We start from the raw sequence: 72,089 nt of genomic DNA, 5'->3' as shown, positions 1-72,089 counted from the left end.
GAGGTAGCTGGGCTAAGAGCTAATGAGAGGGCAGAACAGCAAGGCAATAAAGGCACAGATTAGACAGGAAGAGGTTCTCCTGGGAAGCTACGGTGGAATGGTGAGCTATGGTTAGCTGGTGGCTATCACTATTTCTCTGATCTCTACAGCTTTCAAACCTTGTATTTGGCTCTGTGTTTCTTATTTAATAAGACTGTTTGGAAATTTGTCTACATGGAGTCTTTTTTTTAAAGGCTTTTAAAAACAAGGGGGAGGGGAATACAATGGAGATCAGTCATTAAAAGCAAGGTCTACTCAGTTCTTTGTATTCAGTTTATTACCAAAGACAGCAGTTTCTGGATGGCATCTGGATATATATACTATATATACTATATATAGTATAGTTCTGCTGAGGAGAAGACAATGCAGATATAAGAAATAAGGCATTGTAATTGAAATTGGTAGAGCAAAGAACTTGGGTAATCAGAAGGAATTAGGGTCAAGATCCCAAGGAAAGGTTGTCCCTGAAGAGAAAGGCATTTGTAAGACAAAAGGTACAATTTGTTGATGTTTATAATTGTAAATGGGTTTACAGATAGGGAGGTATTCTCTTTTTTTATTTTAGATTTTATTTATTTGTTTATTTGTAATTATAAAGCTATCTTCTGAAGGTGAATGGGAAAGAGGCATATAGTGGAACAAAAGACATTTCAGAACAGTTCCTAGTGCAAATAGAGATAAATAGGATGTAGAGAGAAGCTTGAGTTTTGGTGAATGATATAAGGAAACTATACTAGGAAAGAAAATATTTTGGTGCAATGTCCATTTAGCAAAATAATAATAGTAGTTTCTTTCATAGGGCCTATGACCTTCCCAACCATATACTCTTACAAAATAAGCTGTAGCATATCATATTCATATCTGTGCCAAGAAACAGTGTCTTCCTACAACTTTCTCCTATATGTTGTTATGTGTTCCCTTGCAGGTATGTAGAACTAAAGGTAGCCAGGCATCAGTTCCTTCTTGTAAAACATGTCTCAGATGCAATCAGTAGTGGTTGACTACTACTACCACTGTTGTGCCATGGTCATTTCATGCTAGGCATATCATCTACAAATAGCTGGTAGAGCCCACAGCTGGATAGGATCATTGGGACTTCTCTCTCACAAAATTTTGCATAGTACCTTCCCATACCATGAAAACTAGCCAGTTTCTTTCTAAATATTTGTGTCTGTACCCACACAATAGTGCAATTCTCAGCCTTCATCAGAGAAGCTTCTTTTTATAGTGGCAGTAGTTAACCCAGAGACTCACAGTCGGAATGTGACTGTGGAGTTCCCAAACATAAGCAGGACCTCTAGATCAGCCCTCCTTGGGCTCAGGTAACATCATGGAAGAGAAGGCAGAAAAAAATGTAACAACCAGAGATAGGGAAGAAGTGCTGATAAATAGTATCTTCTGGATATGACAGAGCCATTGAATACATGAACTCATTTCATCTGTGACTACCTTCATAAGACCTGCCCAAGATTGTACCCATCATCATTATATCATGCATGGATGAGGAGTTCAAAAGGCCCCATCACTGACTATGGCATTTAATTGTTGCTGAGGAGAGGATATCATTCTCTTCAATTATGTAGCCACTAGTAAGTTTCCCATATTCTAGTGAATACCCATCATACTCATATAAGTAACCATAATTAAACTCAGTGGGTCAAACTAAAACCCTACAAAATAACAACCATCCAAGTTGGAGGAGGCTTATCAGGAAGAATTATTTTTTAGCACACACAAAAATGGAGAATAATAAACAATAATGGTTGGGGGGGCAGTAAAAATACCCAAAACTCAGTATGTACATGTATGAAATAAGAAAAGCTTTTGGCCTTATGAAAGGATCTTCTATAGAGAGCAAAAAAGGCCACAGGAGGACACATGGAAAAGTGAATGGCCTAACTGATGTCTACTGGGAGAGGAAGGCCAGAAAAGGAGGCAATAATTCTGCTGGGAGAAATAATACTTGAAAATAACAATCAGGAAATGGAAAAAAGGAAAAGCTCTAAGGCAGAAAAGTGAGGGATGGGTTTATAAAGCAAGTTGTGATGTAGTTAGTATATCTGATTCTCAGAACTTCCTCCTATATGCTAACATGTGTTCCTGTGCAGTCATGTAAAGCAAAATGCAGCCATTCATAACTTATACGAACATTCCTGAGAATGTGTGATGTGCCAGGATTCTGTTAGGCACAGGGTAGAGAAGTGTGAATGTAATTATTCTAACTCTGGGAATGGGCATGAGGTGTAGTTTAGTGTAGAACACAAAATGAAAGCAAAACAAAGAGTAGGATGAGAATAGTGAATGAACTAATGCAGCGTGTGTGCACAGGACAGAGATGTTCAAGCTTGGGGCCTGCCTTGTTTGGCTGTGTTAGTGAGCTCCTTAAAAAGCTTTACAAGCCTCCATTAGTCACATGGCATCACAGTAAAACCAAAGAGTTAAGATAGGAGAGAGAAAAAATGCTCCAAATTTTAATCCCCAGACACTTAAGGAAAAGTGTCTGAGAACTCTAGCACTGAACCTGTAACTTCAGACATTCAGAATGTGCATGTCACATAACTATAGGGCTATAGGTACATATCTATGCCAGCAGCATATAGATGTCAACAACAACAAAATATCACCTGTTGTATATAATAGCCAGCTTTCCTTAACCATGTGTTTTGTCTTAAAATTAATTGAGGCTGCTGAGGGCCATAGTGATGTCTGTGACTCTGCTGCAGCCGGGGACCATTTTGATGTCCATGGCCCATGTTGCTATCAAAGGCCATGCAGATGTCCATGGTCCGTGCTGCCACATGAAGCTGTGTTGATATCTGTGGGGCCTGTGTTGTAGCCACAAAGCATGTGAAAGTCCATGATCTGTGTTGCTGCTGACTATAAAGGGCAAGGAAGCTTCTTTTGCAATAGTAGGATTAACTGTAGACTCACAGTTGATAGTGAGAGACATAGAAATCTTCTGTGACAACTTTCCCCTTAAAAGAAAGAAGAAAAAAAGAAAAAAAAGAAATAGTCTAGATAGGAAGACATTGAAGAGAACTCTTAAAACTGTGATGGGGTGTTGAAGTGTAAGCTCTTCACAGTTGATGGCTTCTGGTGGGAGTAGGCATGAGGAAGGATTCAGTTTTCTTTAAGACTGGTCTCTGGGAGTTTGACCATGCTCCAGTGAGGATATGAGCTACACAAATTGGATTTGGTATTTTTTTTCCTTTATTCTTCTTTTATTTTGAGAGAGATCACAAGGGTGGCTGGGGGTGCACCTGGGAGGACTGGGAAGTGAATACGATCAGGGTACATTATGTGAAATTTCTAAATAATCAATAAAAATGTGTTAATATATTCAATTCATAATTGCTTTTTATTTTTCAGAACATTGGCCTGAATTCTGTCATTGCTGGGCTATTTTCAAACCTCTTAAGTGCAAGTCAAGTCAGTTAAATGGATTCTCAATTAGGCTTCCCTCTGGAATTAACCACCACAGCCTAGTTAATTACTGAGTGACTTAGCATCATCTAGCTTAGAACTCATATATTAGATTCTCCAAGCTGTTACCAGTTGCTAAATGATCTACTGTAATTAGAAATCCGAGGAGACCTGAAGCGACTTGTAAGCGCATTTCCTCATTCAGGGAGCATTTCTTCCACCTTGAACGCCTTTCGCCTTTCGCTGATGCTGATCTTCTTTCCTCACCTGGCTGCCTTCCCTTTGTTCTCCAAGACACCCTGCCACAGCCCTCTTCCAGGATGGTTCACACGTTTGTCATTCATTTCTATCCCCCCTCATCACAACAATAAAACACCAAATAGTCATTGCACCTAGTTTTCAAGGGCTATTATTTTGTATTTTTGGGGAAAACAAAGTGGTGATTGCTGGTAGGGTCAGCAGATTATTATTATTATTATTATCATCATCATCATCATCATCATTATCATTATTATTGCATCCTACTTTATTAAAATGCAGTGGAAGCACCTTTATAACTAGGTATCCTTATTCATGGAGAAGACACTTTACCATTTATATAGTACATACTTATTCATCCCTTCCCTTGTGCCAACCGCAATAAAAAGTGCTGGGAATGCAGTATGTGTTCCTGGAAGTTATGTAGATCACAAACACAGGCCTTCATTAGCTTATACACACATTCCTATGTTTGAGGACTGGGCTACTCACAGGGGATACAGCAGTGACAATACAGTAATGAGTAAGCAGACAAGGCCCTTGCTCTTTCACCACCATGGTGTATATAAACTATGGGCAGAGTCTTATGCAAGATATGAACATAATTATTACCATAAAGGCTAGTACTATCACTACTACTTATAATCTCTATTTCCACTCTGATTTAACATTAAGAGTAATTTCAAGTGAGGTAATAGCCCACACTGCTCTGCCTGTGGTTGGGGATACGTTTAATTTACTCTATGCAGAGAACACCTGTGAAGGAATAGAGCAAAAATTCTAACATTCTATATGTCATTGATCAAAACTCTTTCATTTATATATTTTAGAACTGAGACCCAGGAGGGGTATGGGACTTGTCAGAAGTCACAGATGGGTTAGTGCAGGACACTGTATCCTAATTCTCTTTGCCTCTTCCTATTTTTAGAATATTGGGTATCAACCATATTTCTCAGCTAGCTTTTGTAGGCATACCTGGCTTTGGAAAAGATAGTTTTCCGTTACTATGGAAACACAGACATATTAAACTTTCTGAAACATCCATTTGATAACTTCATACTGAATATTAACTATGTCAAACCTATATGACACTGCTTATTTGACTCCCTTTTTACTGTACTTTTAGCTTAAGGTTTTCTCATTCATGTGCTGCTTATCATAATTAGCAATATTTCAATTCTAAAATGCCTTCCAGAATTTCTTTTTTATTATACATATAAAAATGTAATGAATTAAGGTCATGGTTCTTGACCTCAGGTCAAAATGAATTGGCCATGTAGAAAAAGACCTAGACAGAGGATGAGAAAGGATAATGGGAGAGATGAGTGTGATCTAAGTACGTAATAGATGTGTATGAAATGCCATAAAGAAGCCTATTATTTTATAATTAATGTACAATAAGAAAAGGAATGGCTATACTAAAAAGAAGCCCTTCAAATATGATCATGCTAAAATGATAAATAAAAAGAAAGTAGTTGATGAAATACAAGTGTAAAATATGGATTGTGAGCAGCACAGAGACATATAATGAAGTAAGAAACTTATCATTTAATGATATATAAAATCTGAAACATCAGCTTTGTGAGAGTTTATTTTGTAACAAACTTCGGTGACAGCACCAAGTTTAGATTTTACTATTGGAAATTATAGGGTTAACATTTATACTGCCATACTGGGCCATATGACTTAGAGTTCTAGACGTGGAAGCGAAGTTATGCAAACTGTGACTTGCTCAGTTGACACACCTACCTGGAACTAGGATTCATCATAGGTTTGATTTTTTTTTTCAAGTTGCCATCCCTCTGATTTGAATCCTTGTGTTCTCATTGGTCCTATTTTCAAAAGTATCAGGTTTAAATTATCAAATTATTTGAATAAAAATGTAAAAAACTTAGGCCGGGCATTGGTGGCGCACGCCTTTAATCCCAGCACTCGGGAGGCAGAGCCAGGCGGATCTCTGTGAGTTCGAGGCCAGCCTGGACTACCAAGTGAGTCCCAGGAAAGGTGCAAAGCTACACAGAGAAACCCTGTCTCAAAAAACCAAAAAAAAAAAAAAAAAAAAAAAAATGTAGAAAACTTATTGTGAAAAGTCAACACAAATAAGAGTTTCTACTTGCACAAATAGAACATGTGTGTACACTGAAACCAAGTATCAAAACTTCCTATAATGTGAGACACTTTCAGAAGTAAAGTTTACAGAAGAAATGGCTGCCATGCAGTCATAACTTAGGTAGTTATTTGTAATATAATGTTATGGAATTATAGGTCATCTTATCAGTTAATTTAAAAATGTTTAGAAAATGCTTCTAGGTTTGAGGACCTAGAAATTAATTTGTTTAATGTTTGGTAGAGATGAATTACTTGCAGCAAAACAGATAACCTCTTAAAAAACAGTATCTCTATTACCGGTTATAAATTGGGTTATATGACTATGCAGATACATCTTAAAAGATGGTAAGTAGTAAACATGGAAGGCAGGAGCCTACAGAATACCTCGGCAACATCAAGCACCATCTTTCCTCTTAGAGTCTCTGCTAATATGATTGATGTGTACCTGACAGCCTTGACCACCACTGTCAGAAGGAGTTTCTCCGTCCTGAAGCCCACATGGCAGTGTTGAATGTGTATTTGCCTGCACAGAGGAAGGTCGCCAAATAAAGTGATGAATGATGTCCTTTGCAATCAATGTCCCCTGTGCTCTGAATGAAACTCTTACTAAGTAAAAGAGATGAAGGGACATGCAGAAATATATCTACCAAGGATAAATATTTACTTACTTTTCACAGATGCTCCAAAGAATGTATTTGTACTTCAGTCACTTAACCATTGTCTAGTTACAACTGTTGTCAAATCTGAGTGTTTGGGGAAGGAGGAACCGAATGGGGGGCAAAAATCTCACTTTTGAAATACATCAGTGCCACTAGCACTTCTGCACATCAGGTCTAAATGGCCTTTATTTATTTGTGTAGAGAGATTTGTGGGAGGCCAGCTCCCACTTTTCCCCAGGGTACTCTTGAGGAGAGAGGGATAAGAAACCTTAGGTAGAAAGAGAGTGTTGGGTAGAGACAGACAGAAACCCAGGATAGCTTCAGGAATACCTGGATCAATATCCACTGGCTTCTTCTGTATCTTCAAAAGGGCTTTTTTTTTTTTTTTGGTTTTTCGAGACAGGGTTTCTCTGTGTAGCTTTGCGCCTTTCCTGGAACTCACTTGGTAGCCCAGGCTGGCCTCGAACTCACAGAGAACCGCCTGGCTCTGCCTCCCGAGTGCTGGGATTAAAGGCGTGCGCCACCACCTCCCAGCTCAAAAGGGCTTTTTATAGGAATGCAAAGAGGCAGGGCAAAATACTCCTCCCCACCACCACCACCAGCACAGCCAAGTGAAGACCCTTCCAAATACCTGATAACCATGCGTGTGGTCAAGCCATTCCTTAATGCAGCCCTGCTTGGTAAAGCAAGCTCAGATCTCATTAGGAAACCTTTGTGCGCCTCCACAGAGAGTCACTACTCAGTCAGTTCCAAGTGCTGACTCTGTGAAGGGATACCCCTCCTTCATTTGACCATGTCTGAGCAGGGGTAGGTCTAACCACACATTTGGTCATGGAGGTGTTTGCTCTGTGGGCTTCTAGTAGATTTGTTTCATCCTTTACATCTCTAGCATTGACCTCTTCTGCTATTTGTCATTAATGAAAACTGATGGTTCCCAGCATGGGGACTGTTGCCAGGGTGTGTGCCTGCCTTTGCCTGCACTTACACAGTCAGCATTGGTGCTCCTGGTCATTTTAGCCAAGGACTCTTTAGGTCCTTTGGCTTCTCAAGCACTCTGCCCTTCCCTGGTCTGCCCTTGATTGCCTGTTTGGATATTCTGCAAGCCTTCCCGAGTCTATGAGCAATTGAAAAGAGCTGCGTCAGCCACCACTCCAGACATCGCCCTCTTCGCTTACTGTCACGATGCCCCATCTACGCTGGAGGAATTATTACAAAGGATACAATATTTTCCAAGAAACTGCCATTCCCCTCCCCAGGCTTTGCACCCCAGAGAAGCCCACCACTGTCCCTAACCACTCTACAACCCGTCAATTCCCAGGCAAAGCCCTGGATAGTGGATGAATAATTGAATGTTTTTGCCATTTCCTTTTATATAAAGTGCAAATTTTAAAATGCGCTATCATATTGGTGTAGCTGCTACACATTTCATTTGCAATAATTTTTATATTTCTATTTATAAGTTACATAGTGTACTCTTTGTATCTACATTAGTTTTTTCCATATAAAAGGCTTTAAATGAATTATTTCATATCAGATAAATTATACTTCAAGTACTTATAGCTTAGAAGTTAGATATTTTAACATCTGTTTATAAAATGGACATTACCAAGGAAACGAATCAAGGAGGAAAGGTCAAAGATCAGGGTGAGTGGACTTATTTTCAGTGTTGTAGTATGAGGAAATTTGATGTTACTCTGCCCTAATAGTTCAGATGGGTGGAATTTTACTGATACTCTTCCATGGGTAAATATTCTACCAAACAGTATGTGTTAATTTTCCCCTGTTGGCCATATTATGATTTTTATTAGGCTACATTTGTGTGAGACATTCAGGATAAATCTAAGAATAAAAGACAAAAAAAATTGAACGTGACTATTTATGGAGCATAATCAAGAGTTGGCTGAAGCTGTGAAGACAAACAGTATGCTCATAATATCTAGAACAGCTACATATTTCACGTGCTAACAATTGTCTCTCATAAATTAGTTTAGTTATAAAGCCTTGCTGCAATGCTAAATTATAAAGCTAAAGAGAATTCCAGGGGCTGTTATTGATCACCAAATTAACAGGAAACTCGATTTCTCCACAAAGTTGTAATTCATTTCGTTGCATTTAATTGCTATCTTTTATCCATTATTAATCACTTCTAGTAAATCTGCCTTGCCAAATGAGGAAGGCTGCACCTTAATGCTACCAAGCAGCTGCAGAAGGTATGCTCATTGCTGTGTCTACAAACTAAAGCAAAGAATTTCACCACATGACTCAAGGTCCAGAAACACTGCAAAACAGTCCAAATGAGAGATTTTCCCTTATTAAGTAAGGAGAGATCTCCAAGTCTGTCACCCTCAGGGATATTTTCAGGATGCACACATTATTTTGGGAGAGGTACAAGGTCATCCTTGGGGTGAATCACAAAGTGGGTTGATGTCAAGAGATACTGGAATTGATACATCCACAAAGCTAGCATTTAGATTCAACTTACATACAGGCAGCCTTGGTGAATGACATGCAAGGGATGTGAGGTGACTATAATAGTGGAACATGATTATTTAAGGCACACTAAAATGCTGCCTTTGAGAAATAGGTGTTTGAGGCTGTGGTTGGACAGTAGATACTGGGGCTGAAGAGATGACTCAGTGGACAAGAACACTTGCTGCTCTTGCAGAGGACTAGGGTTCTGTCCCTAGCACCTACATAGAAGCTCACAACTATCTGTGACTCCAGCTGCAGGAGATCTGACTCCTTCTTCTGGCCTCCTTGCCCACCAGGCACACACACACACACATTCAGAAAAATATGTATATACATACAAGTTTTAAAAAGTTAAATCTTAGAAAAAAGAAAAGTAGATACAGTAAGAAAGAGTGATAAGTTGAACAAATACAGTGGTTCAGACAATAAATATCATGGACTCAACTCTATGAAAAAAAAATTGTTCCTACCATAGAGAAGTTCTGGATAAAATATGAATTGAAAACAAATGAAGAACTGGGTGTAGTGGTTCACGCAGGTGATACCAGCACTTGGGAGTCTGAAGCAGGAGGACTGCTACAAATTAGAGGCCAGCCTGTGTGGTGGTATTGTGTTCCCCAAAATATTGTGCACCCTAATAAACTTATCTGGGGTCAGAGAACAGAACAGCCACTAGATACAGAGGCTAGAAAATGGTGGCACTCACACCTTTAATCCTATCACTTGGGAGGCAGAAATCCGTCTGGATCTCTGTGAGTTCAAGACCACACTGCCCAGCATGGTGACTCACGCCTTTAATCTCAGGGAGTGATGACAGAAAGCAAAAAGGTATATAAGGCTGAAGACCAGAAACTAGAAGCTTTTGGCTGGTTAAGCTTTTAGGCTTTTGAGCACCACAGTTCAGCTGAGAGGCATCCAGTCTGAGGAAATAGGATCAGCTGAGGAATTGGCGAGGTGAGGTAGGTAGCTGTGGCTTGTTTTGCTTCTCTGATCTTCCAGCATTCACCTCAATACATGGCTTCAGGTCTGATTTTATTAATAAGACTCTTTAAGATTCTTACTACAAGCCTGAGCTACACAGTGAGTATCATCAGGCTAACCTGGACTACTACAAAGTGAAATTCTATCTCAGAAAATAATTAATTGAAATAATTTATTAAAATGAATTAATTAAAAGACTGGATAGCCAAGTTTAAAAAAAGAAAAGAAGGAAGGTATTACTTCCCAATTTGAGACTGGGACTGGGGAAAAGTTCAGTAGACATGCATTTGATTTGTAAGCATTAGGACCTGAGTTTGATTCCCAGATTCCACATTAAAAACAAACAAACAAAAACCCTGAATGTATAAGGCCAGTGCTACAGAGAACAGAGGCAGGTGGATTTCTATTTTAACCTGCTAACTAGCCTAAGTACCTGGTGAATCTGGTGAACTCCAGGCCACTGAGAGACCCTGTTTCAAATACCAAGGTCAGTAGTACCTAGAGAATTACACCTGGGGTTGACCTCTGACCTCCAAAAGCACAAGCACACACATGCACCTGTACTGTCACATACATATTCAGCTGCACACACACAGGCGTGCGTGTACACACACACACACACACACACACACACACACAAACCACAAACCCAAGAAGAGGAACTGAAGATCAGGGCGGTGCATACACTGGCTGAGTGGTGGATCTTCAGTCAGTGGGGACCTGCTTGTTAATGCCTCCATGAGAACAGAGAGGCTTTGTGTATTTCTACATGAGAAGCTGAAATTTCACAAGATTGATAAATAGGGTAATCTGAGATTTTTCTGTTATGATCCACTTGTGATGGTTACTATGTATGTCATGTGAATTTTGTGTAAAAAGCAGAATTCAGAGAGAATTTGACATGAATCTAATCCTTAAAAAGATTTAACAGCTGCTTATTTAAAAAAAAATAATGGAAAGAAGGAATTTCCTGGTGAGAAAATTTCAACCCATAAAGAGAGGCATCAATCAACTGCCCAAAGAGAACTTTTAATGACAAAAGACTGCAAGGTACAAGTAGTCCTGACATTCTGGGTCACTAATTTTGTGCTAATATCATAGATTTCTAACCACGTACGAGAAAGAAGCTGTAAGATGTTTTTGTTTGTTTGGTTGAATTTGATTTTTGTTGTTGCTGCTGCTCCACCATTGTGTGTGAGCTTTCTTCAGCATTTCAAACAAATAGAACACTTCCAAGTAGGATATAAATTGTTCTTATACCCCCAAATTCCTTTCATTTATGTTTAATATGTGCGATTTTGAAGGTATTACAACACTTAATCCTTGTGCAAGCCCCATGAGATGGCATGTTGTCATTCTGTTCCAGATGTAAGTGCAACCAGAAGGAGTTGGTTGTCGTTATCAGCTAGCTCTCAAATGGTTCCAGGTGGATTCTGTAACTTTAGGAACAAGCATTCCTTGATGATGTGTAATTAGATATTTTATTGATATTTTACTGACTCTGAGACTCTTTTCTCTTGAAGCTAAAACAAAGCTCCAATGAATGGTTTGATCTTATGCAACGATAAGCATCTATTTAGAGCATCCCAGAATGTGCCACCACCGCCTCACTCGACTTCTGTGGGGGAAGGAGCAGCGTCAGTCAATATTTCTGGCAGAGTGGGAGATTATTGACAGGTTCCAGATATACAGACTCACTTGAAAATATTGAAAACTTCCTGTTGTTATTTCAGTTGACATGTTCAAGACCTCCATGTTCAACTCTTGCAGCAGCATATCCACAGGCATACTCAACTGTTCACAAAACATGAGGCTCTTTCCCCATGAGCAGTCAAACTATTATAGCTAAAAGCTAGCATACACCATGCTATTTTTCTCTAATTCTGGTTCCAGATATTTCTTTCCATCATTGGTAATATTTCTTCCTGATAGGAATAATAACCAACACTTTCACCACTATGAAGTTTATACTCGTAGTTCTACTTACAAAACAAAGCACTGAGTTATAAAAATCATACCTCTGATGGCCAATATACGATTCATTAAAAAATACTGTTTTGAAATTATCTTTCTTTTCTCCAATAGAACTATTTTTAGGTGTCATAACAAAGTAAACATTCACTGTGCGCTCAGCCTTGTGTAGACTTGGGAAAGAAAGATTGTTTGACCTCTTTTGGTTAAAGATTTTCTTCTTTTAAAGCAAAAATTCTTACTTTTGTATATGACAAGAATCTGATAATCTCACAAGAAAATCCTACCATTAGGTTTTTGTGATCATTTGCCCCACCCCAGGAAACAATATACAGTAAACCATACACCTTACTCCGTGAAGCATACTATCCACATGTTCACTCAAGAGGCAATTCTGCAATGCTGTTTATGAACTTCTTTTCTATAAGATTCACTGATTGTAGTAGCAGGTTCTTCTCTTGATAACTACATTAAAATTTGGTTGGATTATTCCTTGTCATTTTCCCATTGTCCTTGTTATTTATTACTTATAATGTAGGAGTAGAAAAATCTCTGTACTTCCTTTAGTGCAAATGTTTCACATAGTTCTCCTGCATTTCCTCTCCAAATCACCTTGAGGACTCTTGGTCACATTTCCCTCCAAAATTTCAACCTTGTGTCCTCCTTTAAAAAATTTTATTTTTTATTAACTCAGTGAGTCCAAAGAGTGTTGCCATGGGCATGGGGGTCATCCACTGGGACTTGGGGAACCTACCAGTGGCCACACTCATAAAGAAAGGTGACTTTTTCCCAGTGCCATCAGCTGTCAACAGCTCCTTATAAATGATACTTTATGAATTAACTTGGGATACTCTTGGGAAGAGTTAATAGGCGTGTGCGCGCACACACACCTACCCTCCCACCCCCACCCCCACACACTCCAGTCTCATTTCATAGGAAACTGTTAGGGTTTAGCTGTGCCTGACCCCCCACAATGGAAGCTCTAATTTATGTTTCCCTCAAATCTCAAAAGATGACTGCATACTTCCCACTCCCCTCAACCTTTCATGCTCCATTATGCCTCACTCCCCCTTCATGCTACTGGTGTTCTAACACTCCTTTCCCTTAAAAGTTCCCCCATAATCTACTACTACCTTCCTTACTTCTATAGGTACTCCACTTAAACAGAAATATCTAAAGATTTAAAGCCAGGATCCACATTAGAGACAGAATATGTGACATTTGTCTTTCTGTGTCTTGTTTCCACATTCAGTGATTATTTCTAGCTCCATCCATTTTCCTGCAAATTTCATACTTTCCCATGTAATACCAAATGTATACATAAAGTGAAACAGATCATAATAGCACAGCTGGCACATTTTAACAAAGGGATGTGATCCCAAAATCAACATCTACATCAGAAAAACAATTTTTTTATCATGCCCCTCTCAACATCTACATAAATTCAAAATCAATAGTAATGTAGACTTCTAGCACCAGAGATTAGTTTCACCTTCCTTAAGTTATACATCAGTGAAGTATATTGTAATGTCCAACTTCCTTTTGTTGAAAGTTTTCTAGCTCTTGGATAAGAATTTTATTGGCTCTATGTTTAAATAGAAGGGACCAAGCAATGACCATCAACATATAACAGAGAGCACAGAAGAGAAAGAACACATAAACTTCTGAGTAAAAGGAAATAAGGGAGGGAGGGAGGGAGGGAGGGAGGGAGGGAGGGAGGAGGGAGGGAGGGAGGGAGGAAGAGAAAGAAAGGTAATTTAGAAAAAGAAAAAAGGCACATTAGATGGTGGATTAGAAGCCACTCTTGACAGCCTAATGAAAGATGAAGTTGAGAGTAAAAGAATAGATCCAATTGCTGCAAGAGAAAGAACTAAAAATAAAATCAGTAAGTCTAGGCAGAACTTTCTTCACAAAGAAAAAGCCAAGAGCAAATCCCAACTGGCACCCAGTTACATCATTGTGCCAGGCCAGGGTTAGTGGTATCTGCCCTTCTCTCCTGGATACAGGCATGGCAATAACAGTGACGTGGAAAGAAACTGGGCTTTGGGGCTAGATTTCAGCTTATGTGAAAAGACAGTTGGAACAATACACGCTGTGGGGCTACAGGGTACCTAGGTTGTGGAGACTCAACCAAGGGTTGCATGTTATTTGTACAGAGAGATACCACTAGAGCAAAGTGGGCTGTGGAGTCAAGGGCAGAAGTGTGGTGTGGGAGCCTAAAGATAAGATTCCCTGTGGGTACCATGGGGTCAAAGAACGAAAAGGCACCACTCCCAGCAGTCCCTGAGCGAGCTACCGAGGACAGAGGAAATGCACTGCTAAAGTTAATGTAGTCTCCTTATGAATTGAGCCAGAACAAACCTCCCAGAAACCAAGTACACTAATGTCATTGTGTCTTAACCTTACCTAGGAGGCATGTGTTTTCTACTACAAGTTGATACTTGGACTTAAAGCACTCTATGAGTTACTATACTCAGCTTTCCCCTAAGCAGTAGTGGAGAACATAAACCTAAGTAAAAATGAGTCACCAGGAAAACAGTAAAATAAACAAAGAAGTGTGAAAGGAGGAAAAATGAAAACTGGGTAATAAATCCGTACAACCAAACACAAGAGAAATTTAGAACCCTAAACAGATATGACCAGAGAAGAACATCACTAAGGCAAAGCATAGTCAAAATGGATAAAAATGCAAAGCAAATATTAAAAGTCACAAGGAGAAAATGTCAACTACCTTATAAAGATGAACATGTCAGAATCACATCAGAACTCTTTTAAACATAATACTGTTATTCTTTCACAACTTCATGCAATGTATTTTGGTTCTATTCACTGCGACTCCTTGCCTAACTCCTCCCATATCTCCTACACCCCTTACCACTTTTGTGTCCTCTTTCATTTTTAATAACCCACAAAGTCCAAATTGTGTTATCCATTTTTCCTGAGTGGGGCTATTCACTGCAGAGTAGTGACCTACCAGGGGACATTCCCTTGAAGAAAACCGACTCCCTCTCTCCCCAAAGCTGTTCACTGTCCATAGCTTCACTTTTAGGGGTGGGGGGAAGGATCATGAACCCTGCCACCTTCCATGCTAGAATGTTGACTTGCTTGGTCTTGACAAGTGTATGAGTTTATGAATATAGTGATCCTATTGTGTCCAGAAGACCTCTTATCAGAACTCCTTAAAGCCAAGAAAGAATGTAATACATTTTAAACCCTAAAAATAAGTTTGCACTACTTGAAAAAGTTATCACTTAAAACTTATGTTATGGAGAAATAAGAGTATTTCAAGATAAATGTAAATGAGGATGATTGGTAACAAGCAAGCCAGCACTGCAGAAAATACTCAAGGAAAACCATACATAGAGGAAAAAGAAAGTCTTATTCATGAAGACACAGGAAAGAATTTGTTAGAGGAATAGATGAAAGTATGAGAGTTGTGAAGAAATGCATCACATCTAACACGTAGAACCACCAAAGTCCGGACACTTATAGGGCAGGAAGAAAATCCAGAAATAATTTAAACAACGAAACAACCACCAATCCATAAACAAACCCCATCAATGAAAACCTTCAATGCAAATAGCCCAACTCACCATTTAAAAGATGCAGATTAATTGACTAAGCTGTGATCAAACAAGTCTCAGTTATCTGTTGTCTCCAAGAAACACTTCTCAATGGCAAAGATCCCTGCAAACTAAGAGTCAAAGGATGAACATCAACTACCAGAGTAAATGAAAGTCAAGAGCAAGCTGGTAGAGCTATCCTCCTATCCGATAAAGTTGACTCTAAACCAAAATGAATCAGAAAAGAGAGTCATGACACACAAACAAAGAGAACAATTGTGAATTTATCCACCAAATATTAGGCTTTCACTTTCATAAATAAACACTAAGAGCATAGACAGTCGGAGTCTGGTACAATAGCTCTGGAAGACAGCATTGACACCCACTCTTATCTTTAGATGGTATTACAAACTAAAACTCTGAAAACGAAGCTAAAGCTAAATTACACCATAGAAAGTTGGATTTAAGAGCTATCTGTAGAATATTCCATCAAACAGACATAGAATATATATTCCTCTCAGTGTCCCACCAAAACTTCTCAAAACTCAGTCACATTATAAGCTACAAAGCAAGCCTTAACAAATACAGACATGTTAAAGCAATTCCTTGTATTTTGCCAGATCTCAGTGAAGTAAAATTGGACGCCGCCGGGCGTTGGTGGCAAACACCTTTAACTTTAGCACTCGGGAGGCAGAGCCAGGCAGATCTCTGTCGGTTCAAGGCCAGCCTAGTCTATGGAGTGAGATCCAGGACAGGCACCAAAACTACACAGAGAAACCCTGTCTCAAAAACCTTAAAAAAAACAAAAACAAACAAAACCCCCAAAAACAAACAAACAAAAAACTGGAAGCCAATACTATGAGAAAGCACAGAAGTCACATAAATTTGTGGAAAGTGAACAATTCCTTTTTTTTTTTTTTTTTAATGATCAGTAGGACACTGAAGAAATTTTGGAGGAATTAAAAAGTTTCTAAATCAATTGAAAATAATATCACAATTTACCAGAACCTCTGATATAGAGCTACGCAGTTCTAAGAAAGTTTATAGATATGGGAGTTTGCAATTAAAAGATCAGAAATATCTCAAATAAACAACTAATGGTCTAGCCTGGGGTTTTAAGTGCCAACTGGAAATGCAGTAGGTGACAGGAATAATAAAGATTATGGGAGAAAATCAGGAATAGAGATTACAAGAACAACACACTGACTCAATAAAAAAGAATTGGCTCTGCGGAAAGAAAACATTTACAAAGTCCAGACAAACTAATGAAAAGAGGCAAAAGACCCAAATTAATAAAGTAAGAGATGAAAAGGGAGATTTACAACAGATTTCAACAAAACCCAAAAGCTCATTAGGGAATACTCTGAAAACTTTTATAAAAGCTAGAAAAAAAATGAGAATAAATAGATAAATTCTTAAACATACATAAACTACCAAAATAAAGAAAATGTAAACAACATAAATAGAGTTATAAACAGCCATGAGATTGATGCTGTAATTAAAAGTCTCCCCACAGGGATAAAGAGATCATCAGAGTTTAAGAGTCCTGGCTACTTTTCTAGGGGACTCAAGTCCAAATCCCATCACCCACATAATGACCAACAACTGTCTGTAACTCCAGTTCTAGAGGATTTAACACACTCTTCTGGGTTTTGCAAGCACTGCTCACACAAAGTGCACAGAAGCACATGCAGACAAAATATCCATATCCTTAAAGCAAAAATAAATAAATCTTTAAAAATTTTTAAAGTTTTCCCCACAAAAAAAATCCAAGATTAGAAAAATTAACTACTAAATTCTACCTAATCACCAAACTTTACTCTATAATGTGAACTATTACCCTGGTACAAAAACAGTTACACTAACAATAGTAACAACAACAAAGAAAACTACCTAACAATTTCTCTGATAATAAATTGAATTACAAACTGAATTCAAGAGCACTATGAAAAGATCATACACCATGACCAAGCCAGGTTCAACATATGCACATAAAAATTTTAATACAACATATAAATAGATTTAAGGACAGAATCCACATAGTCATCTCAATAGACAAAGAAAGTCCTTGATGAACTTTAACATCCCTTAATGATAAATTCCTGAAGGATCTATGAAAGGAAACACTGTATTCCAACATAATAAATGTTATGTATGATAAACTTAAAGCCAGCATTATTTTGAGTGGGGGAAACTGAAAGCATTTCCTCTAAGCTTGAAGTAAGAAAAGAGTGCCCATCCTCTGCAGTCTTATTCAACATATTGCTTGAAGCATCAGCTAGAGTGGTAAGACAGAGAAAGAAATAACAGGGATACAAATAGCAAAGAAAGAAAACAAATTATCTATATCTGCAGATACCATGATCTTATATTTTAAAGTCCCTAGAAAGTCCATCAGAAAAAGTATTAGATCTGATAAATATTTCAATAAAGTAGCAGGCTACAAAATCACCATAGCCCCCCAAAAAATCAAAACTCGCCGGGCGGTGGTGGCACACGCCTTTAATCCCAGCACTCGGGAGGCAGAGCCAGGTGGATCTCTGTGAGTTCGAGGCCAGCCTGGACTACCAAGTGAGTCCCAGGAAAGGCGCAAAGCTACACAGAGAAACCCTGTCTCGAAAAACCAAAAAAAAAAAAAAAAAAAAAAAAATCAAAACTCACTGAGAAACAATAGTTTAAGAGAGAGAGAGTGAGAGAAAAGACAGAGACAGAGATGGAGACAGAGACAAAGAGAGTAAGCCCAACAAAAGAGGTAAAAGACCTTCCCAATGAAAATTGTATGATAATGAAAAGGAAATTGAAGAAGATACTAGAAGATGAAAGACCTTCTATGCTCATTGAATTAATATCATGAAAATGCTGGACAGATTCAGTGATGTACCCCATAATTATTTTGACTGCATTCAACAAAAAAATGGGACAGAGAATCCTTAAAAAAAAAATAGCACAAAAGGCCTTAAATTTCCAAAGCAGTACTAAGCAGAAGAAGCAATACTGTAAGCACCACAATGCCTAAAATCACACTGCTTAAACTCAAACTGTACTATACAGTGAGAAAATCAGTATGGTGCTGTCACAAACACAGACATGCAGACCAGAGGGACAGAACAGGGTATGTAGCAGAAAACTCATGCAACTACAGTCACACAATTTTCGACAAATAAATAAAAACATACATTAGATAAAAGATAGCATCTTCAACAAGTAGTCCTAAGGAAACTGGCTATCCACAAGCAGAATGAAACTACCTCTATATATCTCTGATCCTGCACAAAATTATCTGTAATGAATAAAAGATCTGAAACTGCTCAAGGAAACCCTAAGGAAAACACTCCATGATTTAGGTGCAGAAAAAGACTTTCTGAAAAAGAAAAAAGACTTTATTAGCTGAGGAAATTACTCCCAAGAATTGCCAATAGAAATTAAAAATCTATTTCAGAAAAAGGAAGTAATCACAACGATGAATAGATAGCCCACAAAATGGGAAAAATTTCCCAACTGTACATCAAATACAGGTTTATCATTTAGGGTATTTGAAGAACTACAAAAATTAAACACTAAAAACCTCCCCATATCTTCCAGTCAATAAATGGACCAATGTATTGAACAAACAGTTATAAAAAAAAAAAAAAAAAAAAAAAGAAACACAAAGCTAAGTATGTTGGTATATGGCTTCTATCCCAGAGTTTGGGAGGTAAAGGCAGAATGAAAAGGAGTTCAAGGGCAGCCTCAACTATACAGTGAGTTTGAGGTTAGCCTGGGCTACATGAGACTGTCTCAAAAAGAAGGACAAGGAGAAGCTGGCAGCAGGGGGTGGGGGACTAGGAGCAGCACACACTCAGAAATGATCAGTAAATATTTGAAAAAGTATTTAACAGCCTTAGGCATCCGGTAAATAGAAAGAAAACTGCTTTTAGATTCTATCTCCTCTCAATAAAAATCCCAGCCATCAAGAAATCAAATGTATTTGCTGTCATCTTGAATGGGGTATAAGGAAAGAGGAAACTTTAGTCACTACTGGTTGAAAAAACTGGTGCAGCATTAGGATAAAAAGGATGGAGATTTCTCAGTAATCTAAAAGAGAAACTACTTTATGGTTCACCTATACAACTCCTGCGTAAATCCAGAGACACTTCACGTTGTTGTTTTGAGTCACCATATCTAAGAAATGGAACAGCCTCTGTGTCTATTAGCAAGTGAATGAATCGACAAGCCCAGGAAATAGGTACAATGGAATCTTAGAGTTCCAAGGAAACAACAAGATCATGGCATTAGCAGGAAAATGGATGGAGCTAGAAATCACTGTTAAGAAAAATAAGCCAGACTCAGAAAGACCAAATGCTCTTTTTTCCCCATATATGGATCCTACGTTTTAATTGTATGTGCACACACACACACACACACACACACACACACACACACACACACACACGAGTTCTGTGAGTAATGAAATTAGAAAAGGAGATCATGGAGATGAAGAAGAGATAATAAGAGTGGGAAAAGAAAAAAGCACCCATAGAATCCTTGTGCTGTGAAAACAGGAGGCTATTTGGAGGAAGAAAGAGAAAGGAGCAAGGGAGCAGGAGCACTGAGGAAGGGAATGAGGGGGGATTAGCAAAAAAAGAAGTACAAGAGCTACAGTGAAACCCACTTCTTGTATGTTTAGAAAATTAATTTTAAAATATATAAGGAGCTATAATGATCTAATGTCCCACTAATAGAAGTCCCACAAGGAGAAAATAGAAACAACTGAGACAGAGGAAATGTCAAAGAAATTGTAGAAGAAAAATTCCCAGAAGTCAAAGACAAGGGTCCTGAGGCTGAAAAGGCCCATCAAGGGCTTCAGTCCAATAAAAACAAATGGCTTCACAAAGTCTGAAAAGGCCCATGAAGGGTTCAGTACAACAAAACAAAGGGTTTCTCCAAGTCTAGATGTCTTTAAAATTCAAAATATCAATGATAGGTAATCCCAAAAAAGGTTTCAGAGAAAAAATATATGATTTATTTTTAGGTCAAAAACAGTAACTTTAGCATCAGCAAAATTGGATGTGCAGTAGAGAAAGATGTAGTAAAGCCCCCACTTTATAAATCAAAGATATTTTTCTATACAGCAATCTAGATTCAGCCAAGGATTCAGGAAGCATTAAGAGATTACCTGGTTTATGCCATTAATATTTTGTATGAAGTCATTTGAAGAGATATTGCAGCCAAATAAAGGGATAAATTAATACATTATGAGACAAACACCATCCAGAGAGCTTTAACTTTACTTTAGGAAAGCAAAGAAAACAAAGTCCCCTATTTGCAGCTTTTTAGCCAATTTCGACAATGATGGAGAATGTGGTACTAAGATGGGCTGCTCAGTGAGAAAACAAAAGAAGGCAGGAAGGAAGGAGGGAGAGAAGAAGGAAAGAAAGAAGAGGGAAGGATGAAGGGGGATGGAGGGAAGGAGGGGAGGATTAAAGAAGAGTCCACTGTAATTGAAAGTATGACAGAAAGAAAGGTCACTGAGAGCAGCATAAGTCAAATAATGTAAGACTAGGAAAGAAAACTGAGATGTGATCGGTGGCAAGCAGTTATCAGGACTCATGCAGCATTAGCTCATTTGGTTTGATGCTGTTCAGTATCCCTTAGTATAGAAGTTACAATACTTGTTTTATAGAGAAGAAAAACAATACCTGAAAACCCATGGTGTTCATAAAAGTAAAGGCCATGGCTTCTAGGTTTTGAAATCGTCCTATTATAGACAAAGCACAGAATCTAATTGCAGAATACGATATAACCATTAATGACAGTTTAAGAGTGGAGCTGATGTCAGGTAAAAAGGGAATAGGCAGAAGGGTGGGGTGGACAAAAGTGTTACTATCTTTCAACTAGAAAAGGAGAAAGGAAGACTGATGAAACTGATGGAAAAACTTATACAGATAATAAAATAATATATCATTATGACTATAAAACCAAAAGATTGATTTGGGGGAAGTATATAATTATATAAAGTAAAATCCTATCATTTCGATGGGAGAGGCTTTCAACTTGTTTATACTGGTAGAAAATGGAATCAATTATAACTGACTACTAACAAAGCACTTGTTAAGGGTATAGGAAAACTCTGTGCTTTTCAGGATAATAAAATAATGAGGTTCAGGATTAATCTGCCAGGAACAGAAAACCACAAAGTAAGACTAACTCAGTAAAGAGATTAAAGTGTCCGTTGCACCAAATACTGAAGAACACCAGGGTCAGTGATGGACTCTGTTCACAGCCACCTAGTTATTACCCACTGCAGAATACCAACTGAAGCCCGTTTCTTCAGCTCACTTCCAAAGCGCACCCTTACCCTGTTGATTATCACTGAGTGGGATGAGACACCAATCTGTCTGCTAACATGTCCTCTGACTAAAAAGGAGCCTGAGAGTTCTTTTTCTCATTTAAAGGAGAAAAGATTCATAAGTCTACATTCAGCAGGCACAGAAGGAGTATCAGAGGGGTTGCACAAGCAGAAAGTTGAACAAAAGAGTATTGTTATTTGAGGTTGATAAATCCGAAAACAGACTAGGAGCGGATCATCCACAGCTCTAAGATAAGCACCAGGCAAACCAGAAAGCAGAAATCATCTAAAGCACTTGCATTCTGGGTAATGGAACAGAAGGCAGGAACGGGAGGACACAAGAGATGCTTTATAAGTTCTTTTGTTGACTTTATCATTACCAGAATAATTGGGTTTGCTACACTTAAAACTGCTAAAAGAATAACGAAGTTGGGGGTAGAGGGACCTGCCTGGACAGATAAATTCTCAAACAATGGGCTAGAGAATTGAACAAGTTCTTTTTTTAAAGCTAAAAATTAAAGGATGCAATTTAACATGACAAAATATGGCAAGGTTTTAGCAGAAATAGATTTCCTACACTAAATACTTTTTTTTTAATTTTAGTGAATTTTGAGAAAGTTCATGTTTGAGCATAGAAATAAGGAAGCAGCAATGGTTTCAGGTGCTCTGACTTTTGTTCCTGCACCAAGCCTAATGACTAGATCAGCCTATGGGGGCCATTTTCCTTCAAACTACCACAGCATGTAACTGCAGGTGTCTATGGAGGCCTAAATGTTGTATCCCCTTGGAGCTGGAGTTACAGGCGATTGTGAGCTGCCTGACATCAGTGCTAGAAACTGAACTTGGGTCCTGGTAAGAGCGGTGAGCTCTATAAACTGTAGAGCCATCAGCCCAGCCCTCGTTTGTGTAATGTTTAACAGGCAACGACTCATGCTCACCAATGCCACAACTGTACAATTAATTAAGCACCAGGCTGGGCTCCAGGAATCCAAATGATGAGAGAGGAGAGATTCTGCAGGCAAGGGACATCAGGATCATGATGGGAGGACGTGCAGAGATGACCGGGCACACTAGTGGAAGCCCATGAGCTGTGGACTGGTGGCTGTGGAGCCCCCATGGGACTGGACTAGGCCCTCTGGATACGGAAGATGGTTGTTTGGCCCGAACTGTTTTGGGGGCACCCAGGAAGGGGGATCGGGATCTGTCCCTGGTCTATGGGCAGGCTTCTGGAATCCAGTGCCTATGGTGTGACACCTTGCATGGCCTTGGTGCAGTGGGAAGGGGCTTGGACCTACCTACGCTCAGTGTGCTGGGCTTTGCTGACTCCCCATGGGAGACCTCGATTTTGGGGATGTGGGGATTTGGGGTGGCTTGGGAAAGAGGGATGGGGGTGGGAGGAGGGAAGAGGGAGGAATCTGTGGATTGCATGTGGAGTGAGTAGAAAATTTCTTAATAAAAAAAATGAAAAAAAGACCATTTCTCTGCTTACCTCGTTCCTAACAACATTTTTGAGTTAATGCTAAATTCAGAATTTCCTAGAATTAAAATATAATGTTAAATATATTTTCAAGAAAACTAAAGGATCAGGAGGTGATGAATATTTTATCTTAGTGGTAAAATAATAAGTTTTCAAATAAGACCCATATTGCTTATTTCCAAAAAAGTTCAGGTTATACTTTTTGTACTAAATGTGACCAATAGTGACATTTTAAAGAAACATTTTGTTATTTAAAAATCACATAAACAAACATTTCCATATAGAAAAATATCAGGACTCCTCGAGGACTTCAGAATAACAATTGCCTCTAAAGTAATGTGATTAGTGCAAATTTGACTTTCTAATGATACAACATTATTCTTGCTCTAGTCAAGAAAACTTGGTAGGATGATGCCTGTACTGTCGTAAAGCTGCTCCTTTGTCCACTTATTTGCATTCCTATTGCTTTGATAGGCAGCTAATGAAACCTGTGCTTTATGAAAAATAGAATATTGTCTACGTATTTCTTGTGTGTGCAACGGCACACACATGTGCAAGCAAACACACACAGTGTGTATGCATGTTCAAGTGTGTGGGGTGCACTTGTTTGTGCATGCTCATGTGGATGGCAGATGTTGGCTTTGGTATTTCCTCTATTGTTCTCTACCCTATCTTTTCAGATAGCGTCTCTCCTAGAACTCATCATTTCTACCAGACTGGAAGACCAGCAAGCCCCAGGATTATAGATGTGCTCCATCCTGCCTGGCTTTTGTGTAGGTTCTGGGGATCCATACTCAAGTCCTCATGCTTGTATGGCAAGCCTTTTCCCTAGGAGCCATCTCCTCAACCTAGTCTAAGCATTTCTAGGATGCTATATATTTACAAAAAATAGGTTGTATTCTAGCTGCTATCTGCCTATAAAGTCTTTCATCTTCTGTCCATATAAGTTGGTATGAGTTAAAATAACAATAAGAAATTTATACTTAGAACAACATAGATCTTAGGCAGGCACTTCTTTTTTTAACATATCTTATAATTCAAGCCTGTGTAGTGTTGTTTGGTAGACTGCTGGAAACATCAGTCATACACCACTTAAAATATCTGCAAATATTGATAGTTAGGTGGTGGGGTTAGAGGGTCTGTCAGCGATAGAGCATTTATCTAGCAGCATAGAGCCCTAGATTTGATTCTCAGTGATAACCCCTTAGAAAAGTATTTTAAAATTACAGGTTTAAGGTAGAGTACTTCCTCAATGAGCTCTAATGGTGCTGATGGCACAGGTCTCTAAACAGTCATTCAAAGTAAGCAATCCCACTCAATAGCTGTGTGGCACTCTGGACTAAAGGTCAGGAGGGAAAGCAAACACAATTACAGTGCAATGCAATAAGCATAAACTTAAATATTCTTGCCTTTTTTTCCCCTAACAACCCTGAAAGCCACAACGCCCTCAATGCTGATGTGATTGAATGCTGAAGGCCATTTAAAGTTATTGCAGAGGAAGATTAGACAAAATACACCTGGGGCTGATTATAAACCTTAATAGATTTGCAATGCTCTGGTCCTGTGCTGTATCCTGGTGCCTGGGGGTCTTAAAGCTGGCAGATGAGAAAAGATCTCATAGTCATTCGTAATTCTATCAAAAGATGAGTTCAATTCCCATGTATGCATAAAAATGAATTTCTTTCCTTTCATTTTTTTTCTGAAATCACAGTTATTATATGTGGTTTCACTAACTCATGCCAGCTAGATCTAGTTGTCAGATTTACTTTTATTTCAATAGTGAAATTCAAGAAAAAATGAATTGTTCGACATTAGAATTCTTTCAGAACTTCTCAAAACATTAATATATATGAAAAGCAATAGGTTCTTGATAATAAAAGGGTATAAAATGAATGTATATTCATTTAGCCACTTAAAATTTTTTAAAGATATATTGATTACATTTACTTATTTTTGTCAGTGCATGTGTGGAGGTGAGAGGACAATTTGAGGCAATAGGTCTCTCCTTCCACCATGTAGGTCCCAAGTGTCAGCTTGGCAGCAAGCTCCTTTATCTACTGAGCCATTTCGCCAGCCCTAGACACTTTTTTTTAGAAGCTGAGAATCTCCAAGGTTTAATGCTCTGGTGACAGATCTGGAAATATGGATTCACTGGTCTCTAGGTCCAGTGCACATTGTTTGTTAATAACTTATTGTCTAGTTTATTGAAAGAGTAACTAGTTGAGAGATTCCCAGGCTGACATGAATTTCCAATAAGTGACTTACTAAAATTGCGGTATTTCTTCAAAGAAACTACTTGCTACACATTTGGTTTCACTATCCATGGGGGATTATATAAAGTAGTTCCAGGGGATACAAGACAGAAAGAAAAGTGCTATTGACTAAGAAATATCGAGTGGCAGGTGCATCTCATCCATTATTTCTTCCACCTAACTTCACTCCTTTGACTTGTTATTACCACTCTTAATTCACAAAAGGAGGAAAGTATAGTCCACTAGGATTCGGTAGTCTCCCCACTACTGCATGGTAAACTTCGAGTTGGCACTTGAAGTTGGGGCTCTTTATCCACTTGAGTCACTATTGAATGGACCCAGATCATTAGAAATTGAACTCAAACATTCATTTTTAAATATTTCATGGTGAAATTTTTTTTGTGAACTTTGATAAATAATTCAAAACTATGTTTAAAACTCCATGTAATAAGACTATGTACACATAATATTCCATATCACTTTGTGTGTACATAATTCCTAGGATGGAGTCAGACCACAGTAGAAAGAAATGGAAAGAAGGACAACCTTTAGAAGAAAGTAAGTGTATTAGTCAGGGTTCTCTAGAGTCACAAAACTTAAGGAATAAATCGATATATATATCCATATATTTAGATGTAACCAACCGTCTTATTAAATAAGAAACACAGAAACAATGTAAAAGAGAGAGCCAAGAGGTCAGAGCTCAGAGCTAAAATCTCACCCTTCCTCCTCTGTGTCCCAGCTTCTCGAAAAGAGAGCTATATCCTGTCTGTATGTCTTTTTTATAGTATTATTGTTCTGCCTTCTCATTGGTTGTAAACCCAAACACGTGACTACCTCGTCACTGTCTGAATGTACAGCCCCCTAGGTCTTAAAGGCATATGTTTCCAATGCTGGCTATATCCCTGAACACACAGAGATCTATGGGATTAAAGGCATGTGCCACCACCGCCACACTCTGTCTATGGCTCTAATAGCTCTGACCCCCAGGCAACTTTATTTATTAACATACAATCAAAATCAATAGGTATTTATTACTTGTATATATTGTATATAGTTATTGTACTTTTGTATGTAGTTTTTCTTTTGTTAGTTATAACCTTTTGCTTTTTTTTCTTTTTATTAAAATAGAAAAGGGGAAATGTGGTGGTATTCTAATTGTACTGAAATGTGATTTTGATTGTATGTTAATAAATAAAGTTGCCCAGGGGTCAGAGCTATTAGAGCCATAGACAGAGTGTGGCAGTGGTGGCACACGCCTTTAATCCCATAGATCTCTGTGTGTTCAGGGATATAGCCAGCATTGGAAACATATGCCTTTAAGACCTAGGGGGCTGTACATTCAGACAGTGACGAGGTAGTCACGTGTTTGGGTTTACAACCAATGAGAAGGCAGAACAATAATACTATAAAAAAGACATACAGACAGGATATAGCTCTCTTTTCGAGAAGCTGGGACACAGAGGAGGAAGGGTGAGATTTTAGCTCTGAGCTCTGACCTCTTGGCTTTCTCTTTTACATTGTTTCTGTGTTTCTTATTTAATAAGATGGTTGGTTACATCTAAATCTGGCGCCCAACGTGGGGCACGAACCCACGACCCTAAGATTAAGAGTCTCATGCTCTACCGACTGAGCTAGCCGGGCAACTTTATTTATTAACATACAATCAAAATCACATTTCAGTCAATTAGAATACCACCACACACACACACACACACACACACACACACACACACACACACACACACATATATATATATATATGGAATTTATTGGAAAGGCTTACAGGCTGCAGTCCAGCTAATCCAACAATGGCTAGCTGTGAATGGAAAGTCCAAGAATCTAGAAATTGCTCAGTCCTACAAGTCTGGATGTCTTAGCTGGTCTTCTGTATATGCTGAGATTGTGAAGAAGTAGACTCCAATACCAGTGAAGGAACGGGTGTGCTAATAAGGTGAGGGCAAGCAGGCAAAGAGCAAAAGCTTCCTTCTTCTATGTTCTTATATAGACTTCCAGCAAAAGGTGTGGCCTAAATTAAAGGTGTGTCTTTCAACCTCAAGAACCAGACCAAAGGTGGGTCATTCTCCCTTAAAGATAAGGACTAGAAGTGGATTCCCACTTCAAACCAAGGAGAAAATCTCTCACAGGTGTGCCTTCCATTCTGGATTGCACTTTATTCCAGATGTAGTCAAGTTGACACTCAAGAAGAGCCATCAAAGTAAGAAAGGTTCCCTGATCTACCTTAGCTGGGTAAAGAAATATTTTTCAGGCACAGAACTCAAGGGGAACATTCCAACATGGAATAGCTAATAGATTACTGATAACTAGTGTCTGCTGGCTGTGAAAAGGTGAGCACCTGACACGTGAAAATCTCCACTGAACCCAGTGTCCTGAAAGAGGGATGTCAGCCTCCATAGAGGAACAGAGTTGGAGTAGAAAGCAAAAAACAATCTTTTATAAAATCTTTTCATTTATTTTACATATCAACCAGTTTCTCCTCTCTCCTTTCTTCTCGTTCCTTCCACCCGCCTCCCATCTATCTCCCCATCCAGTCCTCCTTCGTTCAGAAAGGGGAAGGCCTCCCATGGGAGCAAACAAAGTATGTCATATCACATTGAGGTAATCATAGAGAGTCAGAAAGACAGAGAGATACCCAGGCAGTAGTAGAGAGGGACTTTGAGTGTGGGGATCTTTTTTGGTTTGGAAGAGCAGATGAATGCTCTCTTTCTGAGACCCTGGTAAAGAGAAAAGGTCAGCTAGTTGCTCCTCAACCTCTCTGAGCTAACAGGTTTTCGCCCCAGCCTCTGACTCACAAGTCTTGTTCATAAATAGAATGATAGCAGTTTAGTTAAAAGCTACATTCGGTGGCAGCTGTGGTGATAATGTGTTCTCCAATATATCGTGAACCCTAATAAACTTATCTGGGGTCAGAGAACAGAACAGCCACTAGACAGACATAGAGGTCAGAAAATGGTGGCACTCACACCTTTAATCCTAGCATTCCAGAGGCAGAGAGATGTCTGGATCTCTGTGAGTTCAAAGCCACACTGGAAACAGCCAGGCATGGTGACTCATACCTTTAATCCAAGGAAGTGATGGCAGGAAGCAGAAAGGTATATAAGGCATGAGGACCAGAAACTAGAAGCTTTTGGCTGGTTAAGCTTTTAGGCTTTTGAGCAACAGTTCAGCTGAGATTCATTCTGGATGAGGACTCAAAAGCATCCAGTCTGAGGAAACAGGATCAGCTGAGGAATTGGCAAGGTGAGGTGGCTGTGGCTTGTCTGCTTCTCTGATCTTCCAGCATTCACCCCAATACCTGGCTCTGGGTTTGTTTTTATTAATAAGACCTTTTAAGATTCATGCTACAGGCAGCAGCCTGAGAAGTAGGCCAGTAACTGTGCAGCCACAGTTACTGGCTGAAATAGCAGTAAATTCAGGTGCAGCTGCTGTGTCAATGGAAAAGCTACAAGAAAGATTTATTTTTGGCCTACTGGTTTAAGGATTCTGTCCATGGTTGCTTAGCCCTCTCACAGCAGTAGAGGCATGTGGTGGCAATGAGATGTTCAACTCTTGGTGTATCAGAAGCAGAGAGAGAACAAAGGAGACTCTATAAAAAGAAACATCTTCTAAGAACACACCCTCAGAAAACCATTTCCTCCAAGTAGACCTCATCTCTTGCCTTCACTTCCTTTCGGTAATCCTGTCATGTTATGGGTCCATCCAGGGATCAATCTACTCATTAGTCCAAAGCCTTCATGATCTAATTGTTTTTGGAAGCACCATAAAAGACTCACCCAGAAGAATGCTTTATTGATCCTAATCCAATCAAGATCATTCATCAAAATTAAACATAACATCCATAGTAGTTTCTTAGGGCTGCTTTAACAAATTATATAAAATTTATAGCTAAAACCAAATTTATTCTCTTATAGTCCTGCAGTTCAGGAGTCTAAAATAAGTCTTGGTGGCTAAACTCAAGTTGTCAATAAGGTAATTTCGTAAGCTCTTCAAGAAAAAATATGTTTATTTGCCTCTTCTAGAATCTCTCGATCAGTGGTTCTCAACCTGTGAGTGGTGATCCCTTTGGGGGTTGTATTTCAGATATCCTGCATATCAGATATTTATATTATGATGATTCAGTAGCAAAACTACAGTTATGAAGTAGAAATAAAATAATTTGATGGTTGGGGATCACCACAACACAAGAAACTGAATTAAAGGGATATAGCCTTAGGAAGGTTGAGAACCAGTTTGATAAAGTCTGATAGCATTCCTGGACTCAGGGTATCCTTCTGTTTCTTCAGATTGAGCCACATATAATCAGCTGAACATTCTTCTGTTCAATTTAGGTATAAATTATGAACAGGAAAAATGCAGCTCCCGTAATATTAGCAGCTGAGATTTTGAGTGCTATAGCTCTCAGCTCCTGGTGTTTGCTGCTGCCCATTACTTTCCTAGCAACCAGAGCCAACAAGCTGCTGACTGCTCTCTGTTGCTCTCCATCACTGTCTGCTAGCCCCACACATGGTGCCAGAGACCCTTAGTATTACCAGCCTTCAGTGCAGCCAACTCAGCCTGCTCCTCTGGAGATAAAAGTGCAGGCACAATGCAATGGTCTGAAAGAGGCTTTATTAGGCATTAGACTGCAGCCTGTCAGGCTGCAGTGCACAGAGTAACCTGGTATGGGTGATAGGAGTGCTGTGTACCTACGTGGAGAGAACGGCTCATGCACAGTCTCCATCAGTAAAAGAGGAGCTCGTTGTAACCCCAGAGTGAGGGGATGTGAAGTGGCTGGAGAAGACTGAAGTCACCCTGGAGGACATTGGAGCAGGGGCATCTGGGGTGGATCGACTTAAATGATCTCAGGTTCCTGTGGGGAACTCAACCTGCCTCTTCTCTCTTAGCATCTTCAAATCTGTCTGTGACTGGAATCTTCCATCTCCCTTTTCACTTCAAAGAGTTTTGTGATTGGGCTAGGCAACTGAGAATAATCTCTGCATTTCAAACTCCTTCAAGCACTGTCTTCTACAAACTCCTCCTTGCCAGGTAACAGTCACAGGTTCCAGGCTCGGGAAGTAGGTGACTGAAACTGACTAGCATAGCAGAACTTCTCTAAGTTCTCCTAGTAAGAAAGAGTACTTAAGATGTTCTCTTTGTATCCCAGAGGAAGGCTTTAATATACCCTCTCATACCACATTGCTTGTAGCAGCAAGTGAGTAGACACCTCTAAGTTATGGTGATATTTTATTTGTACTGAAATGTGATTTTATTTGTATGTTAACAAATAAAGTTGCCTGGGGGTCAGAGCTAATAGCAAGTCATAGCAGAAGCAGGGCGGTGATGGTGCACACCTTTAATCCAGATCACATGACAGACAGTTCTCTGTGTGTTCAAGGATATAGCCAGCATGGAGACACGCACCTTTAATCTCAATACCAACCATAGAAGACCTGGAGGTCTGTATAGACAGGCAGTGACGAGGAGGTCATGTGGTTGGGTTTACAACAAATGAGAAGGCTGAACAGAAAGTCAATAAAAAGACAGATACACAGGAAGTAGGTCTCTTGCTGAGGGGAAGGATGGTAGTGGCAGGAAGGGTAAGAAGGCAGTTTTAAATCTCAGCTCTCAGCTACCGCTCTGACCTTTTGGTCTTTTAACTCTGCATTTGACTCTGTGTTTCTTGTTAATAAGACTGTTCAACTACACTCAGTAACAGGGGCTGGTAGTTCATGCAGATTCCAGTGTGGGAGACAAATATATCCTAAGCTCAGAAATTTGCACATAAGAATATCAGCAAATAAAAATCAAAGTAGCTGCCATAAGACCTCTTTCAAATACGTACCTACTCCTTCCTCCAGCTCTGCCCTGAATGCTCTATGTTGATAACCTGGATATTTTGATATTGAAACATTTAATATTCTGTTTTAACTTATCTCTTCAGAAATATACCTTCTTCGCTAAAATGGGAGAGCATCAAGAGCAAAGGCAAAGATTTGTCTATATGCCTCTCACCGAGGACAGAACTTGATTCAATTTAGATATTCAATATATGTTGTGTTAGGCTCTGATAATTTGCTTTGACAATTTTTCCACCAAAAGCACTCCACACGATGTTTCTACAGTGTTTGTTACATATATCATACCCATTGCATCTGGAATCTCTGTGGACTAGGGGTCTACAGAATCTGTGATATGTGTAGTGCCAGATGTTAGGTGTGTGAAAAGGAAAGCCATCTTTTCCAGCAGATGGAATATAGTTTCCAGATCCTCCCACCTCTGGCTCTCCTCCTGGCAGAAACATTACACACATCCTTGGACATTTTGATAGGGTGAAGGTTCAACGTCACCCAAAGCAGAATGAAAGATGGTCGCAGTTTATTTTTGAGAAGCAATTGGCTATCTTAATCATGTCACTGTCGAATGGCCACAGTACTTTTTCCGTAATGAAAGGTCTAATTGTTTTGGGTTCCAGCTTCCATTTTCAAGCTGGCCTGGGGCATTAGTGTCTGTCTCCATTAGCCTTTGCTGGAAGTTATTTGTATGACACTTTCAGTGCCAACTGCATTACAGAAATGTTGACGGCCAGTATTTTGGCCTGTGATAATTGGTTGCTTTCAATGTAAGATGTGCCAAGCTGTTAATTAGCTTGATGTAAGGATGGAGCAACCCCATTTTATCTTCATTCCAATCTGCCAGCGTTATCTTCTTTTCCGAGTTGATATCTGTTTAAGTGTTTTTGAGAAGTGCTTGTTTTCACAAAATAATCATCCTGGATTAGTGAGTTATGAACAGCTGCCTATTATGAGAGCCACCTTAGTTCATTAGTCAAAGCATGAACCACGGCATTACTGGTGCACAGAGACTTTACAGGAAACCCTCTTTGCCATGCTCTGGCAGCAGCACTGCAATTCAGTGCATGCTCTGGGACTGACACAATTTTACCATTCATGGCACTCTAACGCCTAATGCTTTCCTGGTTAGCAAAGAAAAGTTCCATGCATCAGAACTCAAGAGAAAAGAGAAATCTTTCTATTTCCTCTGCAGGTGTTTGGATTCCTCCATTTCCATTCGTCTGTTCGAAAAGTTTACACTGTTAAGCAAAAGTTTGATTATAATGACCCCGAGCCCATGGGATTTGGATTTCTAATGGATTTTCCTGCTTTTTGTCAGTCATTTTACCGACAGATTTTCAGAGTGCACGTTGAGTTTGCTGAGTCGGCAGCTAGGCAAATAATCATTAAAAGTTAAGATGGAATAGCTTTGACAGTGAAGCCCTTGAGCTCTTTTGAAAGCCAGGAGGACCTGGAGCCACATGTGTGGTGGCTGCTATTCCAGAAGAGATCATCTGCGCAGGATAAAGCCCCGACTAGGCAAACGCAAGTGTTATGGTTCTCACCAACAGCAATGGTGAAAATGCTAATGAAACGACAATGATAATGTGATGGGTGTGTAAAAAAAAAAAGTTGTGTGTTGACTCTCAAATTTAATTATTGTTGAATTATCACAGCAAAGATTTGTACAATTAGTGAATTTGGACAAAGAGGTTGTCAGGTGTCTTGTGTTCTAGCCTGCTCAGCACACTCATTTTTACAGCCTTACTAGAATGAAATCATTTCACTGGCTGCCAGTTTCCTCAGTCATAATGGATAGAATGGAGAGCCAACTATACATGTACACATGAGGGCTTAATGTAACGACAGAAATGCTCTGAAAATGGACTGTTAGACTTGCATTTATTGAAGATAATCATATTAGAGATGTAAACTATATTTTAGTAACTTTTCTAAAAATATGCAGGCTTTTAAAATTCCTACAGTAAATGCATATCACATTCTGTGTTCAAAGAACTCATAATTTGAAGTCGGAGATAAATAAGCTTGTAATCACCCTGTCATCACAGTGTAACTTGCCAGTGTGGCATCTCTTCACTGCCATGCATGGTTCCAAGCACTGCCTAGTGCCATTCTTCTGTTTCTTCATAATGAATATCCTCCTCTCTGCACAGATGAGTGTGTAGACCTCTGCAAAGCACACATTTATTAAATGGTGGAGCTGAAACTCAAATCCAGAGTTCTTGGACACTAGATAGACTCCCCTTTTATCTCTATTTGTCTCTATTTAGTTTTATTGCCATAAATGAAGTACCATTAATGTTGTGTATTTACATACATATAAATATGTGAGAACATCCTGCTGAGTCTGTTTATTTTTGCTCATATGCATATGTTTTTAGGGCTTATAAGTTGGTCTTAGATCAACAATTAGAGGGCTCAGTCCTAGGAAAGACTGATCTCCCCCTCTCTAATGTCATTAATTACCTGTAGCTCTTTATCTAGGTGTGGGGCCTTGCCTTCTCTTCTGAGAGGTCCCCCAGCCTTAGCTGTAGTGGTTGTGTTTAGATAGATTAACTGAAGCTGGGTACCCTGTGGTCAGTTGTTCTCTGCATGCATTTTAACCAGTTATGGGTTGCTGTAGTGTTCCCCATCTGCTGACAAGTTAATCTTCTTTCATGAGGGGTGAAAGCTACAGATATCCGAGAGTCTAAGGGTAAGTATTTAGGACACAGTTAGAAATTAGATTGATTTATGAAGGTGGTAGTAGTAGCTCAGACTTCTCAGTGGTAAGAAGCATAAAAATACAAAGCACTGGGACTTTCTACAACACCAACATTTCCAGAAAGGATTTTCAAAGGAGTTGTGAAATACATGCTAAAAGTTGACAAAGACTTTACTGAACAATGAAAGTTAGCAAATGTTATATGCAGATGAACAAAAGGGAAGAATTCATTTATTATTTTATGTGACCTAATGTTGGCACTTTCCTTCTGCTACATAATTTTTCCTCTATGAGTTATCTGGTACAGAGAAACAAAATATACCACGTCTTACTTCCTACTTATTGTGTGATAAGAGGAATCTCATGGCCAGCCACTTGGGAATCTACGGTACAAAGTCACTGTCTTCGTTTCATCTCAGCCAGAGGCAGGGGGAATGGGAAGGACTTGAGGACAGTAGGCACAGGTGCCTAGTCCATTCTAATTCAGTGGGGATTGCTGTAGGCAGGTGGCTTTGCTTGCAGGCATATGGTCCCATCCAAACTATTACTAAAGTAATGCATCTGCCAAATGCTGGCATTTAGGTTCTCTCTAAATGATTTGGGTCACTGATCTCTTTTGGGATAATATCCTTTTCTCACTTTTTACAATGTGTTATCTTTTTACAATGTCCTCTCTAGTTTCTTTAACAACTCACCTACCTCCCCCTTTTCAGAGTTGTTCATGTTTATCTCTATTTCACCTGTGTTTTTGGACTCTCAAGTGCTCCTTTGTTCAGTTCCTTTATGTCAAATCTTGTTTTATGTTTCTTCTTATGTTGCAAAGAAGGCTTGTAAAGCCACCAGGTTGTATGTAAGCACAGCTCTGGTCACTCTAAGCTTTACTGAACAGTTAGTTGTGATTCGTTGAATGACTAGCATCAGCCCAGTGAGACTTACAAGGGAGACTGTTGAATTCTTCATTTTAGTCAAAACCTTCCCTTACTTTTTATCAATATCTTGGGCATATTTTATATCAATTCGTATTATTAAAATTCAGCCCATTTATATACTATTTCACAGTTCTAGTAGGTTTGGTAGTGATAAGAGTTAAATAAATCAACTCAAGTAACCATGTGAAAGTGAGAAGATATAACAATACAAGGAAATCAGCCTTTTAGAAGGAAAAGGGCACTTAAAATGGTCCAAAATCGACTGTGTCATGGTCTAGCTTGCTGTATGAAATTGATAAGAATATCCTCAGAGGACAATAATCTTTTGGAAGAGTAATGTAGAGTAAAAAAATGAGGTGCTGGTCACATTCTAGATCTGGGTTTAGAAACACTTTCTGCAAAGAGATGAATAGAAAATATTTTCAAATTTGCAAGTCAGATATTTGTATAGCAGCTACTGGGCTCTAGGCTTGCAGGAAGAACTCAGCCAAAAACTAGGTGTGGCTGGCTGCACCCCATCAAGCTTTGTTTTCCAAAATTAGTTTGCTGACTATGTATTACATTATTGTGTGTGGCAGAAATATTAAGAAAGAAAAGGAATTTTGGGAGGAATATGCAGAATCATTAAAATAAATTTGTACTGATTATATCCAAGTTGTATTCACAAAGGAGTCCTAACCACAGAATTGATAGAACTATGGGAGCATGATTTCAATGACATTGAAATATTTGCTTCCATTTGACTCGTTGACCATGAAGAATATTGGCAGCGACATTTCCATTTCTAGCAATGCTTGAGGAATTTATGACTTGGGAAGAAAATAAATTCTTTGGGAAAAGTGGAGCAAAGTCCTCCTTGAGCACAGAAAGCACTAGCCCAGGGAATATGTCTATGAGAGCACAGACTAGCCTCGATTATCTGGGTGAAGAACACTTATGGATATATTAAGTGTTCTCTGCTTCTTGGGCTTCTATATTCCTAGGCTACCACAGCTTCTGATGTATGTTTTTGCATGCTGAGGTGGCCATTTATAAGCAGCCAGATGATTCCAGGAAGTCTGGATAACATCCAGGCCATGCTGAACTCCATATATACTGAGGTGGTCATAGGAGAGTGGAGTTCACTGGCCTCCATATTTCATAGGAGCCACTCTCTTCCCTTCCATCCATTTTCTTAACAATGCATCTCCTGACACTATTTATGATGCTGTCGCGGTATAGCCCGATTGAAATGTGGATGCATGCTTGGCTTGAAGTGACTGTTAGTACACTCTGAGCAAATGTGATAAATAGGTTTTGTGTTTCTCCTGGTGCCTCTCCATGTAAATTGATGACTGCTGCCCAGGGGAATGAGCTGGGCCTGAAAACACGAAGAGAGATTAGTTTAAGTGTGACAAGGCCATCATCTATAACGAGGGGCATATATCACTGTCACATAAGAGAACCACGGTGCCAGGAAGACCCCTACTGCTTATGGAAGGTCTCCGACTCCATGGCTGACTGTCTAAGCCTTCTTAGCTCAACTCCACTTGTTCCCTCCAAAAGCACTCTTTATTCAAATATGACAAAATAATTACTACTACCATTTGGCTTTGAATGGCTCAATTATGGCTGCAGTCACTTGTGTTAGTAATTACTAAAATTATGGTTTGGGCCTAAGGCCAGTTCTATCTTTCTGCACTTCCCCATGGAAGCAAGGGAAGACACTTTTATGGGAAAATAGATGGTGATTTCAAGAGCCAGGTTGTAACAATTCATTTTAAATGACCTCAGTCAATGAGAAAATAAAATGAAATCGTCTAGCTGAGAACAAGGTTGAATTTTTTTTCAATGTTCTTTAAGAAGTCTGGCACCCTAAGACTGTACGATAGGGTTCCTTGCACAATTCTAGTCTCTGCAAGAAGGAAGAAAAGCCTGTGTTTTCCTTTTATAACTTTATAATTACACTGGCCTTGTTAGAAAGTCTCATTAGTTGACTGTTATTTGATCCACTATATTTTGCATTTCCTAGAGCAGAGATTCTGGATTCTTAACATAGCCTTCTGGAAAGAAGAATGTACTGGGAGTTGTATGGATTTTAGAGATTTTAGAGGGAGAGTTTTAGTAGCTTTAGTGGCTTTCTTAATGTTTTGCTTCTGAAATTCCTCAGGAGACAGGAGATACTTACTCATGTAAGGAACACAGATGACCAGAAGGACTTCCTCTGACAGCATATGGGAACAGATGCAGAGACTCACAGCCAGATATTATGTGGAGAGACGATCTAAATGGGAGATCTCCACCAAATCCCTCTTGGAGCTCACAGAATCCCATGGAAGAGGAGGCTGAAAGATTGTAAGAGTCAGAGGGGAATGGAGGACACCAGGGGAACAAGACCCTCTGAATCAACTAACCAAGGTGCATATGAGCTCACAGAGACTAAAGCAGCAAGCACAAGGCCTACATGGTCTACACTAGGTTCTTTGTGTATATATTATAGCTATTAGCTTAGTATTTTTATGGGACTCCTGACTGTGAGAATGAGTGGGTCTCTGACTCAATTGCCTATTCTTGGGACTCTTTCCTCCTGTTAGGTTGCCTTGCCCAACTTTAATAGGAAAGTTTTTGCTTTACTTTATTACATTTTATTTTGTCATGTTTGGTTGTTATCTCTTAGAAGCCTGTTCTTTTTTATGAGAGACACAAAGAAAGTAGATCTGGAGGGGAGAGGAAGTGGGAGGACCTGGGAGAGTAGAGAGAGAAGAAACTAAAATCAGGATATTTCGTATGATAAAAAAAATCTATTTTCAATAAAAGAAAATAATAGAACACAGATGACTTTCAAATTCTGACAGTCACTTTTCTCCTAAGTAGGTTTGGTTAATTAAGTCAGTTAATACTCCTTGTTTCTTAATCTCTAAGTGAGAATTAACACAAGGAATGTCCATCTTGGAGTGTTGGTGAGCCTCAAACAAAGCACCAAAAAGGAAAAAAATAAATTAAAATGTGACAAATAGAAAATAGATAAAAGCATGGCCTGTTGGATAGAGTTTTATTGTCACTTGGGTGCAAACCAGAGTCTCCTGGGAAGAAGGAAACACAAGTAAGTAAATGTTTAGATCAGATTGACCTATTAGCATGTCAATGCAACATTTTCTTGTTTTCTGATTGATGTAGGAGGGCCCAGCCCACAGTGGGCAGTCATCCCTAGGCATCCCCTACATAAGAAAGTGGGCGGAGCAGAAGCCAGAGAAAACACACCAGTAAGCAGCTTTCCTCCATAGTTTGGCTGTGGATCTCTGCATCTGCTTTCATCAATTATTGGATGAAGGCGCTGTGATGACAGGGTATCCACCAATCTGATTACTGGGGTAAGCCAGTTCAGGCACCCTCTCCACTATTGCTAGTGGTCTAGCTGGGGTTGTCCTTGTGGATTCCTGGGAACTTCCCCTGGCACTCAGTTTCTCCCTATCCCCATGGTGTCTTCCTCTATCATGGTATCTCTTTCATTGAGCAAGGGGCCTCAAGGTCATGATGGGGAAACCTACAAAGACAACAAAGCAAAATTAGTGGGAACTTATGAAATTTAGACTAACACCTGTGGAGCCTCCACAGGACTGGACTAGGACCTCTGCATAAGCAACAGAGCTGTAGCTTGATCTGCTTAAGGAGCGCCCCCACCCCACTCCCAGCCATAGGCAGCATACATTCCTGGTACATGAGCTGGCTTTTTGGAGCCCACTGCCTATGGTGGGACACCTTGCACAGTCTTGATGCAGGGGGAGGGGTTTGGACCTGCCTCTTCTGAATGTACCAGGCTCTGCTGACTCCCCATGGGAGGCCTTACCTTCTTGTAGGAGGGAATGCGAGGATGGTTTGGAGGGGGAAGGCTGGAGGGGCAGGAGGAGGGAAGAGGGGGATCTGTGATTGGTATGTAAAATGAATAAAGAATTTCTTAATAAAAAAAGAAAAACACGAAGTGAGAAGTCATTTAAATTAGTCATCTAAAAGAATTTCAAACAGAAAAATATCAAAATGTAAGCTTAGACTTTCTGGCTTCCAATTCCTGCTCTCCTCTTTTAGCTTCTTTATAGTTGGTTCTTCTCATTGATGGGTGTGGTGTGGGGTAAGGACTGCTCTAGACATGGTGAGAAATGCATCCCAAAACATAGTAATCTAACACTCCAGAAAGGGTCTAAACTGTGCAGGGTGGGCAATAACAATACCTGGAGACATGTTTGCTTGGAGTAGGGTACCACTTGCATCTTCTAGGTAGAAACTAAAGACAGTACTTAGCATCCTATAGCATATAACAAAGAATTACGTGTCCCGACTCATATAGAAACTCTGTTCTAAGGCCATGAACAAAGCCAGAATTGGACTTCTAAGGATGCTGCTCAGGACTCTGGTCAGAAAACAAAGGGCCAGATCTCTAGCTCCAGGTGATATGATGAACTTCTTTGTATGGTTTTGCCATCACTACCTCATGATCTTACTTAACCTGGCAAGATCATACTTTGGATGGCAAGGCATCCCCTTCCCACCATCCTCTTCCCCTCCACGCTGCATTAGAATTTTGAGATCTTAAGAACTAAGTATGTGTGTGGTGGTGGTGGGGGGGTAAAAAGTAAAAAGAAAGGTAAAAATTAAAGGAGGGGAAACAAGAGGTGGATTTTTTTCCTATTTTTCTGTGTTCATAGAGATGACTTCTAAAATAAGTTAACTTTTACCATCGATGATCTCATCTGAGCCATTCTGTCATCTACATTTCACAGACAAAGCTCAGAGAGTAAGAGGCTAATATTAGAAGAACTCATGTCTGCCCTGTACTTCCCTTGAAGTAGCACTGGTGCATGTAAGAAAGTTGAGGTAGCACGTCTGGTCCTACAGTTGCAAAATTTCAAACCTGCTACATATCTGAAGTTACAGAATCATATAAGACACATTCCTTTTAAAGAGGTGAGGACGAGTGAGATGGTTAAGTGGGTAAACGTGCTTGCTATGCAAGACTCATTGCTTGAGTTCAATCTCTAAAGCCCATGTGAGAAAGATGGATATAGCGGTGCAAATTTGTAATTTCAGTACTACACGGTAAGATAGCAGAAGACTGGATAACCATTCCAAAGCTCATGGGCCAGCTAGCCTGGAGTATAAGCCATGGCAGAAATAACAAAAGAGGCCATGCCTTAGCAAGGTGGAAGGATAAAAGCAACTCTTCCAGAAAGTTCTTCTCTGATCTCCATACATCTGATCTTCATACATCTCTGATCTCCATACATCTCCATACATCTGATCCCTAACTGTAGGGAAAAGGGACTGGTTAAAGAGCCCAGATCCAAGGAAAGATGGCTCAGATCAGGGCAGGAAGAAACATAGTTTGGCTCAGTCAGATCAGAGCCATCTCTGCCCCTGGCCAACTGACTTGTAAAACCAACCAATCACAGAGGAGGATAGTAGAACCCTGGGCCCCGGGGTTGACTCCACCCCTATGACTTCCTGTGTAAACCGCCCTGCCTTAGTCAGTTAGAAAAAAGGCTGTTCTCTCCACCCTGGTAAAGGCAGCTACTCTCCTGGACTCCTCCTTCTCAAATAAATCTCTTTCTCAAAAGAGGTTTTTTGGGTGTGAAGATCTTCATTCACAGGCATAGAGAAGATCCTTGCTGAGACGTCCCCCAGTGGACAAAACAAGGGAGAGCTGAAACAGTAGAGCAAGAAGGAGCAGAACAGATCTTTGGTCAGAGGTCCCTCAGTGGATAGAGCCAGAGAGAGAGCTAATAAGTAACACTTTTCTCCAGAGCCAGAGGAGATTGCTACATTTCTGCAAGGGTTTCCCTTTCCCAGAGTGAAGCAAAAGAAGCAACATCTTAGGCCTGAGAGGCAGAAATCTGCTATGAAGCCCCCTTGAGTGGGGACTGAGCAAAGCTCAGCTGTAGTGGCTTTCCAGGAGAGGAGCAGGATTGCTATATCCTTCAGGGAGACCATCCCCCATCACACCAGGTATACCTTGACTTTCCAGAAGAGTCAGGATACCCTTTCCTGCTGAAGCAGTTCCAGGCCTGACTCTCCAGAGAAGTCAGAAAAATTTCCCTTCCAGGGCTGAACTGTCTCCTGGCAGTTCCAGCCATCACAGCTGTGCTAAACAGCTCTAGATGTCCAGGACACCTTCAGGGCTGAGTTGATCTGAGCAGCTTAAGGTGTCCAGGATACCTTGCCCTCCAGAGCTGAACTGTCTCCTTGCAGTTCAACCATTAGAGCTGTCCTAAGCAGCTCAAGGTGTTGCCTAACTCCCCAGGTAATCAGGACACCTTTTCCCAGAGTTGTTGCAATCAATTTACCTACATTTTTGGTGCTGAAACCCAGGACACCAAACCCACAGAGTTGTAAAACTCACCTTTTGCAAAATGTGCAATTTACCTACACCAGCAAACACACACACACACACACACACACACACACACACACACACACACACACACACTTAAAAGATGATACAGTGTATTGCATGAAGTCATCTCTAAGTCTAAGTAACACCTAAAATGACTGTTCTATTAAATGGCTATTAGGTACCAAACACCTTCTCAGAGTAGTTTATCTGATCCTCACAAATGTTCTTTAATCTTAGTTGGTTTCATGCTAGGTCCGAATAACTGAATGAACTGAATAACTACAACTAAACTAAACTACTGAAGCACAAGAAAGTAGCAACAACAAAAATAATAGCCTTCCAATTATGTGGTCTGCTAACTATTATTTAGATGTGAATGAGTAAGAAATCCTGAAAAAAAATAGTATTTTTAAAAATCAGTTTGGTTCCAAAATGTTGGTTCACAGCCAAGTTGTAAGCAACCCACCATGTATACATATTAAGCTATGGACTCATATCTGTCATTTCACAGGAAAGTGACAAGTTTGTGATTAGATAATTTAAATCTAAATATTCACATATTAGTTGAGGAGGTTCATTCATTAAGAAAAATTGCATTCCACTTGATGTTTACTTCCTCTAAATCAGGTTTCTTGCTAGAGCACTACCTTTGGTCTGCTAGAAGATGAAAGAGCTTGGGTGTCCTCTAAGTCATGGGTCGGAATCCTATCTTACTCACTGCTGAATCTTAACATCAACTTGCTGATTCGAAAGGCAAGACACCAACCTTCAAAGTGCTTTCCCTTTAGCTCTAGCCTGAACTAGAACTTGCCCTGAGTTCTGAATTCTGTCTCTATGGCAGACAACACAGAGGTTATCACTATAAACAGATGAATCTAGCAGCTAAGGCTCAGTTGGATGGGGCCCCTTCATCTGCTGAGGAATACATCATCATTTGCTTTTCAAGATGAAGACTTGGTGAGTAAGCAGGGTAATGAAATGAGCCATGCCTAGAATATAAAAACCTATAAGAAATTCTCTCAATTTTCATCAAATACTGGACACATTTCTGAAATCCATTTTCACTCACCTCATTATGGTATGACAAATTGGCTTTATTTAGGTCTTTGAATACAGATTATTCAAAGGTGAAAGTCTGCCATGAGATTACATAAGGGATTCCTGCAGCAGTTAGACACAGAGAGATATGTCCACCTGTACTGGATGGATGGCCATGGTTGAAAGGAGGTTTTGTTGTCATCTTAAGTCTATATGGCCATTGTGATGTTCTACACACTAAGCAGTTCTACACACTGCTTCCTTATATGGATCTGTGCCTACTGGGTTTTCCTTACTATTCTGTCTTCCAATTCTGTTTTTTTTTTCCAGTCATTTTTCTTACAGACTATATTTCACACACACTCTTTTTGAGATGTTGTTTGTGGTTCAGTTTTTGGAGTTTTAGTTCTCCCAAATATCTTTCTCTTAAATTCTATAAAATTTTGATATGATCCCTGGAGGAGTCTATTTCCAGTGAACATATGATTCCAGAATGGTATTTGCTTTAAACAGTTCCTTGAATATATATTTATCTTTTTAGTGACTTAGGTAACAATTGAAAAGGTACTTTATGTTTCATGGACTGCAGCTTCACTTGATTTATTTTGATGTGGGTTTCTTTTATTAATTATAGTTGGACTTAATTATAATTCTGAGTCTAATTTACAAATTTTTGAAAGATGTTAGGCCTTATCTCTTTCATGAATGCTTTCCTTAACCTCATTGTTTCTATGAATCTTATACTTTCTCATTTTGTTTTCATTATCTACATCTTTCAGTTTATCTTTTCTGTCTCTCTGATCCACTCTGTGTAGTGGGTTCAGATCTCTACTGCACCATGGCAATAATTCTATTCAGTTGTGTTCATACTGTTTGTTTGATCCATTTACTTTTTAAATATTTATAACTTGTATTTCTCTTAATCTTATTTGGCTGTGTTTCAAATCCTTCTGGACACACACACACACACACACACACACACACACACACAAATATCCTCAAAACATTTTGATCTTTTTAACTCCATCTAGTTTATACATTTTTCTGATTTTCTTAGAAGACAATTTTTATTATCCATTTTTTTCCTGTAGTCTTATTCTTAAAACAGCCTATTGCTTGTGTGTTGCTGGAGGACTTATTGCTGTGGTGTTTGAGATGGTACTGGGTGTTGAAGCTATGGCCTCACACATTCTAATTTGTGTTCTATTAGTGAGCTATATTCCCAGCCCTTTTTGTAGTTTTAATTGTGGGACATGATCTTAGCTAAATTTCCCTGGATAGCCTTGAACTACTCTGTAGCCCAGACAGGCCTTAAACTTCTGATCCTTTTGCTCCAGCTTTCCATGTAACAAGGATTGCAGTAGTATTGCACTACCAAGCTTGTTACTGATTTTCAACTGTGAATTCATTTATGGGAATTTGTCATGAGACTTGAGTTTCTGTTATGTGCTCCTGAGAAAACTTGTTTGCCTTTGCCAATTAGAGTCACTGTAAAATTAAAAATAAATAGTCCTACTGCAACCTTTCAGAAATAGATTGCTTGAATTTAATCTGCAAATATATCAACTTATTTCTAGTTATAAGTTTTCTTGCTGACTCCTCTTGTGGTGATTTTTTAAAACTAATTTATTTTAACATATCAACATTTGGATATACAGACTGAGGAAGGTGATTTGGACTGTGGACGTTCAACCTCAAACACCATCTATTCTTTGACTCCTGTCAATTGTAGCTGTCAGTTCTGACTATCAGAACTGAAGCTCCAGAACACCAGATGTGGGCAATGACCAGTGTTCATGTCCTTCTCTGGATCCCAATATGCTTTTAATCACTTTACTTCTGAGAATTTTTTTGTATATCACCCACATAGATGTATATATTAGAGCTGTAGTTTGTTATTCATAGTGCAAATTTATTGATTCTAATTTCATCTAGTTAATAATACCACTAAGATCAAATAATTAGTCTCTAAGAACCCAAGCTGGCTTCCACAGAACTCAAGATTCTTCTCTCCCAACCTCCTTAGTTTTGGTATAGCAAGAATGAGCCATTATGCCTGATTGTCCTGGAGTTTACAAAGTATTCCATACTTCTATATTTAATTTAACAATATATTCAGCCATTTTCTTGTCTTGGTAGATGTACATCTCCTCACTTCACTTGAATATATACCTAATATTAAATACAATAAATAAAGCATTGTTCATTCAACACATCTCTCACTGATGTATATTTAAGTAATTTTTAGTTTTTTAATGCCATTAAAACTGTCAATGTGTGTTAGTTTCTTATATATCTAAATTAAAACCATATAGAATTGCCAGATCAAAGAACATGATACTTAATTTTTTAAAATAGTTTTTAAATTTTTTGAGATTATAACATAATTACATCATTTCCACTTACCTTTCCCCCCATGTAACATTTCCCTTGCTCTCTTCCATATTTGTGGCCTCTTTTTCTTTAATTGTTGATATATACAAATAAATACAACCTGCTTAGTCTGTATAATATTACTTGTTATATATATATGTTTTCAGAACTATTTATTTTATTTGAAATATATATATATGTTTTCAGAACTATTTATTTTATTTGAATTTTCTTTTCAGAGCTTAAAAAACTACTTTGAGAAAGAAAAATTCAATGTGCCTGTATCTTCATTGCCTTTATATGCAGTGGGTTTCCTATGTATGTTATCCATAATCTAAGAAACAGTGTGTCTCCAAACTGTACTCCTGCATTTATTCCACAGAGAGAGGAGAGGACCTTTAATAGATATTTTTCATGCCACATGAGAAACTGATTTGAAGCCATTTTCTTCATGAGCTACATAGATTCATAAGCTAGAATTTGTTTAACCAATGGCGATGGAGCTTTCATCGAACTGTGAGTGTCCTAACTGTTTGGAAGGTATTCACAGTGAGTCTAACCGGAATTCTTCCAGAAAGAAAGATGATGGTGCACCATACGCCAGATCAAGTAAGAAATCCACACTTTCTCCCATCATGAAACGCTTTCTTTCTCAGTGTTATTCCAACAGGCTGGAGAATGGTAACAAGGAAGACCCTGGATTTCTCCCTTCAGAGCGGGAAAGTTCCATGGGCTTTTCTCAAAGACAAAATCTCAGTGAGACATCAAAGAACACCAAACAGAAGACCAAACCATTGAGAGAACTGACTATCCAAGAACTACTGAGGAAGTTTGGAGACGGAGGGAAGTTCCAACCGTACTCCAAGTCCTTGGGCCACTTTAGAGACCACGGGGTTGTGAAGTTCAGAAGAGCACTGTATTATTCTGGAATCTGGGTAAAACGTGTTCAAAGCTCTAAATTGGAAAAGCACTTTTCAGCTAATTATTTCAAAAGAAATCCCAGTAGCCTCCACCGGCTGATTCCCTGGCTGAAACGGGAACTCACAGCTGTTTATGGAGACAATGGCTACACAGTTAAGAATGTTCTAGCTGCTATTCTCCATCACATGACAATATTTAACTTAAACAGTGAATCTTTCACTCAGCTACTGGAGCCTTATCTTCTACAACATACCCATCACTTTCTGCACGAGTTTATCAGTTTTGTTTATTCATCTTACAACTTGGAGACCTATGACCGGAGTGCCGTCTATCAGTGTCCCGTTTCAAAATGGATGAAAAACAAGAACGTTTTTTCAACTCCAGTCTTGTCTTTGCCTGAGGATTTCTCCCTCGTGGTAGCTCAACAAGGTACCAAGCGGTCTAAGAACACCCGGGTTCAGTGGAATAAGACTAGGCCGAGGCCTCACTCTAGCTTGAAACAGTTTCCAAATGGCAGTAATTCCTCACGAAATCCCAAAACCTCAACAACCCATCAGAAAACAGCAGACAAATTCCATGTTTGGACTGAAGACGAATGGGAATTAGATGATTTCAAGGATGTGGTTTGCACTACCAATTTGTTACTGGATTGGGATAATCTCAGGGAAAGCAGCCCAGGCACAGAGTGTTACAAAAACGATAATCAAGAGAAAAAGGCAGAAGGCAAAAAGCTGCTCCCTGGTCATGTCCAGGCTCCGCAGAGGAGCAGAGCAAGTTCCCACATCAGCGGAGCATCAGTGGATTCTAATCGAGTACCACCAAGAAAGTACAATTTAAGGGAAAGGAATGTTGTGCGTCCTGGCCAACAGGTACATTATCAGAAAAAAGAAAAAAAGAAACTTGAAGAATCTTCACCAAAGGGTTATCAAAGATTGCCTAGAGAAAGGACCTTGATAAACAGCAAATCCAGAGAAACGGATCATTCTAGTAATTGCATCTCTGGAAATTTCCTCTTTCCTACTAGAAATGATAAAATGCTGGGTTCTTCTAGAAAAAAGAAGAGAAAGTACAGCCAGTCTTCCCAGTATGTAGAAGTTGGTTCACAACAAAGGGCAAGAACCCAAAGTCGATCCAGTTCCAGGACACCCAGATCCGAATCCTGGTGTGTTGGATCCAGAAAGCGATCCATAAGCAGAGATCGGGATAATCTCTCTACGAGGGGAAATCACAGAAGGAAATGTCTCACCCAAAATATACGCCGTGGGCCATCAAGAGGAAGTGTGCACGGCTGTGAATCTGCCTACAGGATGGCATCCTTGACCCCAGGGTACCATGGCAAGGTTTGTTTAACCTCTGGGCGGAGACACAGCTGCGCCTCTGCAGGTAACTGTGATTCTCAAGTTGGAAGAGAGTGTGACAGTCTCACAGGCCTGCAGACTGAGAAATATCAGTTCCCAAGTAAGCAGCAGAAGAAAGGAAAGAACCCAGTCATTAGAGCAAGGAGGATCAGAACACTTGGGCCCCAAAAACCCCATTGCCAGTGTGTGGGTACACAAACCACGGCACAGTTCTGTGTTGAGTTGGGGCATCTCAGTGATCAAAGATCAATGAATGGTCATTTTGAATGTGTGACTTCCTGTAGAAAGTAGGTTAAAAAAAAAAAAAAAGGAATTCAAGACTTCAGAAGCATCTAGCCAAGAATGAATCCAAAATAGATAGCATCAGAAGCATAGAGATATAAATTGTTTTGAAAGGCAAATTAGTCTACTTAGACAGCACCAAGGCTCATTGAAAGTGTGGATATAATCTGAAATACATGAAAATATTTATCATAGTACTTTGTAACTAAAACAAAATATCTGATGGTTAATTTCAAAGCTCTTATTGGAGACAAATATATATTATTAGATTATTAATGTATGTAAATAGTACTTCTGCCTACTCTTTGTAAATGAGTAGAATTCCTAGATATATTTTACTTGGACCCTGCATAATAACTTAGTGGGTAGACACACTTGACCCACATGGTAGAAAGGAAAAAAACAGTTCCTATTAGCTTACCTCTGACCTCCACAAGTATGTCATGGCTTGAACATGCACCCTCAACACACACACACACACACACACACACACACACACACACACACACACACACAGAGAGAGAGAGAGAGAGAGAGAGAGAGAGAGAGAGAGAGAGAGAGAGAGAGAATATTTTCCTTCTATTTTAGTTTGGGTTTAACAATGAAGATGGCTGCCCAGATTTCCCAACACTACAAAGACTGTATTAATAGTAGGAATGTAAGTTACTTAAGAAAGTTATGCATATTAAGTATACTGTTAAATGTGTGTGCATACCTGTGTGTCTTTCTCTCTGTGTTATATTTCAGAACTAGTAGAATTTTGTGTGCCTAGAAAATATGACAGAACCACTGTTTTTTAATAACATTTTTTAATTTACTTTACATACTGACCACAGTTTCCCCTCCCTTCTCCTCCCCAACCCCAGCCTCCTGTATACCCTGCCTCCCCATCCACTCCTCCTCCATCTCCATTCAGAAAGGGGCAGGCCTCCCATGGGCTTGAACAAAGCTTGGCAGGACCTTGAACAACGGTCTTTCTTTAAGGGCAGGGCATGAACAAAGTTGAGGCAGGACCAAGCTCTTTCCCTTGCATCAAGGCTAGTCTAGGTAATCCAGGATCAGGGACAGGTTTCCAAAAGCCAGCAAAGGACAGGTCTTGATCTCATTGCTAGAAGTCTTACAGTCACACACGTGTGGAAGGCCTATGTCAGTCCCATGCAAGCTCCCTAACTGTTAGGACCACTGTCTTAAGATATATCTTAAGATATATATCTAGAGTTACTCTGTAGTCACTGGTATTTCAAATCCATTTAAATTAACCAGTTAAATAAGCATTGCTAGGATTTTTACAACCTTCTCCACACATCCTAATGTAGGTATTTTAAGTTCTGTTTTTAAGTAATTCTGATTTCTCACTCACAGATGCCAGGTCCAGTGATGTTGAATACACCTTAGACAAGCTATTCAAAGTAATTTGCCCTTGGCTGTGGGATTGAGGAGTCCAGTGGTGATTAAACTCTTGTATGTCCCAAGAGTATTCAAACTATTTTGAAATAAGAGTCTTTTTTCCTCCTTGTGGCAGATGGTAATAGAGCTAAAGCGTGGACACTACCAGGAGCTATGTTTATGGGTTTGTGAAGAATGCAGGTTTAAGATGAAGGGAAGGAAAGTCAACAGAGAGAAAAGCAAGATCAGCCAGAGAGGGTATTGGAAGCAGGACCTGGGTCTTCTGAACTTGGTTCATCTTCCTGGCTTTCAACTGCTTTTTAATTTTAAATTTTACTGAGTTTTGTTTAGTCAGTGCATTGTGTCTCTGCATCCTTATAAAAGCAGGACTTGGGTTGAGATGCACAGGTACATGAGGGGACACTCAGGGAACAGGGGCCTTAAAGGGACGCTTTTGAAGGTCTCTTGTGCAGTCTCGGAAAACATTTAGGAATTTGTCAGGTGAAATTTTTGGCAAGAGCTACCAAGAAAAAGAGGTGACTTTAAGTAAAGGAAGCAAATGAAAATGTCTAGAATTTTCCATGTAGTATCTTTGAAGATCCTGAGAGACATAATGAGAGGGAAGGCTGATGTCAAGCTGTAAACAGAATCAAATCAGATTTCTGACTCATGTGTAGTTACTTTGCTCGTAGAGATAGCACAGGACTCCAAATTCAAATTTATTGGTTTTGGAACACATTTTGCAGAAATCTTAGAAAATGTACACAACATATATTTTTATTTTAATGCATATTCACTTATGATTAATATCATAATTTTATGAATGTTTTTCTGAAATTTACACTTTCATCAAGGTAGGTGAGCAGCCATTGCTAAAGATCCAATAGCATATGTAAGGTCCTGAAATTGGGAACAGGAAATCAGTTGCAGTGTCACTGTTTAATTGTAGTTCACTGAAATGTCTGTGTGGTTAAAAGTATGCTCATGACCCAGCAGTGTGTTTTTCTAACTTGGACAAGCCAGTAGCTAATGGTCTTCAGGTAGATGAGTGAATGATCTCTAGGGGATAAGGCTTCTTGATGATTTTGAGGGAGTGTATTTGTGAGCATGTGCAGGTACACACACACACACACACACACACACACACACACACACACACACCATAAGGGATATGGAGATGCAATCAACAAAACTCATCAAGGTTAAACAAAAAACAAAACTTGAAAGACAGGAAGATGGATCACATGAAAAAAAAAGACCAGGTCCTGCCTCCGAGACTCTGTCCTCACGACTTGCCTTGCTTTTCTCTCTGTTAACTTTTCTTTTTTTTTTACCTTGCACTCAAATTCTTCACAAATTCAAGTGTCTATGGGGCTTGCCTAATCCACATCTTATTGATGAGGAAAAGGATCAAGTGTTGCCCTTGCAGTGGAACTTGAATCCCCAATGGCCCCAACTCCAGGGTCAACAATCTTAAATTATAGTTGATACGACTTACTTTTTGTGGTATCATTTTTCACTTACCTATTTTTCTCACCTTGTGAGAAAATGTGGCAAATACATTCATAAACACTGTCATTTTACTTGAGTACACATGATGAGGTTACTTTAATTATGCTTATGTTTTCAATGAGGGGAAAGGGTTTCAGAGAGATCATATCATTAAAAAAAATAGCAGAGCTGAGACCTAACTGCAGGTCTAACTGCACATGCTTTGTGTTTTTTATAGCTTGTTATGGTTGACTGAATTTCTCAGATCTCACCCAGACATAGTTAGGACCCTTAACATCTGGTCTTCTCCACTCCTGAGAACACATTTTCATTCATAATCCAGAATGCTAGCATAACCATGGAAGTGAAGGTTCTAAGGGGTCACTTCTGTTTATTTGTAAGAATAAAAACCAATTCCTCACTCCCAAATTCACTCTCTATTGTCCTTTTGATGCTAATGGGTTCATCTGTGCCAGCTGGGAGAAAGGAGGTGACTGATTTTCAATACACATGCTTCAGTTCACACAGCATCTTCGATGACATGTGGGTCAGCTGAAACCTCTTAGGTTCAAAGTGAGTTTTTTCTCTCTGCCCTTGACTCTTGGTGCAGTTGCTTCTTGAGGCATGGGTCACCTTTCTAATGAAAAGCAGGTAAGGGGAAATGACTTGTTGAAGATACTGAAGTCATTGGAAGGTGTTAATACAGAAAACAAAAAGCATCAAATGTTTTCGTCTCTCAGTGCACATATTTGATATGTATAGGAAGGGCTACCACTTGACCTTGCCATAACAAGCAAAGTATACTTTCAACGGGTTTCATTGACCCTGGGATCCCTTTTTCCAGATCAAGCACATTGCTACTGACATTCTGATAGATAATTTTATTCATGCAATTTTTCTGCCTAAAGTTTCCCATCAGTACCCTATTTCATATATATACTGTATAATTATCTATCTATCTATCTATCTATCTATCTATCTATCTATCTATCTATCTATCTATCTATATCTATCTATTGCAAGAAGATATTTCAGAAGAATACCCACAGACACAAATGACATCTACATGTACTGTTTTGTTTTGTTTTTTTTTACCAATAGAATATACTATAACTGTTCCATTTTAGGCAAACACCTCTCTCTCACAGCACTTAGTCCATGTAGGAATTGTTTGGTAAATGTGTTTATGGAGTTACTGCGATCTTATTGAACTGTATGATCTCTGATAAGTAAGTTGTCCAATCTACTTTTCACCTCAGTTAAATGAAACTGATCCAATCACAATGTGTAGAGAATCTAGGTTTTGCATTTTAATTATATTGTTCTTGACCTTTTACTTTATAGTAACGCACAAAAAATTGAGCTCCTAGAAATACTGTGTGTTTAAGAACTGAACATAAACTTCATGACATTACTAAGAAATACCAAGTGAAACTAGAGGACAATGTTTTGAAAGCCTGTCTGTCACATGCAGTTTTGTCTCATTCATATATACTTTTTAAAAGGTGACTTACAAAGTATTGTAATTACAGGTAGTTTCAATAATTTTAATAATATTAGAGTTACTCAGTGGGCTGAAAAGGTTTTTTCCATTAAGCTTCATAACAAGATGCATATTTATACATTAAATACTACACAAACCACACTTTGAACTGACGTAAAAGAATGAGGTACTTAAATACAGATTCTGCATGTTAGAACAATCAGGAAACAGATGTGGCCTGACTAGATACAGATGCAATTATCTGTCATCTTTTTCCTGAGCCCTTTAATGCTTTTTTAGCTTCTACTGTGGCAGACTCTTTTCACCCATGCTGGGACAGCTTTGAGTAGTCCATGTTGCTAAAATTCCTTCCCAGAAGAATATGGAAGTAGCTTCTGTCCCCTGTTCTATGGTTCCAACAACAAATCAATGTACAATATTTACCAAAGTCCACTCTGGGTTTAACTGAGCTTACTTACAAAGCATAAGTGAGGGATTACTTACAAGAGTATAGGTTCCTCCCTCTCAAAAAAGGACACACTGGGCCGGGCAGTGGTGGCGCACGCCTTTAATCCCAGCACTCGGGAGGCAGAGCCAGGAGGATTTCTGTGAGTTCGAGGCCAGCCTGGGCTACCAAGTGAGCTCCAGGAAAGGCACAAAGCTACACAGAGAAACCCTGTCTCGGAAAAAAAAAAAAAAAAAAGGACACACTGGGAAGTTTTTATTCAGCAAGGATGATGGCTTTTCTATAATCATGTAGATGGAGTCTCTCTCCCCTAGTCTCCCCTGGCTTATAAAGCTTACAGCTTTTCACCAAGGCTGCCTGCAATTAGGGCAGAATTGTATACGTAGGTGGCACACAGTGTCTGCATACTCTACTGAGGGTCCTATGACCCTGTCAGCCCATTTTTCTATGAATCAATGTCAGAAGTCCAGAAGACCAGCTGGGATGGTCTTTTGCAAGTGAACACAGCTGAACTCCCAAAGATAGAGGCTGGTCTGCTGGAGCATAGTCACGTACAACATCCCATTATGGAAAGTCATTATTATTTTTATGCTGAATGTGTATCTTCAGAAGCTCCTTGCTCCAATCTTATTTAGAAAGTGTATACTTTCTAGAATACATCTTTTCTTTGAATGATTACTTGACATTTTTCTAACTGTCCAGCTATTAGAAGTGAAAAATTACTCAAACTTTTACTGCAATACCAAAATATCTATGTGACCATTTTTGCCTACTCCTCTAAGCTTGCTTTCTCTTTTCTTTACCTCAAGAATGAACATCTTTAAGACAAGGACCAGCTAGACATATGATTTCTTTGTGAATGCTGAGTGGGTAAATGATGAACACAAGACAAAACCTCAGAGGGGAACTGAGTAGGATCAGTAGCTCTAAGAACCACAATGAAGAAACTGTGATTTAAATTGGGCCTGTGTTATGAAGGCCAACGTTATCTATTCCAACCTCTGCTCTGTATGAGAGCCTGAGACCCAGTCACCTGTGTGCAGGTAAGAGGAACCCAAAAAGAAATGTCAAGGAAGCCCTTGGACAATCCCTATGCATCGCCATGAAAGCCTGTAAACTTTCACATGAGATAGGCTACTTAGTGTCATCCCAGGCCTCACCCAGATCAGGACCTTTGTTTTAATAATCTTCTAATTTCCTATGCATGTTATTTTTTAAAGTACTTCTGGGAGTGTGTATGTGTAGACATGACATGTGTGTGTGTGTGTGTGTGTGTGTGTGTGTGTGTGTTGTATGTGAACCTGTGTCTGTGTGTGTACATGTGCATCATGTATGCATATGCTCGTGGAGGCCAGATGTTGATATTGGGTGTCTTCCTTAGTTACTACCCATCCTGTTTTGGAGACAAGGTGTCTCGTTGAACCTGGAGCTCAGCAGTTCTGCTGGATTGGCTGCCCAGCAAACCACAGGAGTCTCCCTGTCTTCATCCTTCTAGTATCACGTGCCTACCTTTTCATGACTCTGTTTCTCATGCTTGCAAGGCAAGTATCTCACTAGCTGAGCTATCTCCCGGCAATTGAATCTAGGGCTTCGTGTATTCTTTAGCACTGAACTATATCAACTATATCCCCAACCCTAAAAAAGGTTGAAATTCAAGTCTTCTATAGTGTGACGTGACAGCCAACTGATTAAAATTAATCAAGATTATAGGTTAAAATTTGCATTTAACAGTAATAATTTGAAAACTTCATTATTCCTTATAGTAACTTTAATGAGTTTCTTTTTAGGAAAAATAATATATGGTTTTCACATTATCTGGAAGAAAAAAATTAGATAGACCATGCTATATGTGGAGCATGCATGAATGCCTATATTAATACATAAATTATATTGTGTTTTGAGAAATTCATTGCGATTTTAAAAGGCACCTCAGCAATGTGGTGGTTTGAATAAGAATGGCCCCATAGGCTCATATATTTGAATGCTTAGTACCAGGGAGTGGCACTATTTGAGAAGAATTAGGAAATGTGGCCATGATGTAACCACATGATATAGGTGTAACCTTTTTGGAGGAAGTGTGTTACTGGGAGTGGGCTTTGACGTCTCAAAGCCCATGCCAGGCCCAGTCTCTCTCGGCTTGCAGATCAGCATGTAGTTCTCAGCCACTGCTTCATTGCCACGCTCTCTGCCATGATGGTAATGGACTGACCCTCTGAAACTGAAAGCAACCCCCCAATTAAATGCTCTCTTTTGTAAGAGTTGCCATTTTCATGGTTTCTTGTAGTGATATTTTATTTGTATGTTAATAAATAAAGTTTTCCTGGAGATCAAAGGGAATAGCAAGCCATTTTAAGGTAAATACAAAAGTCAGGCAGTGGCAGCACATGCCTTTAATCCAATCACAGGGCAGGCAGAGTTTCTGTGTGTTCAAGGACACACTAGGGAACAGCCAATCATGTGGTGACATATGCCTTTAATCCCAGTGCCAACCATAGAGACCTGGAGGTCTGTACAGACCGGCAGTGACAAGGAAGTGAGGTAGCTGGGCTAAGAGCCAATGAGAGGGCAGAACAGCAAGGCAATAAAAGCCTGGGTAGACAGGAAGTATCTCTCTTGGGAAGCTATGGCAGCATGGTGAGTTAAGGCTGGCTGGCAGCTCTCACTATTTCCCTGGTCTCTAAGGCTTTCACCCCTATATTTGGCTCTGTGTTTCTTATTTAATAAGACCATTTAGAAATCCATCTACAGTGTCTCTTCACAGCAATAGAACAGGGACTAAGACAAGCAATCAGAGAAGCATAAAGGTTAAAAGTGTGATGTCAAGGCCAGGCAGCCAAGATTTAATGGCTAACTTGATGCTTAACAATGTAACCTTAGTCAAGTTATTTAAAATGTCCATTTCTTAATTTCAATTATCAGCAGTGTTAACAATACTATTCTAAAGGGTATTTATGAGGCATTGATCTATGTAAAATGCTTGAGAACTCCTGATAGGCAGATTGAGAAAGGTGCCAGAGGGAGACAGCAGGGAAGGGAGGGGAGGAGGGAGGAAGGAGAGGAGGGAGGGAGGAGGGAGGGGAAGAGGCAGGGAGGGGAGGAGGGAGGAAGGAGAGCATAGAGGGGAGGGTGGGTGGAGGGAAGAAAGGAAGAAAATGACAATATGAATCGCTAAACATTGGTCTAGAAACAAAAACTAGGCCACTACAAAATTGAACTGTTTTGTTCAGAGTTTTCCAGAGAAACAGAAATGAAAGACTATATAAAGATACAGAAGGGGAATTATCGTGCCAATTGATTCGCTAGATGGCAGAGGCTGAGAACTCCTATGTTATTACACCTGCCAGTTAGAGACTTATAAAGCCCTGGGTGTGGTTCTGCACAAGTTCAAAGGCCTGAGAATGAGAAGAGATGATGGCCTGAGGTCGGTGGTCCTGGTGTAAGTCCTAGAGTCCAAAGGGTAGAGAACTAGCCACTCCCATGTCTAAGGGCAAGAGACGCTTAATTTTTCCACTCAAAGAGAGTACAGAATTCACCCTGACAGATTAAATGATGCTGGCCCACTTTTCTACCGACGTAATACTAACACCTCTTTCTGAAGCATCCTCACAGATACATTCAGAATTTTACCAGCTATCTGGACTTCTCTTAGCTCAGTCAAGTTGATACAAAAACTTTCCATCACAAAAAGGCCAAGAAGAAAGGAAAGAAGATAGACACCTGTGGTGTGATTATTGTGATTTGGGCCTTAGAGCATGAACAACTAAAATAGAAGACATTCAGAGGGGTCAGACCTCCTTATAGGAAACTGAGACCAAGGAAAGAACTATCAATTACTGAGTAACAACAGTGTATCCACAGCCTTTAAATGAATTAGTCTCTGATGAGGCTATAACACTAGCTGCATATGTCGAAACTGGGATGTATAAATGCTGCATGCACTGAGATCTTAAAAATTAAAGAGGGTGCAGATCTTAATTGGTACACTGGAATAATAATGGGTTCATACAGTCCTGCACCTCACATCTGCCCAAAAGAAATGTGGTTTTTTTTCTTTTTTCTTTTTTCGGTTTTTAGAGACAGGGTTTCTCTGTGTAGCTTTGCGCCTTTCCTGGAACTCGCTTTGGAGACCAGGCTGGCCTCGAACTCACAGAGATCCGCCTGCCTCTGTCTCCCAAGTGCTGGGATTAAAGGCATGCGCCACCACCGCCCAGCCAAGAAATGTGTTTTTAATCAGTCGTTGGAAAATGAATTAATTCTTTCTAACATAATCTAAAAATTCAGTGGCTTTACTTATTTTTTATTTGCTTGTGAGTGAGTGTGTGGTGTGTGTGTGTGTGTGTGTGTGTGTGTGTGTGTGTGTGTGTGACAGAGTACATGTGAAGGTCCAATAACAATTTGGAAAGGTCGGTTCCACATGGGTTCTAGGGATCAAGCTCAGGTCCTCAGGCTTCACAGAACTTTTGCCTACTGAGCCTTCTGCCCCTCCCCCCACCCCCTCTAGCCTCCTGTTAAGAGGAAGGTCAACACTGAGCTTATTGATTGTGTCGCCAAATGCTTTTCCAGACATTGTTCTTGTACTATCTGTTATAGTTTTGCCAGGAATCCTGTGTGTGTGTGTGGTGGTGGTGGTGGTGGGGTATTGGTATCATGATCCCTCTTTTACAGATAAAGAACCAAGTGATAACAACAGCAGAGCTGAGGCCTGACCCTAAATAACTAGAGCAATGCCAATGGTCTTTACCAACACACTCCTCTGTTTCCCATGGAAAACAATAACAAAACATTGGAACATCAGCAGTAAAGTCAGGCTTTTGAGGTCCTGTTGTGCATTACAACACATGCTTCTATATTTAATTATCAATGTACTTCGAGGCTGTGAGACCTTAGAAAACTGGAACAGAAAATAGATTATATGAGCAGGGGAAATAAAGGATCCTTGAACATGTTACAACTGAGTTGGAATTCGCAAAACATTTTTGATCAGATATCAGCCAGCTTTTCTTATCAAGGGGCAGATGATAGTTTGAACATTTGGGTATGTGCTTTCTGTTATAACCAGTCATCCTTGCACTTACAGGGTGTGTACCATAAACCTTTGTTTGCAAATGCAATTACTGAGCCAGTTTCTCCCTAGTACACAGTTTCCACACTCCTCTTATAATCTTTACATGATCAAAATCACTTTAGTTTTCTGGTGATGAGGCAATGCAACGATAAAAGAAACTGTTATTTAGGATTCTAATTAAGGTCACATTGGAGGAACCTACAGAGTCGTTGAACTATATAGAAGGGCCACAAAAACTTAATGTACCAATGATCTGTTTTGGGAAAAGTAAACTGAAGTGATGTGGATTCTTTGTTCTATGCTACAAAACACATGAATCATCATAGACAGCAATAATACATGGGAGAGGACCTTAAATTTATGAAAATAAGTTAAAGGTTATTTCCTTAAAGATGTCTTCCAAAGTGAAGTGTCACATGGACACGACAGATCGTAACTCCCATTGTTCCCTTCACCATGCCTCATCCCATAACCAGGCAATTGGACTGTCTCTGTGATCAAAACATATGACCATCTCATCTTGAGAGATCTATTGCATCCACATGTGAGCCCAGTGATTTAATCCTGGTTAGTGCTGTCTGTAGGCTTGTCAGATGGGTTAGGAATTGGTTATGTATTTCAAAGCACTGCTCTTAAAGCTCCTGGGAATTAACATGTTAAATCCATAATCATGCTTTATTGCCTGTATAATCCTAGGTTAACAGAAAACGAAGTTGATTCATTTTTCACATGTTCACCAAAGTGAAGTCATATTTTTCCCTTAACTAGTAATTAACCTTTATGGCTTTATTAACTGCTTTATTAAATTTAAATGAAATGTTTATTAGGAAGAGTTCATGGTAAGTATAAACTATGGTGACAGTGTGACCCTGGTAATGTCCTGTTTTTTGGAACTTCTCTATTAAAATGGTTTGTATTACACAGAGTTCATTTTTTATCTTAAGGTACCAGTGCTTGTAATGAATGTGGGATATAATAATAAAAAGAGGAACAGCTTTGGAGGCAGGAAGACTTGTATTCAAATTTGTATCTAATTACTTACTGGTTTATTGGCTATGTGACCTTGGGCAAGCTACCCCATATCTCCGAGCCTCAATTTCTCTATATGTAATTTATGGACAATAATGAGTGTATTCAGTCTGTTGGTGATAAAGGAGGAGAAGGAATTGAATTCGAAGGTATCAGAGGTAGTTAATTCATAAGAGGTAAGTTTATACTAGTCTATTTTCAGTTGAAATAGGGAGACTTTCCTATTCCACTCACTTGAAAGAGAGAACTGGAGACCATAGGAAAAATACTTTTTCCAACCCCCCTCCCCCACCCTAGCCAGATAGACTTTGAGAGAACCTGTGGCATGGATTGATGTACTTCACTAAGAACTGTTAGTAGTGTCACTAGCCTAAATAGTTACTCTGTATATCATCTTACACAAATGTGCAGATTGGGACAGAGATGATGCTATGAAAACACAGCTTTGAAAGCAGAGCTTTACTGGTGGAAGTATTAAGTCAAATATTAAGTTAAAAGGAGGTTTATTCTGTGGGGTAACTTACAAGTAAAGAGATAGGTTACAGGGTCTGGGAAAGGTGTAGTGCAGTCCAGCGGTGTTCTCTGGAGAACTCTGCTCAGTCTACCTCCAGCATCCAGGATCCAGAACCAAAAGAGCTGGCACATCCGGATCTCATGTCTTAAAGGCTCCTCTCTCTGCCCTGCCCTGTAGGCATGACAGTTACTGGAAGCCTCAATGGGGGTAGCACTTCCAGGTCAAAGCTGGAACAGCTACCCACTACAGAGCTTCAAACACATGAGCTGGATACAGTAGCTTGCTAAGCAGAACATGGGTTGAACACCATTTCTGCTGGGCTTTTAGCAGAGAGCACTTGTTCAAACTATAGTACAGATCTACATGTGGTGCACTGAACCCGATAATCTTAAGGAGCATTTGGTAGTCTGTCTAAGCACAAAGTTCTAACCCTCTGTTGTAATAGGTGAGGGCTTATGAATTAATCACTAGTGCAATGCATGCAGAAGTTATGCTTAGAGTAGCTTGCAGACATCTCCCCAAGCAAGGCTACATTGTCCTCAATCTTCTCTATCCTTTTGTGTATCTGTGAAATGGTAACAATGAATTATATTCTTGGATAAAGAGATAAAAGCTATATTTTGAGGATAGCAAATATAGTCCATCAACCTTTGGAACAAAGCCACCAACATTAACCACAGGCTCCTTACTGCTAGGAAACATAACAGTGAAGATTAACTTCTATCATGCTGATGTGTGTTGGGTTTTGTTCTTGTTGATACTATGTTGGTCTAGTTTGTTTTCTAACTAATATGAGAACTTTGAGATTAAAGGTGAAGGAATATTATGATGGTAGATTCTGATTTCTAGTGTCACAAATAATATTACTTAGAGCCTCACATATATAGATAATGAAGGGCAGAGACAAACACTGGAGTGCTTTGTGCCACTGCCTGTGTCTAAGAAGGATGCATCAAAGAAGCAATGGAGATTAATACATGGTAGGAAATGGTAGATGTCAAAGAAACTGGGCTATGTAGTGACTGTGTCCCACTGGGTTAGCACACAGAGGGCATCCATCATTGTAGATGAAATTCTAAATGGTCTTAGTAAGTAAGAAATACAGAGCCAAACACAGAGTCAAAGCCTAAGAGATCAGAGCAAGAGCCACGACTCCCTTTGGCTTACCACTCGCTGCCGTCCTTCCCCTGAGAGAGAGACCTTCTCCTGTGTGACTGTCTTTTTAAAAGCTGTTCTGCCTTCTCATTGGCTCTAAACACAACCACATGATTTTCTCGTCACTGTCTGTCTATACAGACCTCCACATCTCTATGGTTGGTACTGGGATTAAAGGTTAGGGTCACCATGCTTGGCTGTGTCCTTGACCACACAGAGACTCTGCCTGCCATGTGATCAGATTAAGGGCATGTGCCACCACTGCCAGACTTCTGCTAAATGGCTTGCTCTTAGCTCTGATCCCCAGGCAACTTTATTAACATACAAATAAAATCACATTTTAGCACAAATAAAATATCACCATACATCACATAATCCCTGTAATTCTCAGTTGTAAAATGCATAGGTAGGGGATGGAGAAATGTCTCAGCATGCAAGGGCACTTGCTGCTCTAGCTTAAGACTTCAGACCCAAATTTGATTTCTAGTACCCAGGTGGCTCACAACCACCTGTAACTCCAGTTCCAAGGAATCCAACACCATCTTCTGGCCTCTGTAGGTACCCACACATCTATACATACACCTACACACAGAGACACATGTAAAAACTAAACACAGATACAGATATAGACATAGATAAAAAATAGATACAGATGATAGATATAAATGATATAATATAGATATAGTATATATGTGTGTAGATAGATAGATAGATAGATAGATAGATAGATAGATAGATAGATAGATAGATGATGTAGATCAGAAATAGAGACAGAAATGAGGGAAAAGCAATCAAATCCAGAGTGGCTGTTGTTCTGACCTCTCCTGCGCTGACAGGCTTAATAGCACCTTGAGTCCATCAGGACATTCAGTCAGAAAAAGAGAAATGACAGAAATATTTTTCTCCAACGTAATTGAAGAATTACAAAGAAAGTAAAATGAGGTAATAAACAGATTAAAAACATAGAAACGACGGGGAATTTCTAAATCTGGAACTGTAACAGCAGGATGGTACTAACAAACCCAGAACAGAGTCACTTCTGATGCTGACTTTGAGGCCATTGCTGCTATTTTTGCTGCTGCTTCTTCTGAGACCTGGAATCCTAGCAGGCAGAGTTACTTGAGAGCTACTCCTACCTCCCCTCCCCCGATGGGAACTAGGGAGCTCACTGGAGGAAGGGAGAGGGTAGGGAGAGGAGGAGAGAAGGGGTGGGCAGAGTCAGGAAGGAGGGAAGAGTGGGAAGAGGAAGGGGAACGGGAAAAAGATAGCGTGAGAAGAGAAAGCGCTATTACAAAACTAAGATGGAGTATTTACTCATCTCATGTTAATGTAGACTAAGGAATCGGAAGGCAGAGGTGACGTGGGGAAGTCACCCTGAGGGGTATGCTGTTCCCACAGCCTCTAGAATGATTACAGCAGGTGGCAATCCTCAGTATTATGAGGTCTAGAAGTTAAACCACTTGTGTCTCATTGGTGTGTTCTAGTAAGGTGTGTCCCCTTTCAACACAAAACTGAAAGTTCCAGATGCAAATGTTTTTAGGCAGTGAACAGCATCGCCAGGCACCTTTTGTGCTGCCTTGGCATCACATTTTGTAAGCTTTTCACAGCATAAAAAAATTTACTTCACAGCAATTATGAACAAATAAAACTCGGATTTAAAACTAAGAGGCAATAACTGTATGCTCATGGTTAAACTTAAATGCAAATTTTGGGCCTGCAAAGATCGCCACATGAGGATTATCCCTGTATAGTTCTAATAAATGAGAGATCCACAGGCTGAAAGTGAGTGCTAATGTTCCTGCTGAAATGCTGACACTTACTCTGTTCCTTGTTTATTTCTCAAGGAGCTACTCTGCCTCTGATCTTGAGGCTTGAGTCAAGCCAGTTTTATCTCTACTCCTAGGATAAAGCAATACCCCCAAGCCTTAGCTCACTCATCCATTAGACTAAGGAGTGCCGCGTATTGAGATTGCAAAGACCGTTTAACTACCTGTCAGAGCAGACCCACAAGGTCCAGTGACCCCATGTCTGTCTCCTCATTTAGATGACAGAGCTTCATTTGTCATTTCAAAATGATGCCTTTTACACCTTGCTGGTTTCATTGGGTCAATATTACTGACAAATGACTGTCTCCTTCAAGACCAATCAGCGATAATTCCTAATTACTTTTACTTTCCAAGGATTAATTTCAACTCCAAATGCACTTGCAAGCCAGGAGAAGTCACTCCAAAGAATATGTGAATATGTCTACTTTCTGGAGTATTCAGTCCTGTGCTCCCTAAAAAAAAAAAAAAAAAAAAAAAAAAAAAAAAAAAAAAAAAAAAAAAAAAAAGAAATACCAATTATATAAGATAATAGCTGCATGTCTGGAAGTAAGCCAGGCATCTCAACACATGTGAGCCCAGCTAATTCTCCTTTATGCTGAAGACAGACTTCATGCTGTTTTATAAATCAAGAGACAGAAACTTAGGTTTTATGGTTGTTCTTGGTTGTTAGACTGTTTGGCTCTGGAATCAACAGAGAGACAGGACTCTAGGCTTATCTGTGAGGTTCTTGCCTGAAAGGATTAAACAAGAGGGACGGACCATCTTCCAAAGTGGACAGCACCTGCTAGTGGAGGCCCAGATATAGAGAGGGCCTAGTGAAAAGCATGGCTGTTTTTGCTTGCCTGCCTTTGCTCCTTGCTGATGAGTGCATCTACTTAGCTGCTGCTGCTGCTGCCATCATCCTACATTGGTATCACAACCAGTTTCACTGGCCTTCCAATGTAGACTGAAAAACGGTGGCTCTTTTCAAGAGTTCTCCAAGTCTTCAGGCTCATGGACTTAACAGTTACTGGTGCCTCTCCAGCATATAGATAGCACATATTCTGTGAGGCAATCTACCAAATTCTCTTTGGGGTATATATTAACTATATTAACTCTGTTCCTTTAGAGAAACTTGATTAATACATCAGTGATTACATACGATGTACCAAGAATCACAGAAACTGAACAAATGGTAGAGCTGGGATTCTAACCAATCTCTGTCTGAAGCCAAAATCTGCACTGTTTACTGATCAGCATAGTCTCAACTGTGCCTTCTGTGGTTAACCGTCTCTCTCAGGAGATGGTAGGAAAACTCGTGGTCATCTTATGAATATCTGTTATCTGCACACACAAGTTTCAATGGACATACCAAGCAAATGCAGTTTCAGTAAATTTGTACCTGCCTTGCACCAATGTCTGCATTTGTGTTGGTCTCATGTCTCTCTGGACTCATTCTGGCTATGTGGAATGTGTGTGTGTGTGTGTGTGTGTGTGTGTGTTGTGTGTGTGTGTGTGTGTTTGTATGTGTGCCTGTGTGTGTGTTCACTCTAGACATTGGCTGTACAATGATTCTTTGGTGTTGTCACCTCTAACTCAGGAAATGAGTTAAGAAAGTCAAGCTCCAGGCCACGTAGCATTTCTGTGCACAGACTGATATTTCTGGTCTCTTCCTTTTCTTGCTCTACAAACCCAAGATTCTCAGGCCTCCTTCTTTTTGTCTGTTATGCTTCTATGACCTGTTATACATCAGTGATTACATACGATATACCAAGAATCACAGAAACTGAACAAATGGTAGAGCTGGGATTCTAACATCTGTCTGAAGCAAAATCTGCACTGTTTACTGATCAGCATAGTCTCAACTGTGCCTTCTGTGGTTAACCGTCTCTCTCAGGAGATGGTAGGAAAACTCGTTATGCCCTATGGAATAATGTTTGTATATACTACCACCTGCAAGCATAAACCATGAGACCTTGCATGTGTATGTTTTAAAGATTTTAACCATCATGAGAATCCAGTTTACATAAATGTTAAAGAAACAAACAGGTTTGCAAGGCTTGCTATTGTTATTGCTCCTAACTCCATAAAGATGAGGAACATTTACCTCAGCTTTCCAAATGAATTCACGATTCTCCGCCATCAGTGTAAGAAGTTCCAAACTTCTAATTAAGACTTTTTTTTAGTTCTGTATATGTTTGCCTGGTGGGCCAGTTTGATACCAGCCTCTGTGATTTTTCTTTGTTTGTCTTGCATTCTAGGTGGAGACCATGCCAATGAATGCTCCCTTACACTTATACCTCCTATGTACTTGCTATTGTTTATGAATAAACTCACATCAGATGAATGCAATCACCCACAACTTAGCTCCTACTTAACATTCCCTATGAAGCACCGTGAACTTCTCTCACGCATTGTACATTGTAAATGGTTCCTTCTATTGTGCTTACCTGCCAGCACATTGTGTTCTCTCTCTCTCCCTCCCCAATCCCTTCTTTTGGTGGTATTGAAATCCAGGGCCTTGCAAGTGTTAGTCACCATCCTGCCACTGAAGTTTATCCCCAGCCTCTGTATGGAGTCTTTCAAGCCCTGTCTCTTTGCATTCGAATCATATTCCTTGCCTGTGCTTCCTTCAGTGAGATGTTCTTAGTGGCATGGACCAGATTGTTTATGCCTGTGTTCCCTTGGCACTTCCTGTAAGTATCTGGATCTTAAAAAGAATCTAACATTTTGAAGAATGCCTAAATGAATAAGCACATAAATAAATGAATTAATAAGCTCCCGATGAAGGTGAGGCATTGTCATAACCATATGCTACACATCCCAAAGCCAGGAAGGTAAATAGCAATTGTAGACCCCTGTTTTTATATAATATCTCTATTCACATCACATTTTATGCCAGTTTTTTTGTAACCTAAGGATGTATAAGAATTGGTCTTTTCCATCAACAAGAGGCAGTATGTCAGTCTGGTGCGTGTCTTGTAGCTAAGCAGTATGCTTCACAAAGCAATTGCCTGTCAGCCTGTGACACATTATGGCAGGCATCACAGCAAGCAGCTCCCTTTGGCACGGAGGAGCATTAATGAAGGAGTGGGGGACATCTAGACAGATGCAGACAGCATGGCTGGGAGCTGAGATGGAGAGAGAGTATGAGCCTTTCATGCCTCAGACATAGCATCAGCCTGTCTTGCAGTAGAAGGAAGGTATCAGAGAAACCTGCATCCCAAACCTTTTCAGTTGTTTCTCTGGTAGGGTGGGACATTTTCTCTTTTTCCTTTACTCTGAAACAAGCATCCAATGTATTCCTAGAGATAATTTTTGGTAATAAAACCATCGAAAACAATTTCAACCTCACCTGTTCAGAAGGGAAAAACGGGTGACTAGGAGGGAAAAGATGATAAACATTCTCTGATCTATAGAGGGTAATTTTGTCTAGAGAGGACTCTCTCACTTTCTTCTTCCCTGTCACCAGATAATATGACAAGTCTGGAAAATAGTTGTCCCATTAATTGAGATTAATATTCATATCTACATCTGGTCTTCTGACAGATTGATATGGGTCTTGTCCTCAAAGAGAGTAAGCTTGATAAATAAGTGTTCAAGTTGATCAATGACCAACCCTTGACAAACATCTTTTAGGGAAGAAACCACAAAGAGACAGGCACTTAAGACCATCCTAGGGGCTCCTCATCAGACTCACAGTTAAGGTAAAGCATTCAGTGAGAGGCAGGATGTGAGCTGAGTTACAGAAAAAAAAAAATCAATAGTTGAGTAGGTTGAAAAAGCTAAAGAGGCTTTCAAGCCCAGTGAACGATTAACATAGGGAGCAGTGTAGTCTTTGGGATTACACTTTGACATGACTAGCATACTTACAAGTAGAGAATTGGGATGCTAATGAAAGAGTTTGTCTTGAAGATTGTAATGGACTTTGTGAGCAACACTCAGGTGCTGGACTTTAAAGGAAGCCTTCAGAGGAGCAGCTGAGGGTTCCATTCTAAGATTCCACTCAAGGTGTCCAGGAGGAACTGAGACGCCTGAGCACCAGGTCCCCAACCCCATATGGAACACACGGGGTTTCCTTGCTGCCTCTTGCAAACCCTTCCCCTCCAGTCACTCCACTTCACACTCCATCTTTTATAGTTTTGGTTGTGAGCCCAGCTTTAGCGGCTGAGCCATCTCTCCAGCCCCACACTCCATCTTTTAAAACTGCAGTGGGAGATGAGCTGTATTTACCCTGCAGACATTTTTGTGACTATCCAATCATATTACATGCAGGAAACATGAAAAGTGTCTAGCATAACATATGTCATGTATTTAATGCTCACCAAACTCGTGGATTGGTTTTTATCATATTTGGAATGCCAGACTGTCACTCCATGGGTGGAAGGTTTGTGGTGATGGAAATATCTTAGACGCTTACCATCTAATAATGTGGCCTTTAATCACATATAGTTACTTGAATTGGGGCTACAAGGACAGAATTGAATTGTTTATTCTGTTTTATTTGACCTAAAATTAGATGACCACACTTGGCAAGTGTCTAGTATATCTGACAACATAGTTGTATTTTCCAAAAATGTTTATATTTGGATATTTAATATTTATTATATATGTTCATTACATAATTGCATCACTTTATTCTAGAAATATAAACCTATAAGTTGATGATCTTCATCTTTCACTTACTACAAAACACCACAGCACTTAGTGTTATTCTCTATTTGCCCCTACATTGCCTTGGATAAAGGTTTAAAATATGAGAATAAGTTTGATATTAGCATGTTTGCATACATATCATAAAGTAGATTCATTATATAACCAGTCAAAAATAAGATTACATAACAGCACACACATGATAACTTATTCTGGAAAGATCACATATTTTAGAAAGATACCATTTATTTTGGAAAGATAAATTCAAAATTATTACACTATATCCCAGGAATGCAGGATGATATGTGATATTTATCTCCCCTCTGAATGTTTTTTTATTGTCATAATTGTTTTAAGGGCTCAGATATTAATTTTATGGTTTGAATGATTTTGCTTGAATTTCAAAAGTAAAACTACCTTAACTGAAAAGACTATGGAAAACAGAACTGGACATACAGAAACACAACTTCTACTTCTGTCTCCATTTAAGATATCTGAGTCTATCTTTTTAAGTAGAAGATTGAGCCCATTTTGATGTGAATCTTGGGAGAAAAGAATTGAAACGGACACTCTAACATCCTTCTACTCTTCTTACCAAGCGAGTGAGACAGGCTACCCTGCCTAACCTTGCTAACAACTGGATCTTTTGCCAAGGAGTTGAATGATTTTTCTGGGAGCAATATCTTCACTAAGCATTCTTAACAGAAGGTCTCCACTTAACCTACTGCTTGAAGAAACTGAACTAGGAATCTAGGATTTAAGAGCATGACTTCTACTAAACAACGTATGAATAGGATGCTTTGTTAACCAACAGCTTTCAATCTAGTGTTCAGTAAACCATTAATCCTTCAGAACTCCTGAACTCTGGGGCAGTGAACATGTGTCCTCTGCAAAAAGAAAGACCCAGGGCGCAGCCTCAGCACCTTAGACCTCTCCCAGCTTTTACCTGAGCCTCTGAAATGCCTGTGTCTGTAACATTGTTAGCAAGGTTTGATATTCTATAAAAATCTCTGATTTGTGGGTCTTACTTGACCATCTGAACCACACATCAACAGAAAGCTTATGCAGACCTGCTTGGTTGGTAGCTCAGCGTATGCACATATAGACAAAACAGTAACTTCTGCTTCACAAGCTCTTTTCTCTCATAACTTCCATGGTGAGGAAATATTTAAAATAACACCAATAACTGACTTTTGTTCTTTCTCTGTCTTCATGAAATGACTTGAGGTGCTTAAATGTGTGCAACACCTTACATTTTATGTAATAAATCGTTATGTGTTTCTCCTAACGCACCATGAGTTTCCCAAGGCCAAGGGAAGTATGCTTAATTCATCCATTTTCAGGAACAAGGCAAATACACGTTTGCTAATCTGTTTCATCCCTTAGCCTCTATTTCATCCCCTGATTCTATGTCACTCTCAGGTTAGTCCAACCCTTTTTTCAGATTCTCTAAGCTTTTCTGAGCAATTTTATTCAGTCAGTTCAGGAACTGAACTCAGTTCTATATTCTTTTCTAGAACTTTCCTCTCCCCAAGTGCCATCTAAAATACAGAAGCATAACACATGACGGTAAAAAGGAGAGGGAATAGTTAGTGGTCATTCCTTGTCCTTTACAGTCTGAAGTTTCTTCCGCAGCCATGTGCTCCGCCCCCTCCCCAAGCGCATGCGCCAGTACCACTGTTCATATTCACACCCTCAAGATATTTGTGAAACCTCTGCTTCTCACAGCTATTTCCAACTCAAGAAAAATATGCTCTCATACCTCAGAGGCAGAGCTCAGATGATTTCTGTGAAGAACAGAAATTACTTGGATATTTGTCAATTTCTATCCCACGCACATTCTCTGAAACTGCCCTCAGACCCATGCTCTTAAATAGCCATTTCAGCAGCCATCACACCATCTTCTGGAACCTCATGAGGCTTCTCCATGCCTTGGCCACTGTTTGAAAGATGGCATGTTACATGTGGAATTCTTTTCTAGCATTGCCAATTCCTGCTCAATCTTTAAAAAAAATTTTTTTTGAGAATTTCTTATATAATTTATTATGATCATATCCACCGCTATTTACCTCACCAGCTTCCCCAGGAAGATTTGGGCATGGTAGCAGAATATGGGATTTCACACACCAGGAACTACCTCAGTAGCTACTTTTATTGTTTCCAACCACAACTTCTTGTATTCTCTCTTCCTGGTTAAACTCTACCCCCAAGACAGAAGCTCAAGTCTTCATTATAAGCAGTACTGTACTAAGCCAGTTAATTATTTATTAATCAAAGCCAACCTTGAAAAATTCAACTCAAGAAAGAATATGATCTCATTTTAAAAGTAAGAAAACAGTAGATTAATAGAATTTATCTCTACATGTAATATAACAGAACCTATTATGCCTAATTAATATTAACTGTACAGTTAGTAGAGTTTTACCTTGAATAAAAAAAAAAAACCTCCAAAAATTTAACCAATAAATCTAAATGACTTTCTTTTTTATCTGCCTAGAATTATAATACTCCTTCTCTTGGCAAAAATGAAGGAAAGTGATGATGTAATAGAGGCCAGCCATGGGATCAGCAGAACCAACAGGTCCACAATATTTTTGGATCAACTAAAGTGGAACAACCCTTTTGTGTTTTTAATCCAGCTTGTGTTCTCAATAGCCCGAACATCTTGGACATCGGAAGAGTCAGAATAAACACAAACATGAACACTTGGCAGCATTTGAGTTCTTATTTAATAGTTTACTGTCTCCACAATTCCTTGAGATAATCCAGGAAGGTGATGTGTCATTAGATGGTACAACTGAAGGCTGCGCATGAGTTCTCAGCCCTTTACACCCAGCTGCTCTTCATGCCTGTGTCTGGGTATTCTCTCTTCTCTTGAACACTAAGCTACAAACTCTTTACCAGGATGCATGTGGAAAAATACACTTTATTTTGTGATCAGTTATCACACACTTGTACACATATATCTATACACATATATGCACATAACTGAAAAAAATTAGTGAAAGCACATACATTCTTGTTGATTGATCTGTGCTTCCCTGGCCTCCATTTGTTCCTATTCTTTTACTTTATAAGAAGAAACTCTGGTCACCTAGTAGATTGATTTTATTATCTGCTAATGGAAGGTGAAAAGGCTGAAATGTTACCTTTACTTTTTTCCGTCTCCCAAGGCAGAGCTCCAGAGCCAACATTACCACAGGAAAATAGTGAAAATGTAGGCTGTGACTCATCTTCTGTATTTTATCTCAACCCTTAAGTACTGATAATCACAAAGCAAACACTGAAAAATCCTCTAATGTTTCTTGCTAAGCCCTGATTCACACGCTGGGAGTTTGTACAATGTGCCTTATATTTCCACTTTATAGTTCTGATGGGTATGGCTTTATCTGCTTCCTTAATGTACGTCAGACTTCTGCATTCTAACTCAAAGATAATAGCTGATTATGCTCATTGCCTCCAGAACCTTTTAAAATCTCCAAACTGGGGTTTTATGACAGGTTAAATTAATAAATCAAAATATCTTGGAATAACCTAAGCCAATTCTGTTGAGAACTAACTCCCTGGCTTAACTCTTAAAGCTGTCCAGGTTGAGAACTCATGCCCTGTGGGAATCAAATGTGTGCTTCTTGCAGTACAACCTCAGAAACTAATAATGTAATGGTTTCTAGTTGCAACCCCATCATGGCTGACTTTGCAGATACGTTCTCAGAGGAAAGCTACACATAAAATCCTTCTAATCACAGAGGTGGGAATGGTGCTTAAAAGGCAGTAATTTAGTGAAGATTTTCATTTAAAAGCTTTCATAGATTTCTCCTACTTTGTGAATATTTGAATTTCTGCATCCTTGGACTGTTTCCTTTTCCCCTGTGATTTTTTCATACGGCAATAAATATTATGCTGAGACAATCTGATCAGACATCCTTTGAAAGGAAAGTGGGAGGATATTCCAGAGATAAATGATGGATGCTATGTATTCCTAGGGGATATAAAGTTCTAAAGAACACATTATGTTTTTCCTCTCCTTAACTGAAATATGTCAAAAGATCACAATTGGGTTAAGTTTAACTATCAACTATTTAGCTTTTCCTAATGTTTAATGAGAAATAAAAAAAAGCATCCACCAAGACAGAATTTCATTTTAACTAAAGTAACATGGACTCCAAGGACAGAAGTTTGACTGCTATAGAATATCAGTAAGAAAATCCCAGGCTCAGAAGGGAAAGAAAGAACAAAGTGTGTTTGGGAAACATTAACGAAGTGCATCGAAGTTGGAGATGGGACTGTAGTTTTAGTTGGTAGACTGCTCGCCTAGCAATGGAAAGGCCCTAGGTTCAGTACCCAGAATCATGCAAAACCCAGAATGCTGGAATACATCTGTTATCCCAGCACTTGAGAAATGAATGCAGGAGAATCAGAAGCTTAAGTCTGTCCTTGGCTACATAATGAGTCAAGGCCAGCCTGGGCTACGTAAAATCTTGTCCCCAAAATAAAATAGAGAAAGAATTAAAATGGAGATAAAGTTGCTTTGTGTCCTCTTTTGGAAATCCCCCCAAAGAAAAGGCAGATAAATTGTTCATGTGCAATAGGTAGTGTAAGAAAGATTTAGAATATTAAAACTACATTCTATCAAAATACTGAAATAATGCCTTCAAAATATAATATCTTATGTGACTAACAATGGTTTACAGAAATATTCTACGATGTTATATATGAATTGACCTGGGGACTTAGGATAAATATTCCATTTTCTCTATGTAATTTTCTCTATTGTCCACAATGTATGTTTTGATCTGAAGAGAAAAAAAGTGTTTTATTTTATGATGAAATGCTCCTGTCTTTAGAAGTGAATGATCACTTTCCAGTTTGAGTAGACCTAAGTATATTGCAACAGGAAAAAACTTTCAGTTTCAAGTGTGTTTACAACTGAGGCCATGCCTTCCATTCCTGATTGTCCCACCAATATGAGGAGCCCCCAACTGGATCAGGCCCTCCGGATAAATAAGACAGTTGATTAGCTTGATCTACTTGGGAGGCATCCAGACAGTGGGACCGGGTCCTGTCCTCAGTGCATGAACTGGCAGTTTGGAACCTGGGGCTTATACAGGGACACTTGGCTCAGCCTGGGAGGAGGGGACTGGACCTGCCTGGACTGAATCTACCAGGTTGAACTCAATCCTCGGGGGAGTCTTTGCCCTGGAGGAGATGGGAATGGGGGGTGAGCTGGGGGGAAGGCGGGGGTGAGGTGGGAGGGGGGAGAACAAGGGAATCCGTGGCTGATATGTAAAATTAAATTTAATAAATAAATTTAAAAAATGAAAAAAAAAGAAATCACGTGGATTTCTCACAGCACATTTTAGCAAGGCTTAATTAGTTTTATTTCCATTAATGGGTAAACAGGAAAAAATTAAATAAACAAAACTAGCAATAATGTATGTAGCTAAGTAAATCCTATCACTCTCCATCCTGAGACATGCTGAGTGGGGGATTTTTCAACCAGGGAAAAGAGCAGAGGACATCTCCAAGAACGTGTTTCATTTCCCAAAGTCAAAACCACAAATCTCAGCCTATTGAGATGGCTTCGAAGGTAATAACAGTTGCCCAAGCATGAGAATATGAGTTCCAATCCCCAGTGCCCCTGGTAAAAGTTGGGTGTGGCCATATATATGTCTGTAACCCCAGCAATGTG

At 39.5% G+C, this 72,089-nt stretch overlaps 1 protein-coding gene across 2 annotated transcripts; it reads left to right on the top strand.

Annotated features, from left to right (window-relative positions):
- Positions 1 to 42,239: 42,239 nt before the first annotated feature.
- LOC114682142 (E3 ubiquitin-protein ligase Topors-like) lies at positions 42,240 to 69,112 on the top strand. 2 transcript variants are annotated; one of them, XR_005090850.1, is made up of 4 exons: positions 42,240 to 42,338; positions 45,032 to 47,096; positions 52,989 to 53,222; positions 68,898 to 69,112. XR_005090850.1 is itself a non-coding variant. In XM_028855960.2 (2 exons), exon 2 carries the CDS (start codon positions 45,284 to 45,286, stop codon positions 47,360 to 47,362), a length of 2,079 nt encoding a protein of 692 aa, XP_028711793.1. In that variant the 5' UTR covers positions 42,240 to 42,338; positions 45,032 to 45,283; the 3' UTR covers positions 47,363 to 47,672. The 2 variants fall into 2 exon arrangements, 1 of the variants encoding a protein (XP_028711793.1); XM_028855960.2 differs by lacking the exons at positions 52,989 to 53,222; positions 68,898 to 69,112 and having other exon boundaries at positions 45,032 to 47,672.
- Positions 69,113 to 72,089: the final 2,977 nt, after the last annotated feature.

The sequence above is a fragment of the Peromyscus leucopus genome, chromosome 2 (assembly GCF_004664715.2).
Source record: "Peromyscus leucopus breed LL Stock chromosome 2, UCI_PerLeu_2.1, whole genome shotgun sequence".
NCBI classification, from domain to species: domain Eukaryota; kingdom Metazoa; phylum Chordata; class Mammalia; order Rodentia; family Cricetidae; genus Peromyscus; species Peromyscus leucopus.
Note: the sequence above shows the minus strand (reverse complement) of the source record. Positions and strands in the feature narration are given on the sequence as shown.

Coding starts and splice junctions, on each gene's coding strand:
- LOC114682142 (XM_028855960.2), top strand. CDS start 45,284: ATGGCGATGGAGCTTTCATCGAACTGTGAGTGTCCTAACTGTTTGGAA.